At 38.7% G+C, this 72,089-nt stretch overlaps 1 protein-coding gene across 1 annotated transcript; it reads right to left on the reverse strand.

Moving 5' to 3' along the window:
• Positions 1–26,598: 26,598 nt before the first annotated feature.
• OTOL1 (otolin 1) lies at positions 26,599–56,492 on the reverse strand. The gene is made up of 5 exons (XM_041731525.1): positions 56,475–56,492; positions 35,420–35,791; positions 31,593–31,682; positions 27,879–27,950; positions 26,599–27,479 (listed from the first exon to the last, which is right to left on the reverse strand). The coding sequence occupies exons 2-5, from the start codon at positions 35,781–35,783 to the stop codon at positions 26,599–26,601; spliced, it is 1,407 nt and encodes a 468-aa protein (XP_041587459.1). The 5' UTR covers positions 35,784–35,791; positions 56,475–56,492.
• Between the last annotated feature and the right edge of the window lie 15,597 nt (positions 56,493–72,089).

Raw genomic sequence — 72,089 nt, forward strand, 5'->3', positions numbered from 1 at the left:
TGTCCACCAACAGATGACTGAATAAACCAAGTGTGGTCTGAACATCATAGGTTATTATTCAACCCTAAAAAGGGAAGAAATTCTCACACATTCTACAACATGGGTAAATCTTGAAGACATTATGTTGAGTGAAATGAACCAGTCATGAAAGACCAAATGCTGTGTGATTCCACTTCCATGAGCTGCCCAGAGTAGTCAAATTCAGAGAGACAAAGAATTGTGGTGACAAGTGACAAGATTGCATAGAGTTATACATATATGATGCCTATACAATAGATGAAATCTGAGTAATCTTTATGGATTGTGTCAATGTCATATTCTTCATTATAATATTGTCCCATGGTTCTGTGGCATATTGGCATTAAAGAGTTAGGAAGGAATTCATGGGCTTCCTTGCACATTTCTTTGTAACTTCCTATGAATCTGTAATTATTTCAAAATAAAAAACTAAACAATTTCATTTTTAATATTAATGTAAACTTTATTTCTGTAGGTAATTAAACTATTCTAAATAAATTCTCTTATTCCAGATTTTTAATTTTATTTATTTATATATAAATATTTATTTATTTATATGAGAGCGCACACAAGAGCATAAGCAGGGAGGAGGGGCAGAGGGAGAGGGAGAAGCAGACTTCCTGCTGAGCAGGGAGCCAGACTCTGGACTTGACCTCCAAACCCTGAGATCATGTGCTGAAGGCAGACACTGAACCGACTAAGCCACCCAGGGACCCCTAGAATTTCTTTAATAAAAATGCATTTTTTCCTGATCTACTCTAAGACCAATTTTTTTGCCCATTTCATTTGCCAATGATTTATTTCCCAAACAGTAAATGCTTGTGTAATGAAATAAAATTATTAAGAGGCAAACTTCCATCTATTAAGGCTGTTAACAGATTTGTGAAATGTAGCTACACAAAAGACATCAGACCTAATGAACAAAATAGCCATTTCCACTCATATAAATGTGATGCTGTTATTTTAACAGTTTACGGCCCCCTGTAAGAGAAATAAGCTTTGAGATTAGGAATTCCAAAGGCTATTCCACCATCAGATATTTTTATCAACTGGGTTGGTGCCCTTTCAATACCAAATTGATGAGCAATCATGGAAGACTGTCTTATTAAGGTAGTTTGCATATTTATGAAGACCCTGTAGCTTAATAAACTGTTATAGAGCAATGAAAGTTTATGGAGATCACTAGAAATGTCAGGATAGTACTCCAAAGACACAATAAAATTTAGTAATTCACATTTAAATCCCAACCCATCTAAAATAGAAACCAGTAGCTTTTTTTAATTATTATTAGCCCTATCTCACTCATAACAAAACCCAATTTTCTTTTGTGGTGTACTTGTTTACCTAATAGTTAGTTGACCATATTGAAGTCCTACCATAGTCTAGAACATAATAAATTTAAAGCATTTGAGTTTAATTTCATGAAACTTGACTGCTATATTCTTTAGCTAAACATGTAAAAGCGGGATGAATAGTTAGAGAAAAGGAGAATGGTAGCTGAGATTATAAATAATACACCATATCAATAAAACTGCAACAGCACTACCACTAAAGCTAAAATATTCTACTAGCACACTGAAGTCTGGAACTGGAGGATGAATCACATGCTCTTGATAAAACAGCGCATTTATCAGCTTAAAGTTTATCTCCACAGTGGTGACGATTACTGTTCAAACTGGAATTATAGTTAAGTTTGTATGTATTATATAAACTAAAAGCAATAGATCGTTTTATACTGACAATAGCCTTTGACAGCAGGATTCAGTACATTACTTGTCAAAATCCAGTTCCAGCCCCAACCTTTTTATCCCAGCTGCAGCACCCACCAACCTTCTCCTATTCCTAAATCTGGATTCATTTTCAGGGCTGGCTGAGAAAGATGCAACAGTGCCCAAAGCTATACTGTATATTCCAACCCACCACAGCATATAGGATTACTAAAATGATTTCTACAAAAATCAAAGAAGAAATGTTTCTAAAATGTATTTGTTTAGGGGCACCTGGGTGGCTCAGTGGGTTAAGCATCTGCCTTTGACCCAGATCATGATCTTAGGGTCCTGGGATTGAGCCCTGTGCCTATAGGGCTCCCTACTGAGCTTCTCCCTCTCCTTCTGCCTCTACACCTCGGCGCCCTCACTCATGTTCGTTTTCTCTCTCTCTCTCTCTCTCTCTCTCTGAAATAAATAAAAATCATTTTTTAAAAAGTATTTAATTTTAAGTAACTCACAGATTATTCCTGAGAAACTCCTAGAATTAAAATCCCTGACAAACCAAGCTTAGATGGTAAGTTTATCTTTTTTAACTAAGCTACTGAGTACTTTTTCAAAAACATTCTCTGTATAGCCCCAGCCAAAACTATCTATACTTATAAGCCAAACTCCAACTAGTATCTTTTCTACATCTCTACCAGTCAATGGGTGTTTGAGACAGCTAAGAGTAGAGAGAAAAAATCTGGATCTCAACCAAACCAGAAAGAAAATGGGCACTAGATTTTGTGTCCTTTAATTTACAGCCAAATTAAGTAACTTTTGAGAAGAGTCAGTTGACAGTTAATATTAGAGGGAAGCTTTTCTTCTCTGTGTCAAGGTTTCTTCACCAAACCATGAAATTGCATCAAATTGTCCTTAAAAGAGATTGGTCACAAAAAAAACCTTAACTTCACTTTCTTGCTGATACAGTTGTGTGGTTTTTGTTTTTTTGACTTAACACATTTCCATTTTCTTCTTTCTCCTTCAATCATTTCAAATAGAGTAAGCAAATTTAGTACCATATAAAGTTGAATGCACTGTTAAGATTAATAGTTCCCATTTAAATTCTACTTAAACAAGTTGGGCCCTTTAGACTCCATTAAATCCCTTTAAAATAATTATTGTAACACCTTTATAAGCTACACAGAGCCAATATCATTGTCTTCGTTTTACAGATAAAGAAACTGAGGCTCATAAGGATTGATTTTCCCAAATCACACAACTAATTAACAAAAGAATTAATAATAAAGGTTTCCTTCCACCTTTACTTTGCTTACTCAGGAGTAGTTACAATTTCCAAATATATTTTTAAATAAACTTCACTCTAATTTGAAAAAAAAATGTTTTTGGATTAAAACACAGAAATCCATAGCATACATCATTTACTTTCCTTTTAAATTTCAATTGGATAACCCCATATGCTGTTATTACTGTAACTGCAATATAATCTTAAATTTATCTTCAATTAATTCAAAGTAGGAAATCTTTGAACAGACACCTTTTTAATGACTTTAATTGATTCCGAAGCCAATTATGCCTTATTTTTAGTCTCCCGCAGAGACCAATTCTTAATAATCTTCCTTTTGTGCAACTTAATCATTTGCATGAATCTTTTCTGCCTTTTAGGAAACTCAACATGCATGCTCAGTGGAGGGAGTTTAAGCACATAGCTACAGGAGACACCACAAATATGGAGGTACCATTTACATACAGAAATGGGAGAGTTGAGTATTTATTAGAAAATATTTCTAAAAGATGGCACTCAAGTGGCTCGCTCTAACAAAATCATTATGACTTGCTAATTTTCTACCAGATGGAAGTAAAATGTTTTGCAGAAGGATGACTTTTTTATTTCACAAAAAGATGTCTTATGGGCTAGCAGTGGTCCTACAGAAATCAAATATCTATAAAATATTAGCCAGGCAAGGCAACTATATAAGAATCTTTAAACGTCTCTAAAATGGGAGCTTTCAAAACTATAAGGAAAATGGGAAATGGGCAACAGATGTGACAAAGAGAGTTAATAGCTTTAATTTGAAAAAAATCACTTTTAAATGAATAAGAAAATAATTTTAAAAAGAAAACAAAAAAAAAGAAAACAAAGAATATAAATGGAAATTTTCTAGGAAAAATTATTAAACAGCACAAATGTTCAACCTCATTAGTGTTCAAAGAATGTATGTTCAAAGTATCATAAAGGCATGCTGCAATGACATTGTGAACCAGAAAGGTCTTCTGAAAAGAAATGTGCAAATACATGGGATAAGAGACAGAGAAAAAAGCCATAGCTCCCTGACCTGATCATCCCCTTCTTGGGAGTGTACACCAGACATGACAGACTCTGTAGTCACTTACCCATCCTCAGCCCTTCTGTCCTGTGACAGCCCTTCTGCCCAGATGTGGCCACCTGTCATAGCAACAGTCAAGAGAATAAAAGTCTGCTGGTATATACCTTTTATTCTTCCTTCTTCCTGCCTTAAATGGGAAAGTGGTAGCTGCAGCTGTAGAAGCCCTGTTCTGAACATAAAAGACCAAAACTATTGTAGAAACATGGCCTTGAAATCAGTGAACCACCAGATCAATACCAACAAACACCATATAACCTCCAAACTTGTTATGTAGGAAAAACAGATTCTGGTTTATTTGAACCACTTGATCATACACAAAGGAATGAATTTAAAAGGAGAAAAAAAGTTATATGCTTATGACAATTACAAGATTTTTCTCTAAGAGGGAGAAAAGGAAGGCAACCTATTACCTACTAGTTGGGAAAGATTTAGGAATCATGATGCAAATGCATCAGATTTAAATGATCAACCTGAAGATCATGAGTGTGATAGATTGCTTATATTAGTGACCCCATTTTTTTTTACCTCTTCTTAGATTCATACTCTTTGCCATGAGACTTTGCAGTTATTCTCAACAGAAGCAAGTGTTTCTTCCAGCCCCTGATTCTGAATTTGGCCACAGGAATTGCCTTGGACAATGAGATGTGAGCGAACGTGGCCCAGGTGTTCTTGTTCCCACACTAGCATTATGGCCATCTCTATGAGAATAATTCCAGGTGTGCTTGCTAGAGGCCAGAAGTGTGGTGTGGAACTACGTATCCCCAATTGTCTGAGGGTATTCTAAACTAATAGGCAGGCAACTCCCAAATACATGAGGAAGCCCAGCCAAGATCAGTGGAGCTGCCTACATGGCACACAGCTGCCACATGAGGATGCCCAGATGAGATCAGCTGAGCCTACCCAGACTAGCTGATTTCTACAGATTTGTGAAACAAGTATTTACTGTTGCTTGTCACACAGGTTTTATAGCTGTTACATAGTATTTATGTAGCAATAGATAACTGGTCTAATGGAAAAAACAAATTTTGTTAAATATTTATTCATCCATTTAATATCCACTGCACATCTATAATACATCAGGCGTTATGTTCAACGAAGAGAGGCAGGACTCAGAATTGCATTACTGTCTAGGACAAAGTTATAAACAATATGACACATATGGAGAAAGACTCAGAAGAGTGCTAATGCCATACGTGGTCTTTATTTTTTGTTGTTCGTTTTTACTTTCTTTAAAGTGTCCTTTCAAACACCATTTTTGTAGGTTGGTGGCATGCAAAGGATGAAGGAGTAAATGTGAATCGGAAGAGTGGAGAAGAGGAATGACAAGAATGATGTAGAAGTGGATGGGAAGGCGTTAGAATGAGGTGGAGAATATGAAAACATGTAAGCTCAAGCGAAAGCACTGTAAAAGATGGAGCATCGGAAAACGTGGGAGACAGGAAAACTGATGTGTACAGTCAGTGACAAGACAGGAGGATGCAGGAAGCCCAGCACAGGTGAGGGCTTGGCTGAGGGGACAAGAGACAGCTTCTCTCTCTCAAACAGTGGGAAAGGATGGACAGCTTTATGTGCTTGAACAGTAGTGGGGAAGAAAGGTGATGAAGCTTCAACCTCAACATCTCTATTCTTAAGCCCTGGTGCAGCAAAATTATGTACTAAGAGTAGAGACTGACATGAGGAGGGAGCAAAGGGTTTGAAAGAAATAGTAAACGACTGTGCAAAGGGGCTGAGTGTGATTGTTGTCTATCTCATAATAGAAGTTATAGCTGACAAAAAAATTGAAAGGGATTTGGAAGTAACAGTAGAGAAAAAGCCATATAAAAATAATGCCTTTTGGGATGCCTGAGTGGCTTGGCAGTTTAGCACCTGCCTTCAGCCCAGGGCATGATCCTGGAGTCCTGGGATCAAGTCCCACATCAGGCTCCCTGCATGGAGCCTCTCTCTCTCTCTCTCTCTCTCTCTCTCTCTCTCTCTCACGAATAAATGAATAAAATCTTTTAAAAAATAAAAATAGTGCCTTTTTATTATCTTGATTATTGGTATTCTTGAAAAGTTTCATTTTTAAGATCCCTTGTTATTTAGGGTTCAGCATAGATTCAGTAAAACATGGAAATTTAAGTATAAAATATACAAAATTAAAATACAGAAAGATGCCCAGATGAGAAAAAATTTCAAGTTATCTTCATGCACTCAATTTACAATTATAACTTTAATTAGAACATCTTAACTACTCCATTACTTGGTGTGTGGTTTTTCCCCAATTCTATTTTTGCTGCCTTAATAGTGTCTGCCCTAAACTGCATTAAAAGATTCTATAGCTATAAATTTCTTAGTAGGATTTTGGAAATAAAATTTTTAAAAATGTGAATCTAACCAGAAATAAATATATGAGATAATGATGTTTTTGGTGAAAAAACATGATTTAACACCCCTCCCCAATGGCCACCATATTACTTTATTTTAAAGCGTGTTGAAAGAAGCTGATGTAAATTATTTAAAAGCTAGCTTAACTTTGACAACCAGGGAATTGAACATTTTAAGTTTCAAGGAAAGGAACAGAGTGGGATCCACAGTTCTTGACATCCACTCTTTCTGGGACTTCACGAATTTGAGGAATAACCTGAGTAAGCAACAGGGTTACTCTTGTACTCATGGATGGCTATATCCTCAGATTTGTATGGACAAACTCTGCAATACTTTTTCCAGAGGTTCCTAGCCTGTTTGGAGTCATAAACCACACCCCCCCCCCGCCCCCAGAAAAACATATGTCTGCATACACACGTTGAAACTTCGTGCATCATTCCAGGAGGCTACAGATCCCACAAAGTCCATCCAGGGATCCTTGCTGAACCTCTTCTAAATCCTGATTTTGGAGGTTCCATCAGATGGAGGAGTACTGAACCAAATAAATGTTACTTTTGTTCTGTTCACTGCTGCCTCAGCCTTACCGAGTGACAGTTGGTTGTTACCAAATTCTCCATGTCAACATGTGACAGCACACCAAAATACTGAGTTTGCAGAGAAAATTATGAAAACTGGTCCCCTGACTCTTGGGCCTGTCAGCCAGGCTAAGGATTTTTTTTTTTTTTTAGGTCTGAGAAAGGATTTTTGTTAAAGGATTCCTTTGAACCAAAACCACAGGGTTAGTCCCAACTACCCCTCTCCTGATTGCTCCCTCACCTCAAGCTTAGTAAGGAGGGACTTCAATGAGCTACTTGGAGAGAGACAGTCTACATGATTTACATCTCCCTTCTTGGGAGGCAGAGTGGCCTGGGAGCTGACTCCTAGCCTGGGAAGTCCAGGGTGGCAGGCAAGTGATGGACTATCTTTGAGAGGAATTGCTGAGAAGAGTTGGAACTAGCCTGTGCTGCCAGAAGTTGTCAGAGGAAAGGACACATAAGCATTCCCCTGTGCGTGCATTGACCATACACAAGTAAGAGCCAGGGTGAGGTCCGCATCGGTTTGGTCCAGGAGGCAGGAAAAACACTTGAGCAACAAAAAGCTGAGGTGGATTTCAGACATCCTGGAGCTCACAGACCAAGGCTCAAACACTCACTGATACTGATTTGCATTCTCTCCTCCTCCTGAGACAACTGCAAGTGAGAAATCCCCAGCAGTGGGAAATCCCCAGCAGTGGGAATCGTGGAGGGAACTATGAAAAAAAAAAAAAACAAACAAAAAGAGTGAACCTAAGTACCCACTTGAGCCGGCTCACACTAGCACATTTCAGGGAGGAGCTTTATAAGTCTGTACCAACTGCCCCCCTTTCTTCTCTGCTAGAAGGATGACAGGAAGCTGTGAGTTGAGGGAAAACATGATTCTCTCCCATGCAGGGGGCCACGATGAGGGACAGAAGATGTGTGACAGATCAATTAGGAATTATGGGATATTGTGGAGGACCAAAAATTCTAACTTCTAAACGGTTGTGACCTGAACCTATTGGACCCATGTCTTTAACCTAAGAAAAGTTCACTGACCCTGCTCACATTTTTAGTGGGAAAGCCTCTTCCACTAACTAAAACTTTAGGGAGAAGGAGACAAAGACAAAACTGCATTTTTGTCTTGTCTCAGTTTGTTCAGTCTATACATTCATTCAATCTAGCGCATGAAAATTGAACAGCATTCAGGAGGTTGCAGACTCTTGGTGTGTGTGCCTGATAAAACGAGAAGATAAGTTTGTTTTGCTGCCAAAATGACTGTTTAAAGTCAATATGAATGTCTTTGGGCAAAATAGACATTCTCCAGTTCAGCTTCTGTGTGGTTTCTACTCCCTCCCGCCTACCCTTCAGAATCAGCCGTTTAAGTCCCTGCCTAATTGGTGAAGGTGTGTGAGTTGAGATAGGACTGCCTCCACCTTAGGGTAACAGAGATAGATTTTATTTGGATTCAAGCAACTCTGAGTCAAAATTCTAGCTCCATTATATATTGGCTTAGTGACCATGGACAAGATATTTAACATTTCTGAAAGTTCTTATCTATTAAATATAGCAAATGTCTGTACTGTGCGCAGTACAAGGCATCTAGCACACAGTGATGGTCCAGTGAATATTGGCTCCCTTCTTCGCCTTTATTTTTTATTGCTCAGTTCATTAGACAAGAAAATAGGGTTGTATAAATAACTGTTCATTACATATACTGCTAGCTTTTCTTTTAGCTGATTTGAAGCCTTTAGTGAAATTACATTAAGGGAAAATTCTACCTAATTATAAATAATAACCAAAAATTGAGTTGGCCTCAATTAAAACAATTTCATCCAAGATTCTTCAAAACATTAAAGTTAAAATATGTGGCAACAGTATAATTAAAAAGTCAAAAGTCTTGTAATAGCCTTGTTTTTGCAGTGAGGAAAGGTAAATGCATGAAATTTTTTAATTCTCTCCAAAGGACTGTGTTTACCTTTCACTTGGCCTCATCAATTTTTATTTGTTTTTTACTGTCACATTAAGGTCCTTTTCAATAACTACTTCAATAACTGTAACTTCAGGGTGATTAAGCTTTGTCTTTGAGCGAGTAGTTTTAACTGCTGGCTTTTCCAAGGAATTACACATTCTGACTGGCATTGACAGCTCACCAAGTGAAGAGTTACAATGGCTTATTAATAGATCGAATTCTAAATGAAGGCTATATTTATGTTGACATGACTAGAAATTAAGGCATAGTCAAAGCAGCTCAGAAGTAAGTAAAATCTAAGCAATTGCCTAGCCCAAACATGCATTCTGGATGGGAGCCTCTCAATCATATCTCTGATCAACAATTGTCGCCCGCTCTGCTTGGGAACCTCCAGGAAAACAATTCACCATGACCAGGAGCATCTAATTAAATTTTAAGACAGATATAATTTTTAGACCGTGTCTTTTAATTTATTTTTTTTAAGATTTTATTTATTTATTCATGAAAGACACACAGAGAGAGAGGCAGAGACACAGGCAGAGGGAAAAGCAGGCTTCATGCCAGGAGCCTGATGTGGGACTCGATCCCAGGACTCTAGGATCACGCCCTGAGCTGAAGGCAGGCGCTAAACCACTGAGCCACCCAGGGATCCCCTAGACCGTGTCTTTTTACTGAAATAAAATCAACTGGCTCAAGCAGAGATCTTTCTAGTCCCTACATCAGATCCCTACATACGAACCATTGAAATTTTGTCTGCTCAGAGTCCTCAGTTGAATGTCATCTAAGATGAATGTTAAGCCAGTTGGCAATTATCTCTAATAGCGTCAAAGTTGATCCCTTTCAAAGGTGTGTGTGTGTGTGTGTGTGTGTGTGTGTGTGTGTGTGTGTTTGACTTCTTTAGGAATGAAATCTGGGTTAAGCAAAATTTCTGGTCACTGTTGCTGAGGGATGGTATCTAGTAAAAATGAAATCCTCAACTTATGAGAGAAGCCTTTTTCATGTCATCTGAATATTCTTCAAAATGAAGAAACAGCTAGAAAAAGAAGCTGGGGAACCCACATCCCTGGGGGGGGGCAGGAGGGAGGGAAAAGGAGGGGAAAGGAAGGGGAAAAAGAAAGCAGTGACTTCTGTAATGTTTGCTTTCCTATGTAACAGACCCTGTGCTAAATGGCCTTATTCTTATTTAAACCTCCCGTAACCCACAGGTAGGTACTATGCTGCTGCCTTTAATAACGAGGAAACAGACATCGAGAGAGAACAATTGTCCACATTCACACAAGTAGGAGGCAGGATTTTTATACTATCAGTTGGCTCCCAGAGCCCAATCCCTTCACCTCTGTGCTATCAGTGGCTTTATCAGCATCTAGTTACCCAAACAATTTCATGCCAGGTTCCTAATCTAATTCCGTCTTTTCTTCTTCAGAGACTACCTGTGCAATCATTGACCTACTTCTTCAGTCCTGTTTTTTTATAAGTTATACACACTTTAAGGTCTTGGCTGGGGATATATGACATCCAGGAGAGTAGCTCAAGGTTTCCAGCAGTATAAATGGTGTCACTGCCAGGTAAAAACTGCAAAATTCACCCCTGCTCGCCATCTAGATAAAACTCTCCACCTTACTCTCAGAAGTTGGGTTAGAGCACTGGTGGGTAGTTGGTAAGTTGATGAGCTCTTAAACTATTTGGGCTGTTAGTGGACTGATCAACTATTGGAGATGATTTCTTTTATATTCCCGAAGCCTGGTGGCAACAGTTCTAACTAACCCTCAGCTAACAAATCAAATAAGCCTTTCTCAGATGACAAGATCTAGAGGAAGGAGAACTTTACCCACCTCACCTGCATGTAACATGGATTACCACCCCCAACACCCACATGCACACACATATTCATTCATTCACACGTGAATAAATTAAAACCAAACATGCTAAATCTGAAATAATATCCGACATTTAGGTTGTACTCTCCAGCCCAGGCGATATAAGCAGAATGGCCCCAGGATTATATCATAAGGGTGAACTACATTGGTCAACTTTTATTTTCTCAGACCACGGTCTGTTAGCTATGCAATGAGAAGAGACACGGTTTTTTTTTTTTATAAATTTATTTTTTATTGGTGTTCAATTTGCCAACATATAGAATAACACCCAATGCTCATCCCGTCAGGTGCCCACCTCAGTGCCCATCACCCAGTCACCCCCACCCCCCGCTCACTTCCCCTTCCACCACCCCTAGTTCGTTTCCCAGAGTTAGGAGTCTTTCATGTTCTGAAGAGACATGTTTCTAATGGATCTTGTTGGATCTACTATTCCTCCTCTTCTCCTAATAGAAGCCCCAGTATGACCTAACCTCCAGTGACCTCACTAGGTTCCTGCTCCTGAATAATCTTAACTAGTCACTATAATCCTGTCCCTCTTGGCCAATGATTAATTCAGCAACCTAGGTTTAAGCCAATTAATACACTCAATACGTTCTCATGGAGACCATTTCTGGCCCAGGGATGAACACATGACTTAAAGGGATACAGAAGCCTGAGGAGTGGACTTTATTCCACTCTTCTGTTGGTGAGGATATCAGTTTAGGAAACTTGGTAACAAAAACTTAAAGTCAAACCGATAGCTTATTATTCTCCAGTATAAAATTCAAGCTGGTAAGGTAGCTCTCCTCCACAAAGCTGTCCAATGTCCCAGTTCTTCTATTTTACCATTCTGCCTTTTTCCATACCAGATCTCTATCTCAAGGGCTAAGCCCACCAACAAACCTTCATTCCACTATATATAAGAGATTTATCATAGAAATTGGCTAACAAAAAAAAAAGAAAAAAGAAATTGGCTTATATGCTTATAAAGGCCACGAAGTCCCACGATCTGCCACCGGCAAGCTGGAGAACAATGGTTCCTTTCAATGGAGTCCAAAAGCCTGATAACCAGGGAAATCAATGGTGTAAGTCCCACTACGAATCCAAAAATCAGAAAATGGAGGGGGCGCAACTGTGTAAGTTGTGGTCTGAGTTTGTAGTCTCAAGAACCAGGAGCACCAACGTCTTACAGTATGCCAGCTCAGGCAAAGAGCAAATTTGCCTTTCCTCCTCCTTTTTATTCTCTTCAGGTCCTCAACAGATTGAATGATGCTCACCTGCACTGGGGAGGATGATTTACTTTACTCAGTCTACTGAACCAATGCTAATCTCTTCCAGAAACATCCTCACAGACACACCCAGAAATAATGTTTTACCAGCCATGTGGGCATCTCCTGGCCTCATCAAGTTGACACATAAAATTATCCATCACACAATGTAACAAGGGAGAATAGATATTGAGTTAACAACTAAAGTTATGACATATTGGGGGAGCATTATATTCTTTGGGACAGGATCAAGGTAGCATGTTTCCTTGATGTTCCTGGCAACCATATCACAATGAGAGACACCAGCTTGAGGATAAAAATGATGCACAGCAGAATGAGAGCCAAGAAAATAACAGAAATACAATGAGTATCCTGGTCTCCTCATGACTGGGCCCACACTGCCTCTTGACCACCTGTTATGTGAGGTAATAAATTTCTTTATTGATTGAATTAGGCTTACCCTTAGCAGCAGCTGAAAGAACTCAACTACTGTAATGGCCAAAAGATGAAAGGAGGAGGGAAGGAGAGAAGCAATTGGAACCCCAATGACCTCATAACAATTAAATGAGGGCTTCAATTTCTCTCTTTAGATAGAAGATCAAACTTCTTTACTGGTTTTTAGTCTATCCCCTCAACACATTTTCAGTGGCTTTAAGGATATTAATAAGTAAGGGCATCTGGATGGCTCAGTCAGTTAAATGTCTGACTCTCGATTTCAGCTCAGGTCTTATCTTAGGGTCATGAGTTCAAGCCCTGCATTGGGCTCCATGCTGGGCATGGAACCTACTTTAAAAAAAAATTTTTTTAATAATACTAACAAGTAGTTTGCTACAGAAACATTTTATGTCATCTGCATTTAAAAGCAGAACTAATTTGATGCACATAACAAGATGGGCTGCCTTGTGCTGAATTTCTAGTTGTTCTAAGCATGATACACATGATACTTCTTAATTAGAGAAGTACATTGTGATCTCTACATCTATTGAAATTGCTCAATGGCCCAGTTTTAAGTAGTGGTCACTGAAGCTGTAGAAGTATGAAATGTAATCTTAAATCATTATCACTACATGCCAAGAACAACACCTAATATCAGCATAAAAAACAAAACTACAAGAAGGAATGGAAAAGGTGATGTTTCTATCACACTATGAAATGTCCTACAGTCACTTAAGTATTCACACAAAATGCACTGCATTTAAGCTCTTCTAAGTTTTAATCCATAATTCTATAACCAAGTTTAACTCATAAGTTCATACCTCAGACGGAGATTCACAGTCCCATTACAAAAACCGATTTATGCTTTTCCCACATACAGGGAAAATGACTACTTCTGTCACTTGTTAGAGCAGAAATCATGGCAATATACCACCTGGTTTTGCAGCAGAAAATCAGTTGGAAGTCACACTCTTTAACTAAACAAAACATAAAGACTCTATCAGTAACATAGTAATTATATATAGCTCAATCTACACTGTAGAACATTCACTATCTCTCCCACTCCATCCCAATCACTCCCCTAAAGCAATGTGTTGCCGTGTTTGAAGACCCATGGGTCACTCTAATCCTGCCTGAAGAACTAGTATTATCACATCACTTCTAAATTAATGAATAACTGCACAGACATTTCTCCCAAATGAATACCTCCAAATTATGATAGCCTGAATTTGAATTTTTCCCACAGCAATCTCACCTCAAGCCACACATTTCAGATCATTACTATGTATGCACTTCTAACACCAACTTTTCTACTGCAGCATGAAAGAAAATCTCAGAACATTTCCTTTGAAACGTTGTATTTTCTAGTAGCTTCTGATCAGAACACTTCTGAGAGACATTTCAGTTTATCTGTAGAAATTAGTTTACAAAACAAGTACATAAATACATACATACATACATACATACATCGTGGTAGGTTGTTTTGCAGAGTGAACATTCACTTACCTTCTCTACCCATGCCCTATGGAAAGAGTGTCCTTTTCAGCCTAGTTATGGGTTTGGTCAGATGACTTTCTTTGCAAATGGGATCTGAGTGAATAAAATTTATATCATGCCCTAGCAGAAACTTTTAGTAGAATTACAAGTTTAAATCATTTTTTGAACCCTCCACCAAGAAGAAAACTTTCCCTAAGTGGTTGCTTCTTCCACTTGACTCCCAGAATGAAAGGATATATGGGACAGACTTAAACCCAGTCCACAGCCTGAACCCAGACCAGCAGAGCTATGCAGAGCTGGGGAAAGCTACAACCAATCTGTAAATATATGAGTGAGAAATAAATGTTACAAGCCATTGAAATTTGGGGGTTGTTTGTTACTGCATAAAAAGCTCACTAATATACATATGCAATGCTTCTGAAAGGCATTTAAGAGGTTATAACAAATGTAACCCTACATTGGCCCTTTTGGAGGTACCTGGATAGCTCAGTTGCTTAAGTGTCCAACTCTTGATTTCGGCTCAGGTCATCATCTCAGGGTAGTGAGATTGAGCCCCACATTGGGCTCCATGCTCAGAGCACAGTGTGCTTGAGATTCTCTCTCTCCCTCTCCCTCTGTCCCTTCCACTGCTCTCTCTCTCTCTCTTTCCCTCTAAAATAAATACATAAAATCTTTTTTTAAATAAAATAAATAAATTGACCCTTTTAAATCTGATATTTACAGTTTATTTGACAAAAAAATAGTCATTAAAAACTCAAAGGGTGGGATACCTGGGTGGCTCAGCAGTTAAGTGTCTGCATTTGGCTCAGGATGTGACGGTGGAGTTCCAGGATCGAGTCCTGCATCTGGCTCCTGCATGGAGCCTGCTTCTTCTCCCTCTGTCTATGTCCCTGTGTTTCTCATGAATAAATAAAATCTTAAAAAAAAAAAAAAGAAAGAAACCCAAAGGGCTATATTCCTTTGGATACTTTAATAGATTTGTCTTTTGCCTGCTCTGATGCTTCTCGGTAGAGCCAAGTAGCTCAAAACTGCTACACAAGTCTTGGAACACCTGAGGCTAAAGGAAATCCCTATTAAAAAGTTCAACATGAGGGGCACCTGGGTGGCTCAGTGGTTGAGTGTCTGCCTTAGGCTCAGGGCACAATCCCAGGGTCCTGGGATCGAGTCCCACATCAGGCTCCCCACAGGAGCCTACTTCTCCTTTAAAAAAAAAAAAAAAAGTTCAACATGCTATCTTGATAATGATAGAATGAAGCCAAATTAAACCATGAGACTTCCATCTTAATCTACTTGTATTTCTCTCACCTTAATATCGTTTGGAAATGACGACATGAACAAGTATAAGAACTTTTAAGGATAAGATAGGAACCCTGTCATATTCATCTCTAAAGGTAGCCCCCCAGTGTTTTTAAGTACCATCCACAGCATGGATCTTACTTACATAGATAAGATGATAAATAGAGTGATTGATCCAGCTATCCCAGCCTGTGGTAAATCTTAGCTGCAACATTTTGGGGACAATCTACTTCACTGGATTCTCATCAAACACACTCCACATGATTGCAGCCACATTCTGTTACTTGCACTTCTCCAAATTCACCAACCTCTTTCTACACTCTGCATTTCTATCTCTAGGAGTCTCTGCCAGGAATGGCCTTCCTCACTTTTTCACCAGAAAAGTACTTCAAGACATAGTTTAATGACATCTCTGCTGTCTTTCCCACTAAACTGCCAGACTCCTCTTTCCTGTTCAAAGCTGTATCCTCGGCATCTAGCATGATGCCTGGCATGAGGTAGACACTCAATAAAATACTTATTGTATGCAGAAATAAATTAGTGCAAAAGCTCCCCTAATCCTCACACACTGGCTTCCAATCTGTTTTCTCTTCTAATTAATAAATACTTTAATTAAAGAATTTACAAAATTGTATGATGATTAGCAGAGCACCTGATAGTAAATGACCAAGAAATATCTGAGGAGTGAAATGTTTATGGCAGAAACAGACTGGATTTTCAAATCTGTGCCCCCATTCTGTTTGTTTGGTTTTTTTTTAGGATTTTATTTATTTATTCATAGAGACACAGAGAGAGAGAGGCAGAGACACAGGCAGAGGGAGAAGCAGGCTCCATGCAAGGAGCCTGACATGGGAGTCAATCCCGGGTCTCCAGGATCACACCCCGGGCTACAGGCGGCGCTAAACCACTAAGCCACCAGGGTTGCCCACCCCATTCTGTTTTTAACATACATAACTGAGAACTGGATCTACAGTGAGAGATTAAGTGGTTCAGTTTGCTTAGGTTGGACATCTCAGAACCATGCTTCCTTTTCTGGCATAGTCTCACCCAAGGATGGGCAGAGACTGCTAGGTTCTACCAAGCACACTCATCTTTATCCTTTTTTTAAGATTTGTTTATTTATTTTAGAGAGAGAGCACATGTGAGCATGGGGCGGAGTGGGGGTAGGGGGTTAGAGGGAGAAAGAGAGATAATCCCAAACAGATTCCACACTGAGCATGGAGCCTGATATGGGGCGGATCTCATGACCCTGGGATTATGATCAGAGCCAAAACCAAGAGTCTGACATTTAACTGACTGTGCCACCCAGGGACTCCCCACCACCACATAACAAACCATTTCTTTTAATTTGTTTTCACTGCTTTTGGTCCTCTTTCATATCATATAAATAGCCTTCATTGATATTTCTTTTTATTTTTTCTGCACGACCTTATTTTCAGGGTCGTGTTGAATCAGCCTCCTCCCTATAAGGTGTTAGACTGTATTTCCCAATCTAATGTCACTAACTTCATAAGATCGCTTTGTAATCTCCTGGAAAAACATTACTGCAATATTAGCACTAGTTTCTAAGAAAACAGTCTCCCTGGAACACCATACCATAGGGTCCCCAGGCTGGCAGTCAGCCACTGATGGTAAATCTTTGAAAATGGTCCTGAAACCAGCGATCCTGGTCTAGCCCCATATTTTTTCCTGTTTTTAAATGAAGCAATTCTTTGTTGATAATTTTTTTTTCCTTTGTCCAACATTTCTTAAAGCTATTTGGTCCAAATTCAAAGAAACTGCTAAGAAATTATAGCATTGTTGGATTTCAGAGATAAAAAAAATGCCTCTCGTTGGTCATTCTTGCCCCCTATCTTCCTCCAAAAAAGTCCCCATCGACTTTCTAGTTTCTGAAATCTCACTATTAGATATTCTGTTGGTTGGTTTCATTTCCTTTGAAGAGACAAATATCTAGGGGAGAAAGTAATAAGCAAAGGACTTCATCATTTACATCTAAGCATTAATTTGCTCTTTTGGAAGAAATTTTAGTCCTACAAAGATATAGAACCATCAGGAGAGATTTTGAGAGTTTGTGAACCTTAAGAGGAATGAACAAAAGAGAGGAGGGGGCCTCAGAAAACAAACTGGCCCATTTGTAGAAAAATAGAAGTCAATTAAAACTCAAGAGTCTTGTATACAAACAAGGGCGCCCTTATATCCTACAGGGGTGCCTGAGTGGCTCAGAAGGTTAAGTGTCTGACTCTTGGTTTCTGCTCAGGTCATGACCTCAGGGTTGTGAGAATAAACCCACATCAGACTCCAGGCTGGGTGTGAATCCTGCTTAAGATTCTCTCTCCCTCTGCCCCTCTTTCTCTCCCTCTCTTAAAAAAAGAAGGAAAGAAAGAAAGAGAAAGAAAGAGAGAAAGAAAAAAAGAAAGAAGAAAGAAAGAAAGAAAGAAAGAAAGAAAGAGAAGAAAGAAAGAAAGAAAGAAGAAAGAAAGAAAGAATAAAAAGAACTCCTATAGAAAACCCACTAAAATTTGGCAAAAAAGAAAAAAAAATTGAATAAACACTTCACAAGAGGGTATATACAAATGGCCAGTCATCATATATTTTAAGTGCTACTGATAAATTCAACAGCATGGATAATCTCCCAGACAGAATGTTGAGGGGAAAAGCCAAACATGAAAGATTATAAACTGCGTGATTCATTTACATGTAATCCAGGAACATGCAAAATTAATCCATGGCAATAGAAATTAGGGTAGTGGTTATGTTTGTGCAGTGATGTGATGTGCTTGGAAGCAAGCATAAGGAAGCCTGCCAGGTTCTGGAAATTTTCTATATCATGACATGGTGGCAGTTTCGTAATTAGCCATCTGTTGAAGCTCATCAAGCCATACATTCCACATGTGTGCACTTACCTGCAGGCATATCATATCCCAGTAATTTTTCTTTCTGTTTTAAATCAGAAACCTTTGGTTGGAATATGAATGCTATAATCTGTGGATCCTTGGGTCACATGTTTTGAGTTACAGAATTCAGGCTTTGGATTCTTTCCCTCAGGAGAAGCTGGTGACATGATTATCAAGAATCCTTCTAAGCTCAAGCGAATGCCTCTGACACCTTTGTTTTTTGTTTTGTTTTTTTTTCTTACTCTGCCAGGTCCACTTCTGATTTCCCCAGAGAGTTCTCTAGTCCTTCCTTGCTTGTCAATCCAAGATCTTAGAAACAAGATTTAGGATCCCATGTGGATAACACCCAATGGTGAAAATGTTGTTCTTGGATTTTTCTTTGTTTACATTTTTCTCCTGCTGAGGCTGAACCTTTTGAAATAAATTGCTTACCTAGTACTCGGTGGGGTAGTTAAATAAGAACATCAATCAACCAACTTGCTGGATTAAGTGTTTTCTCAATTTCCCCTATAATAGTCCTGACATTTAGGTCCTTGGCCATCCCCGAGACAAAAAAGATGGAACATCCATTGTCCTCACTTAGTCGCCTCTTCCATTCGACTGTGACTTCCTTGAAGACAAGAAATTATCTCATTCATCTTCGTATCCCTGGCACGGAGCCCAGTGCCTGGTACATAGTAGGTGCTCATTAATTTTTCTTGAATTAAAACGAATGAATAAGACCTTCACAAACCTTTTGCCAGAGGCAATTTTAACTTGCATTCAACATCCAAGGAGAGTGGGCGTGCTGCTTTGGCAATAACTTTGACATTGAATAATCTGGATGTTCCAAATTTCTTGTTGCTCATTTATCCTCAAGGGGGGGAAAAAGGTGGGGGGAAGCACGGAGGATGGTGTTTGTGGGCCTGGCAGACACATCTCAGACTCATCAGCCTGCAAGATGGATCAGATGAGGTAGCAGCAAGACCAAGGCCACCTGCCCTGCTGCTGTCTTCTGACTGCTGATATTGCTTTAATCACTGAGCCGATGCAATTTCCTGCCACTAACCCTCGCTATGGTCCACTAGGAGGTCTCATTTGTCATTGTCATTACCTTTCAGATCAGCAAAACATCCATCTTTAGTTGAGCCCTCCTTCAGTCCCTTGTTCAGGTGTGTAGGAAGCTTATGGTCAGCATGACAATCCAAAACAGTGGTCCTGGGTGCCTCGATATGAAGGCAAATCCATGCACTTTGGTATATTAACCCTTTCAATAGTGATTTTGAAGAAAGGGTGAACCTCAATCTCATTTCAAAGGAAAAACAGTTTATGTATCCTTTATAAAACACACTTTTTTGATACTTTTTTAAATAACTCAGATGTTTCATGGGAAGGCCTCAATTAAATGCATAGCTCCAAATCAATCAACACTATCACCCCTGATATTACACTGAGCCCAAACTAGTCCTGATTTCATCTCTAAACCCATCAGCTGAAAAATTAATACATATCAGGCCCTAAAAAGGAGCCTGAACCTTGAACCATACACAAAATCTACCCTCTCACGTTTGACTTTGAGAGCTGGCTTTCTTACTGTGCCAGACACATTCTAAGAGTTTTGCAAATATAAATCCATTTATAAAGCAAAATCCTATTTTTGAGAGGAGAAAACCAAGGCACGGACTAAGTGTCTTTCCCAAGGTCACATGGTGAGTAAATGAAATTCTAACCCAGTACATCCAGTTTCTGAGTCTGTGCACTTAATCACTAGAGGCAGCCAGCAGAGGTTCTTTAGACGTAAATGTGAGGCCTGAAGCTTTCAATAGTGCTCTACAATGTTAACTAATTAATCCTTCAGCCCTGGCCTAGAACAAAGGAGAAAAGTGTGTAGGTATATATATGCTCATGTGCAAGTGCACAGTGAACAAATGGTCCACAAAATTCTGTTCTCTACCACTTTCTCTCACAGTTTACATCTCATGATTCCCAGCTGGGTCTCTAGAACCAGGTGTCCAGAGCAAGTTTTAGGTGCAAGATGCTTATTAGAAATCAACTCCCGGGGATCCCTGGGTGGCTCAGCGGTTTGGCACCTGCCTTCAGCCCAGGGCGTGATCCTGGAGTCACAGGATCAAGTCCCACATCGGGCTTCCTGTGTGGAGCCTGCTTCTCCCTCTGCCTGTGTCTCTGCCTCTCTCTTTCTCTCTCTCTCTCTGTCTCTCATGAATAAATAAATAAATAAAATCTTAAAAAGAAAAAAAAAGAGAAATCAACTCCCGTAAAGGGAGGGAGGAGGCAGAACTGGCAAGAGCAGGCAAGAGCAGAAACATCACGAAGACCCAGCAAAACCTCAGTCACCCACAGAAAGCTCTGGAACGAGTGTAGCTCATCTGGGTGGCCATGAAGGGCTCCACCTTGCTTGGTGACCAGATTTGGTCTGCCCTGGGGAAAGGCATAACCTCAAAAGAGGCAGTTCTGCAATTCAGGTAGACCCTGAAGGAGCTGACAGCCAGAGCCTGTCTGCTGAATCTAGTCCCCTTAGTGGGGCATCTAATCCTTCCTCGATGAGGATCTGAGCGGTGTACCTCTGTGTCTACCAAACTCTGTGTCTACCAAGCTTGAAGCTTCACAATAGCTTAAAAGTCCTACACAGTCTGTGACTCCATTACTTCTCTGACCTCACCCCCTACTTCCTACAGTCCCACTGGCCTCCTCACCAAGCAAACTCCTACCTTAGGGATTTTGTTCTTGCACTCCCTCTGCTCTCTCAGATATTCTTGACATGCTCTTTTGCCTTCTTGATATCTTGGCTCAAATAGTCTATCTCAATGAGGTCTTTTCTGACCTCTATTCTAAATCCCTCTCACCCCTACCACCCGACTGTAATACTCCTAGCCCTCTATCCTGTCCTGTTTTTCTCCATAGCACTGACAGACAATAAAACTAATAGCTTATCAATTTTTCATTCTTTCTCTTCACAAGCTCTATGAAGACAGGGTTTTTTTCTGCCTGTTGTGCTGACTTATCCTCGGAACCTCAGCCAGGCACACAGAAACCCTAAACAAACGAATGACTATGCAGAGAGCACAGGAGCCTTTGCCTTGTCAGCTCTTTGCCACCAGCTCAAGACAAGAGAAGCTTCCATGCATTTTCCTACTTCAGAAGGAATGACCCTGAATATACAAATCTCTCACACCATTTCGATTAGATGCAACATAATTCTTATAATTCAATCAACAATTAATTATGCTTTAATCCTAGCTCCTAGAACAATCAAGCACTCCTACTAAATTTTTCCACCAAATTCACGGATTATACACTAGGCTGGTCAGAGCACTCAATGATAGTCTCAATTATCAGTAAAGTCCTTGGTTTCACCTGCAGTTTTACAACAAGCCCACTCTTGAACCTTGTGCTGAGATGTCAGTAGATTCTCGTCCCCCTTCTCATTTCCTTTTCCACGTGGGGTGCTTGCCTTTAGAAACTAGGCTACTAATTTTCTTTTTCCCATTATACCAGGTTTCACCAGCCAAGCTTTTTAGAAAATTGCCCTGCTTCATTGGTTGAGTGGCTTCATGGATCCTTCACCTAACAGATGGGTGTCATTTGGGACATGGCCTAATCATCCCACACTTCAATCACTTCATGCATTAACATATCACTTAAGACATTATAGACACCCAAAGCTCTGTGGTTGGCACACTGGTAAGACCTAGGAAACAGTAGTTATTATGGCTCCATAATTCCTATCATTTCTCTCTCCTGCCTGCCCCACCCATCTTGGTCATGGGCAGATACACAGCTCTCAATTTTTCCTTCTCCCTACATCCTTCTTCCAGGTCTTACAGCATTCTTAAACCTTTTAATTTAGGGTCACCTGGGCGGCTCAGTCAGTTAAGCATCTGACTCCTGATTTTGGCTCAGGTCATGATCTCAGGATCTTGAGTTCAAGCCCTGTGAAGGGCTCTGTACTCAGTGGGGAGTCTGCTTAAGATTCTCTCCCTCTCCCTCTCTCTCTATCCCTCCTCCTGTCATGAACTCTCTCTCTAAAATAAACAAATCCCTTTAAAATAAATAAATAAATAAATAAATAAATCCTTCAAGTTTATCATCCCCTTGCCTCATTTTAAACTTTTTTGTAAGTGTGTTTGCAGCTACAGAATATATTAATTCCCAGGACACAAAATGGAGTCCTTTTGGGCTGGAGTGGGAGATAAAAATGGATTGGGCCCTCACTCAGAAGGAACATCACATCCAGACAACAGAAGACACGTTCCCCTTTCATAGCTGTAGGTCTCTCACTACTGCCCCAGAGAATGGCCCAGAGTCCAATGTCCCAACAGAGAAAGAAAATGTGTGTCTCTCTGAAACATAATGAAACATAAAATATGATATTTCAGGAAGCTAGTTTCTTTTTTTTTTAATTTTTCTTTTTTTTTTTTTTTTTTTAATTTATGATAGTCACAGAGAGAGAGAGAGAGAGAGAGAGAGAGAGAGAGAGGCAGAGACACAGGCAGAGGGAGAAGCAGAGGGAGAAGCAGGCTCCATGCACCGGGAGCCTGATGTGGGATTCGATCCTGGGTCTCCATGATCACGCCCTGGGCCAAAAGCAGGCGCCAAACCGCTGCGCCATCCAGGGATCCCAGGAAGCTAGCTTCTTAATTATGAAATCTATGTCACCATTTTATTTGCTTTGCAGCAGTTTTTTGTTTTTTTAAAAAAGGGTCACAATCCAAAAGAAAAATAATCTGTGAGCACCACCTTGTGGAGAGATCTACAACAACCACATCAATCTTTATCCACCGAATGTGTATTAAGTGTGCAGGTGCTGGGGAGGGAGCAATAAGTAGACACAAGTCCCTGGCCTCGTGGAACTTACTTTCTAGTGGGAAGACAGAAAATAAACAAGATCAGTAAGTGAAATACATGATTTATTATAGGGTGCGGAGTGCTGTGGAGGAAAACAAAGCAGGGAAGAAGATCAGGGTATGTTCTTCATACCCTGATGGGTATGATTGGATTGGATTTCAAAACTCCATTTTAAAATCTCATGGCCTATGAGGAAAAAAACTGAGGGTTCCTGGAAGGGAAGGAGTTGGGCAGATGGGGTTGCTGGGTGATGGGCATTAAGGAGGGCATGTGATGTAATGAGCATTGGATGTTATATGCAACTGATGAACCATGAAATTACTCTGAAACTAGTAATATATGTTGATTAAATAAATTTAACTTTAAAAATTAAAAAAAGAATATCCTTGATGAAACAGTAAAAAAAATACTTTATTAGCTTTTACCCTTAAGTACATGTCTTTTTAATAATCCATGTGAATAAATTGGGAGTACAGATAAAGCACTTCAGCTGTGTATAAAAATAAGGTGATTGTCTAAGAAAAGCATTTGGGTGAATTTGACTTGCAAACTGATCTACACATTTTGTTTTGTTTTCATAGAACACCATTTTTTTTAAAGATTTTATTGATTTATTCATGAGAGACACAGAGAGAAAGAGAGGCAGAGACACAGGCAGAGGGAGAAGCAGGCTCCATGCAGGGAGCCCGACGTGGGACTCTATCCCGGGTCTCCAGGATCATACCCTGGGCTGATGGTGTTAAACCGCTGAGCCACCCAGGCTGCCCTGTAACACCATTTTTTTTTTAATTTTTATTTATTTATTATAGTCACACACAGAGAGAGAGAGGCAGAGACATAGGCAGAGGGAGAAGCAGGCTTCATGCACCGGGAGCCCGACGTGGGATTCGATCCCGGGTCTCCAGGATCGCGCCCTGGGTCAAAGGCAGGCGCCAAACCGCTGCGCCACCCAGGGATCCCTGTAACACCATTTTTATTTGAAAGAATAAATGGTACACAAAACTAAACAAAATTAAATAAATAAATAAATAAATAAATAAATAAATAAATAAATAAATAAATCAAACAAACCTCATGGCCAAAGAAGACCTTACTGAAAAAGCAGTATTTGAACAAAAGCTTGAGAGAAAGGAAGGGGCCAGTCATGCAATTACCTGGGATAAGAGCTGTGTAGACAGAAAGGCATAAGTGGAAATATGCTTGGTGAAGTTGAGGAATTAACATTGAAGGCAACACCCAGAGCATGTGCAGAATAAATGGCAGGAGAGTTAGAGAGAAAGCAGGGGCCACATCACATGAGGCCTCTCTGGTCATAGTAAGGATTCAGCTTCAACTCCAGATGAGACAGGACCCTCAAGAGGCTGTGAGCAAAGAAGTAAGATGATCCAACTTTTTTTTTTAACAGGATTGCTTTGATTGAAGGAGACAAGGGCAGAAATGGGGAATACTGCCTTTAGATCCAAGCAAAAATGGCCCCTGCCCCGGGCCCCATGCTTTAGAAGAGTCTGCATAAAAGAAAAGACACACAACATGTAAATTTACGATAGTACCCAAGGCACCTTGATTAGAGATCAAGGTTCAATTCTAGGACAGAACAGCCCTCAGTCTTCAATATGTATTCCTATTACTACCACTTGCAGGCCCTGGGGAAACTCTTCTCCACACCTCTGGCCTATTGTGCATCAAATAAAAGGTGACTGTCTCCCAATGTCATCAACACTAATGGGTTGTACTGCCGTGGACATAGGAGATGGACACTGCTTTGGGGTGTGAGGAGCGTTTGAGCAATGAATGTGCTTAATTAAGAGAAGTACAGCTTAATTTATCGACTTCCCAAGATTTTGTCTCAGTTGTACTGAGCATCCATTTCCTTGCTCTCATAGTGTTTCAGTTCATCGTTCTTCAGGTACTCATGAATTACCTGGTGTTTGCAACAGTTGTATGCTTGCCGGCTGGAAATATTAAACAATTATGGCAATCCATGAATTAACATCTTCCTTTCACTACTCATCCAAATATCACCCTCCCATAATGGACCAGCCAGACACACACAATAGCAATGCAGTCATATTTGATGTTGAAGTGTCAGTCATAATAACTACAGCTTTTCCTTTCACTTTCAACATAAAAAATATACATTAAAGCAAGAAGATAGAGCATAGTTTAAATGGATTTATAAATCTAAAAGGAAATCACGTTTTTCAAAGTTTATTTGTCTAGCTGGGCAAGATCATCATCCACTTCCCATTTAACTCACTAAGGTTTGCGAATCTATGTAACTATATGCCTTCATTGAACCAAATTCAATCTGGAGTCAATAAATTAGTTCCTTTGAAAAATGAAGCTGCTAAATTACTACATATTCATAATTATTAAATATTCACATTGCAAGTGAATTCCCAAATACCCACCTGTTCACTGAATAACCAGAATTAATTATTATAGACATGATGATAATGAAGCCAAAGAATTTATCCAAATTAAATGTTCTTCCATGAAGAAAGGAAGACTGGAAATTTAGATCAATAGTGATTTAATTTTACTCTTGAATCTTTGGGGGACATTTAGTTTTTCTAAGTACAATAATTTGATGAATGGCTGGATCTTTGTTATGACTGAGCAATATCTTTATCAACTGTCTTCTTTTTTCTTTTTTTTTTATCAACTTTCTTTTTACCTTTTACCCAACACACAAGTCCATCTAATACCGAGTTTTTTTATGGCCAAAGCTTTACACTAATTCATCTTAAAGATAGTTTAGTCCTTCGTATTCTTTTTGTGTATTTTCCCTGAATTAAACAAGCATGGGAATAGTTCCATTTTGTTGGAAAACAATCCTGACAGTTTCTAAACTTTTGAGAGATACCAGCCCGTCATGTGTCACTTGTTAGGCTCATACCCACACAGAAAAGAGTTAAACACATTTATATGAGATATAGAAGATATTTAGTAAGAATATATTTATTAATTACAGATGTCAATCATATTTTCCATATACAGATATTATCTAAATGGCATGAAAAATGCCATTAGAATGCTCAATGGAAGAAAAGCTAGCTACAAAGTTAATAGACATGTGTTTTCAAATACATATAAATATATTCTTCTAAAAAGGTGATGTCTGAAGGGGCACCTGGGTGCTCAGTTGGTTAAGCATCCAACTCTTGATTTTAGCTCAGGTCATGATCTCAGGGTCATGAGATCCAGCCTCATCTAGGGCTCTGCACTGAGTGTGGAGCCTAATTAAGATTCTTTCTCTCTGCCTCTTCTTCTGCCCCTTCTGTTCTCCCTCTCTTGTTTGATAAAATAATTTTTTTTAATTTTTAAGAAAAGGTGATGTCTTAAAATAGGCATGGTAATTGACTCTGGGTGATATCATTTTTCCTGCATTATTTTTATATCCATGAAAAAAAAATAACGAGTTATTCTTTTTTAATCGTGCTACCTTACATTGCCTGACTTATTCCACTGAAGCCAAACTACAATTGTTCAAGGCACCAAGTTTATGGTGAAATTCCAGAATCTTCATCTGGGTACAAAAGGAACCCAGTAAAAATGCTGTCATCCTCAGGACTGACATATAGCCCATTCCAATCTTTTGACACTTCCAACCAGACTTGGTCCCCTGCACTTAATTTCAGGATGATGAGGAGAGAGGCCTGGTCTATTTCATGACCAGAGAGCGTTTCTCTGGACTTGAACTTCTTCTTCTTCCAGGCCACCAGGCTGATGCGAGCGGGGCGGCCCCTCACAGTGACATGATAAGAAAAAACATAGGCCCCAGGAATACTGCAGTTAAATTTGCCAGTGACAGGGCTGTAATTCCCCGGGTCATTATAAAGAACCTTGTCGAATTTGATGGGGATGTTGGGAGGTGGGAAAGGCTTGGATAAGGCAGCGCTGAAAGCTGCCCGCACGACTCTGGCCACCTCGCCCTTGGAGCCCCGGAGACCCCGAGAGCCCTTCTTGCCAACAGATCCTCGGCCCCCTTTGCTCCCAACCTCACCTTTTGGCCCCGTGGGTCCCACGAGACCAGGGGGTCCTAACTCTCCCTTTTCTCCCTTCTTGCCTGGATCACCTGGGGCCCCAGGCAGGCCAGCTGGGCCACCTTTGCCCTCCGTTCCAGGATCTCCTTTGCTACCTTTTTCTCCTTTGAGACCCTCCTGGCCTTTCTCTCCCTTTCCTCCCATCTCCCCTGACTCTCCACAGTCACCCTTCTCCCCCTTGGCCCCAGGCTCTCCCTTCAAGCCCGGGGAGCCCACAGCACCCTGGTCTCCTTTATCTCCTTGGGTACCATTTGCACATGTGTCCCCCTTGGACCCTTTTTGTCCTTTCTCTCCCGCCAGTCCAATGTTTCCCCTCTCCCCCTTCGGTCCAAGGCCACCTGCAACAGAAAAGTAAAATAATCTGTAAGGATCTGTACACTTTGCATTTAGCCCCCCCCCCACTCATATTCTCCTAAATATCCCTTGCCCCCCCCCAAACCCAAAATCTTACCCTCAAAGAAACTGAAACCCAGAAAGATTCGGGGATCTTTTCCCCCCAAAGTCATCTAGACTGAGGACAGGAGCTCAGATGATTGTATCTAGCCCCCAAACTACCAGACCAGTGATTGTTACACTCCAGCAATCAGTACACTGAATTATGAGAATAAGTAAGAGCAATTCATGTCTCCCTCTTACCCCCCTCTTACCTCTCACATGACTCTAAGCACAAACAGGAAGGAAATTATGGACTATGCTGCAGACATGACAGTACCTGACAGATATAGTTTATTCTCTACCTGGTTCTCCAGGTTTCCCTGGGTATCCTGGAACTCCACTTGTTCCTTGATCCCCACGTTCTCCCTTCAGTCCTGAAATGATACCAAGAATAGCTTCCTTCCGACCATATTAGTTATGATATAACTAAAATCCATTTTGCAACCACGTCACATTCCAGTGCTTCCTTTACCAAAATGCAAAAAGGTAAAACAACATGGAAAGAGAATATATTGAGCCTCATTAGGAATATTGTGTTCCAATCGATGGTAAACCATTTAAATGAGATTTGGGAATAGTGCCAATCTCTTCAAACAGAATTCAGCTCTCCCCTCCCACATTCCCATAGTTCTTCAAATCTCTCATGAAATTCATGACATTTTGCCTTGTGTTATTTATGTATGTGTTTGTGTTTTTCCTCTCATGAATTCTGAATGATGCTGAAAATGCCCCCTTCTTTATAGTCCCCACAGTGCCTAAAAAAGAGCATCACCACCATATAAGTTTAAACACAGAGTATGACATTCTGCAGTTAGCTAAAACTAATCATATCAAAAACCTTTCCAAGACAGTAAGTATAAATATAGATATAGATATAAATATAAAGTCCTTGACATAGAGCATGAATGAGAAGCCAATTTTCTTTTTTTTTGGAAAATTTTTTATACACACTTTGGACAAATCGTAGAATCGTGAGAATTCACATTTGAAAAAAAATCTAAAGATGCAGGTTTTTAGATATTCACCATAGTACCATAAACTGGATTTCCATTTTGGGCCTAGCTAAAGTTCCATCCCGCTAAAGTATAGCCACACTAAATTCATTTTAACTATAATTAATAATAGTAATAGTAATACGTAACTCTTTTTTTTTTAAGATTCTCTTTATTTATTCATGAGAGACAAAGAGAGAGAGGCAGAGACACAGGCAGAGGGAGAAGCAGGCTCCACTTAGGGAGCCCAGTGTGGGACTCGATCCCAGGACCCCAGGATCACGCCCTGAGCCAAAGGCAGACACTCAACCACTGAGCCACTCAGGCATCCCAATAATACCTCTTATTGAGGATTTCCTTTGACCAGGTAACGTTCTAAGCTCTTAACATATTTTTTTCATTTAATTCATCCTTTTAAATTCAAAATGAATTTTTATTTGATATTAATACAGCCTCTTGTATAACAGGGAGGCTCATATAACAGAGCACATTTTATAAATTGGAATATTTTTCATTTCCAAAAGTTTATAGCATCTCCCTTCAAGAAAAGTAGAGTGGATAATTTTTTTTAAGATTTATTCATTCATTCATTCATTCATTCATTCACTAATGAGAGACACAGAGAAAGAGATAGAGACCTAGGCAGAGGGAAATGCAGGCTCCCTGCGGGGAACCTGATGCGGGACTCAATCCTGGAACTCTGTGATCATATCCTGAGCTGAAGGCATATGCTCAACTGCTGAGCCACCCAGGTGTCCCTAGAGCAGATACTTTTATCATCATTGTTTATCACAGAAGAAACTGAGATATGAAAGTTTACAAATTTGTATAGAATCAAACATGTCTGCATATAACATTGGTTAACATCAATTTGTCAACCACATGTTTTATGACATAACTAATTTTTTTATTTATTTTTGCTGGGAAAAAGAAATTCTAAGTCAAATTACAAGTCATGAGAAAAGACTATCCCATGTTTCACAAGACCAATTAGAAAAATTCTACCATAAGCTGCTCAGCAGTTTTCTAAGTAGCTAACCCCCTCCCATTACCATTCTACATGAAATTTACAATTTGAAAATTAACCCATAGGCCATCAGGAAAATGTTAGGATCCCTTAGGAGAGAACCCAACTCTGATTGGAAGTGAGGGACCAATTCTATTCCCCATCCTTGTCAATATTCATATGCCAACCATCACTGCACAATTACTCTGGTTCTCAAGTTCATTTAAGGAATTTAACTGCTTGCACTGAATGTACTTAATCAGGTTGTGGTTAACTGGAATGCAGTCAGTCAACTCCTTTATTTTTTTAACTTTCAATTTTAACCAAGAGTCCAAGCGAAGTCTGGAAGTAAAAGGAAAGTAGATTTGCCACTCTATAGAGACTGGCTGAATGAATTTCTACTTTTGATCCTTAATCAAAGCATATTCTTAAGAAACTTATCTTATGATACTTCCCTGTTTTTTCTTCTACTTCCAGAAGTCTAGCTTCCGAAATGTATGAATCACTGGGGAGGTTCATCACTCATCTGTATTTCACAGGGTTTTCTGCTAACATAATTCAGCCACAAAAGGATTAAATGTTTCCGAGAATGAAAATCGCATAACTGACAAGTGTGAAGTAGTTCTCTCACCTTAGCATCTTTTTTGAGTAATTACTTCACTGAATGTTCTACCAGAAATGAGCTAGACAGTTCCTGAGCCATGTGGAGGGTGATGTATAGATGATATTAGGTCTTTTGACATGTGACACTGAGGCTAAAGCATTTAACTTGATGGATAGATGGTATTTCTACAGGCTGGCAGTATTCACTGAGGAATTTCTAAATGTCCCAGTGAATCTGTAACCTTCCCTCAATGTCTCAAAGCACTTAGAGAACCAGGGATTTCCCAGGGCAGGACACCGTCCTGGTTGATACATCTATAGAGTTATAGAATTTCTGAGCTGGAAAAGATCTATGAAAGTACATATAACGACAAATCTTCTTTGATAGCAAGTAGGGTATAAATACATACCTAATCTATTCCCCCTTGATTTCCAGATGAGGTGAAGTGACTGGTCCAAGGTTATTGTTACAAGCTCAATTTCTTTCATTTTATTTTTTTTAAAGATTTTATTCATTTATTCATGGGAGACACACAGAGAGAGGCAGAGACACAGGCAGAGGGAGAAGCAGCTCCACGCAGGGAGCCCGACGTGAGACTCGATCCTGGGATTCCAGGTGGCGCTAAACCGCTGAGCCACCCAGGGATCCCAATTTCTTTCATTTTAATTCAGTTCTCTTTCCACCATAGACATTGCCCAGATTTGACCAAGCCAAAGAACATGTCATAGTCTCCTTAGCAGGGATGCTATTCATCTAAATAGAATATTCTATAGGATTGTCTACTCTAGTTCGTTCTATCTAATACAAAACTAATATGTATCATAAGGAAGAGCTCACTCAGGAGTATGTAGGAAAGGACACTCCCCCAGAGACTATGCCCAATGGCTTCCAGTCACTAGGTCAACTATGTGGCTAGAGAGGGAGAGAAAAGAGGCAGGAGAACCTCTGTATGTGCAGAGGGAGGGGGATGGAGAGAAAGAAATGTTACTGGGATAGTGTAAAAATTTTCAATGGGCTATTTATAAAGTTAACATTTTTATATCAAATATAACTTACAACATGCTTTACCAAATTTTTGTATTTTTAAAAATTATTCCACCTTTGGGGTGCCTGGGTGGCTCAGTCAGTTAAACATCTGTCTTTGACTCTGGTCATGATCTCAGAGGTCCTGGGATCCAGCCCCATGTCCACCCCCCTGCTCAGTAGGAGGCTGCTTCTTCCTCTCCCTCTGCACCTCCCTCTGCTCGTGCTCATGCTCGCACTCTCTCTCTCTCTCTCTCTCAAATAAATAAATAATCTTTTTAAAAAATTGTTCCACCTGCAAGAATATGGTATTTACTTAGCAAGTTGCTCTACTGAAAAAGGATGCAGAATACATCTTGAGTTTTGACATGAAATCAATATAACTACCTACCCTTCTCTCCTTTCTGGCCTTTTGGACCTTGGGGTCCAACAACTCCTGGTGGCCCTGGGATCCCCATATCACCAGCCTCTCCCTTAAGACCTGGAAATGAGATTTAAAAACCATCAGGATAAAAAAAAATCTCTTTTGAAATGCATTAGTTCTGGAAAAAAAAAATTTAGGCACTCATTTTATTGAGACCAATGACTGTCAGTGTCCTAATAATAAAATCTGGGTAAGAATAGACTACTACATAATTCTCAAGACAATATTTTCATCTGATTTGTAATTTTGTACTACCTGAATAGATAAATTGAGCCCATTAGTACTTGTCACTGGATTCATGGCAGCAATCAAATGATTTGGGGAAACAGTGCAATATCGAACAACAAGAACAAAATGATTATCTAGCTCTTAACCTCATGTGGACCACACTTTCAAATTGGAAATAAAACTACAATATGTAGCACTTTTGGTTTTCCCATTTACTCACTTATATAATTCTTCGGGAACTATTGCTGAGTCTCCTAGACACCAGCACCCTTGCCAGGTGTTTGGCATTAGCCATCAACATCCCAGCCATCCTTTTCCTCAGGGAGCTGAGAGCCCAAGAAAGATACACTGAACAATAACCACAAAAATACATAGAAGTTATCACATTGTAGTTAGTGATGTGAAGAAAAATAGGCAGGTCCTATTACAGATTGTGGTAAAAGAACCTGATTTACGGGATCAGCAGAGACATCCCTGAGAAAATGGCATTAAGCTAAGACCCAATGAACAAATTACGATTTTCCAAGGAAAAAACAAAACAAACACCCATAAATGAGTATTCCAGGTGAAACAATTGTGGAAAAAAACCACGGTGTTTTTAAGAAACTGAAAGAAGAGTACAGTGGGTGGAGCTAGTAATAGGATGAAGGAGGCTGAGAGGCAGGCGAGAGTCAGATGGTGCACGGCTCAGATTTCAAGGGTATCCTGTCTTACTCCTTATTGGAGTAATTAATAGCCAGGTTCTTTGAAAGTTAACCATAAAGATAAGTGAACTCAATGAAATAGTAATATTTCGTCTTAACTTCATCTTAATTTTTGTAACTGGAGTTGATGGGATGGAGAAAATTATATTCAACAGAATTTTCTTTGAAAAAAAACTCTACATTTATTTGAAGAAAGTGTTTGCAGTGGAGGTTAAAGCTAAAAGCAAACTCAAATAAACAAAGGTGGTAATTACATTCTAGAAAAGAAAGGAGAGCAGAGATTAAAGGAATGGAGAAGGAATGGGCAGTGTGGGTAGAAGCAAGTAAGATGGCCAGTTGCGGTCCACTGTGCAATGTCTCCCTTCCTCATGAGCTCTAAATGCCTGGTATGGTTATACTATTGAGGGAAATAATAAAGAGCAGTGCCCAGGTTGGCACAGGGAGCACATGGAAACTGCATGAGAGGACACAGAGGCAGGAAGTCCATCTAAGTGACACATACATGTAGGAGAAATTAGTATAAATACTGTAAGGCTGGACATAATGGGAAGAGCTGGGGCTTGGTGGTGTACCCAGATCTGACTCCATGTTTTACACTTCCAGGTGGTATTACCTCTAGAGTTACTAAAACTCTTGGAAATGTGATTAAGTCATCCATTGAAATGTAATGATTTTTTAACAGTTTGTGTAAAGATTAGGAACAGCATAAAGTGCTTCATGGTTCTTAGCACATAGTAGGTAACTATAATTATAACTGAACTAAATGAGAGAAGTTGGAGATAAAATTTCAGGTGGAATCTTTCCTTTGCTAGCTATTAGCTATCTCTGTACACTTTAAGACATTTTCATTCATAAACTATAAAATTAGGCTTGTGACTTTTAAAGTCTACCTTTACTATCTGCATTACAGTGGATAATGTAAAAGTCATGTATGCAATGTGTTTATGTGTGTGTATGTGTGTGTGTGTTCATGTGTCCAAGAACTGAAAGATAACGAAGAAAAATTAAAATAGTCGTATTTGAGTAGGTTCTTTTTCATTTTCCAGTTTGATTAATGTCCCTCTTCTGCTGGATCTCTGATTGCTTAACTTCTGAAACACTGGAAAAGCTAGAACAAATGTCTATGAATCTCAGAAACAAGACCCTATAAGGCTGAGAATTTCCCAAGCTAGGACAAGATTCTTACTACAGCTAACTGGAAAAAGAAACATCATTTTTTGAGCATTTATCCTATCCCAGGTACCACACTGAGCCTACACTCACACACACACACACACACACACACACACACACACATACATTACCTCATTCCATCTCTTGATGACCCCATGAAGTTGGTATTATTCTTATCTCATTTTACTACTTTGAAAACTGAAATGTAGGTAATGAAGGTTCCCCATGTTTCAGGATGGTGAGAGACAAGATAAGACATTCTGAGCTCTTAAACACTCTGCTCTGTACAGAACCAGCCAGACTAAAACATACGAGCACTCCAGGCAGGCAAAGAATTTGGCACATCTCCAAAATCTCCAAAATATCTGTCCTATGTATTTACAGGAGAGACTGAGCTCTGAGAACAGCCCGGTTAATCCATCACTGGGTAAAACAAAAGCTCTGATGGGACAGACCCATGGCCTTAGAAGACAATTTAGCAACCAGCTGTGTTTACTTGGCCATGCCCTTGGGGGTCTTCACCCCCAAGCAGCTCACCAGCCAGATATGATACTAAGAGAAATTCTGGTAAATGTAATTTTCTCAGTATCATTGCATTTCCAATAATGTTTAAGCAACCCAGTAATCTTCATGCCCTGACCACTGCCCAGCAACTGTACCCTTTAATTCCAGCTCTGCATGAATATTGATCACATTTCCCAAAAGTTTCCTATTATAAGATGAAATGAATGAAAAGCTTAATGAGGATGCACAATTCCTGATTTTATAACTTTAAGTTCTCCAAGCAAGACACAACAAATATATCCATACGGTCATTTTTTTTTCCAGGGGATAGCAAATTTGAAATTGACATTCTGATTTCAATTTTACCTGAATTCTCTGCTATATGACACGTAAAAGCTGAAATGTATTACAGTAAAACTCAGTGTATGAGTAATGTATGTATTAAAGGTATCTGGAATATTGAAATATGTAACCATGATGTTCAATGGAGAAAATTGTGGGGCAAGGACACAGTGTTGCCTTGGAATTTCAATGAAGAGCAAACTGAACCCTGCCCCTTATTCTCCACCTCACAGACATGCCATTTCTAATCCAAACTACAAATAGCACTACAAATAGGACACAGAAACCCATCAGTCCACACACCTTCTACCTAGACAGCAGGATTTTCCTTTACCCGTTTTACATCAGCTGCTGATAAAAAAAAACCATACTGGAAGGAAATGTGTAATTTGAAGAACCGCGTGCCAGGCCTGGGGTTGGTAGCCCCGTTTTTGCTCTAACCAGCACTTTCTAGTAGAACTTTCTGTAATGATGGAAGTGCTTTAAAAAAAAAATTATGGAAGGGCTTATATCTGTACAGCCCAGTACTGGAGTCATTGGCCACATGTAGCTATTGAGCGTTTGAAATGTGGCTAGTATGACTGAGGAACTGAATTCTTTTTTCTTTTTTTTTTTTTTGGAACTGAATTCTTAATATTAATCCCTAGGTTTATTTTTGTTAATAGCCACACATGCGGCTAATGGGCAACATAGCACCCATTTGCATTTGTCACTGTGTTCCACCCAGGCCTGTCACCATTTGCAGGACCACGTAGAACCCCTGCAGGCAGTTCTGCTTCCCATCTACCTCTCAACTCCAAGGACATCCAGGTAACAAATATGGCTTTGGGTATTTGCAAGTACCTGTCTTTCCAGTCTCTCCGGGGTCTCCTTTCTGCCCTGGTACAGAAGAACAGCAATCACAGCAGTTCAAAAAGAAATCGGCCGCATCAAGAGTGAAGTTCTCAAAGGGGAAGAGAGTGGCAGCACCGAAGGCCGACTCTAGGGCTGGGGGCCTGGGGGTCGGTTCTGCTTTTTCAGCTGCTTCTGTGAAAAGACTCTCCTCTTCTTCTGGAGCTGGGCCACTGGATGGCTTGAAACCCTTTGGCATCTCTTTCCCCTCAGATTTCTTCGTAAATTTGGTATGTGGTGTGGTCTTTGCTACTGTGTCCATACCAGCGATTGCCAAAAAAATTAAAATGGTACAAAGCCAAGAAAACATCCACATATTTGAGGCTGGAAGAAAGATATAATGGGAATAGATACACCTATTACATGAGATCCCAATGTAATTAGTAAGTGATATAAACATATAGGAAGGAAATATAGATACGTATATAAACCCTAAGAATAAACAGTATGCATAATATTGAATGATATTTTAATGTATTTTAATGCCAATAGATGCCTGAATCACAATAGAATATTTTATTTACTTAAAGTATTTATTATAAGGAACAGTTTGCTTCAATCCTCCTTTCTTGTTGTTTTCCTAGTGTTACATGTTCTAAAATATTGTTCTCAATCATTCAAATTATCTTGCCAACAAGTAAACATGATCTATAATAAATGCAACATAACTTAATAGCTTATACACCCTGTGGAAAACAAATATGTATAATTTCCTGACTGACCTCACTCAGATTTATAGGAATCAAATACATTTGTATTAGAGGGAGATGAAAAATATTGAGCTGAGTAATTTCTTCCAGCAAACTCAATTATTTCAAGAAAAAATACTGGTGAAAGAGTCCTTAAATCTACTAGGGCTAATGGTCCTGTTGTGAGAGCAATTTTTTTAGAATCTATTGTAATAAATGGGGAGAGAAAGAGAATAAAAAAATCATAAACTTGAATGTATGCTGTGTCCTTAGATTCTTCACATGTCATTTAACTCTCCAACTCTTTGCTTTATAATTTGAGGAGTTTTTCTGAAAAGTCACATTTATCCTTGTCTTATTTTAATGGGGCCAAGAATAGTGATTCTTATTAAGGCGTTTATTAATCAGAGTGATATGATATAAAGTTCCCAATGAAGTGAAATGGTGAAGCTCATAGTGGGGTGGTCTCCAGCAACTCACAGCAGTCCGGAGACTGCTAACAGATGGCCAGCATTAGAAATACATGTTTTCTGGTTGGAAAAAGGAGTACAAGGGTGAAGAGAATGGAAATAAGGACAGTGACAACATCTACTATTTCTAGAGCCCCTACTATGACTAGGTGCCTTACAGTCATCAAGCCAATCAGTTCTCAAAACAGCTCTGCCAGATAGAAGACAAACTAGTTAATTACCTTCTCTTTAGCAACAAAGACAGAGGGACCAAGAGGTCACATGCCTCACTCAAGATCACACAATCAGGAAGTTGTGGATTCAGAACTGAAATCAGGGTCTGTTTAATTTCAAAGCCTCAACCCTGTCCCACAAATCACGTGGCATTTATAAGGATGAGATTAAAGGACAGTAAATCCAAGCATAGGATCAATGGAAGAGCTAGAGAGGAGACAGAATGAATCAGACTAGATGAGAATGGACAGTGATAGGATGCTGCATTTCTAAAATCATGTAAAAATCCAAAAATGCTAACTTTCCTTCAAGCTGTCTTTGCTACTATATTCATCCACTCAACCAGTTTTTACTGAATATAAACAATGTGACAAGTACTGAGAAATCAAACATGAGCCCTGGTCTCTGTCCTCAGGGAGAGTACAATCTACTAGGAAAGATGAAAAAAAACAAAAGCAAAGAGAAAAGTATGAAAGGCAAATGATCACACTGCATTTCCCCAAATATAAACCCCAGGCCCCTCTCCCCGCTGACCCTGGCATGAGTGAGCACATAAACCATGGTTACCAAGCATCAGTCAGCTAAATTCAGCCCCAGCAAAAACTAGACAACAGAAATATTCTATTTAGTTATAAAATAGTTCAACTTTCATTAGTTCACACAATTGCATTCCATGAAACATTCATTTATTTGTTCAACAAACATTTATTTGAGCATTTCAGAAGTCTCAAGTCCTGTGCTGGGTCACAGAGTATAAAGACAAAATCCTGCACCATCCCTAAGGATCTTGTCTGCACCAAACATAGCAAATATCCAAAGTGCAAAGTATCTGAAGTGAAATATTGGTATCTTTTAATTATCTAACCACTTTGCTATACGAAAAATTTGAGTTTCCAGAATGCTGAGTGTTAATGCCTTATGATGTCTTAAACAAATGGGAAAATGACCCTTTTTTTCTCACTAAAACATGTCTGTGTTATTCTTTCATTCATACAAAGTATTTTTGACATGTTATGATGGCCTTTTGGAAAACCAACCCCAAATTGGCAAATAAGAGTTAGCTGTTAGGAGCAGGAGGGGAAGGGATATAACACAAAGAACATGACAGTCATGTCCAGGCACTTTATAATTGTTGTGGCAATTACATCACACACAAACCATGCAAGATAAGATTTCCTATGTCCATACAATTGATTATAGAATTCAGGCACAACAAAAATAGATATATAGATCAATATAACAAAATAGAAAACCCAGAAATGAGCCCACAATTTTATGTCAATTAATCTTCAACAAAGCAAGAATGAGGATCCAATTGGAAAAGACAGTCTCTTCAACAAATGGTGCTGGGAAAACTGGACAGCAATGTGCAAAAGAATGAAACTGGACTGGGGCACCTGAGTGGGACAGTAGGTTAAGTGCCCACCTCTTGGTTTTGGCTTGGGTCAGGATCTCAGGGTGGTGAGATCGAGCCTTAAGTCAGGCTCCGTGCTCAGCGTGGAGTCTGCCTAAGACTCTCTCTCACTTTCTCTTGCCTCTCCCCACCCTCAAAATAAATAAATCTTTAAAAAAAGGAAAAAGGAATGAAACTGGACCACTTTCTTACAGCATACATAAAAATAAACTTAAAATGGATTAAAGATCTGAAACGTGAGACCTGAAACCATAAAAATCCTAGAAAAGAACACAGGCAGTAATTTCTTTGAACATTTGCCATAGCAACTTCTTTCTAGATATGTCTCCTGATGCAAGGGACACAAAAGCAAAAATAAACTATTGTGACTATATCAAAATAAAAAAGCTTCTGCACAGTGAAGGAAACAATCAACAAAACTGAAAGGCAACCTACGGAATGGGAGAAGATATCTGCAAATGACATATCTGATAAAATCTTAGTATCCAAAATATACAAAGAACCTATAAAACTCAACATCCAAAAAACAAATAATCCAGTTAAAAATGGGCAGAAGACACGAATAGACATTTTTCCAAAGAAGACACACAGATGGCCAACAGACCAAAGATGCTCAACATCACTCATCATCAGGGAAATGCAAATCAAAACTACAATAAGATATCACCTCGCACCTGTCAGAATGCCTAAAATCAACAAAGAAACAACAGGTTTTGGCGAGGATGTAGAGAGAGGGGAACACTCCTGAAACTTTTGGTGGGAATGCAAATTGGTGCAGCCACTCTGGAGAACAGTACCAAGTCTCCTCAAAAAATTAAAAATAAAACTACCCTAGGACCCAGCAACTGCACTGTTAGGTATTTACCCAAAGGATACAAAAATTTTTTTTAAGATTTTATTTATTAATTCATGAGAGACGCAGAGAGAGGCAGAGACATAGGCAGAGGGAGAAGCAGGATCCCTGCAGGGAACCTGATGTGGGACTCCATCCCAGGACCCCGGGATCACACCCTAGCCATAGGCAGATGCTCAACCACTAAACCACCTAGGTGCCCCTCAAAGGATACAAAAATACTAATCCAAAGGGATACAGGGGTACCTCGGTGGCTCAGTTGGTTGAGCATCTGATTCTTGATCTCAGCTCAGGTCTTGATCTCAGGGTCGTGAGTTCGAGCCCCACATTGGGTTCCACATTCAGTGTAGAGCCTACTTTAAAAAAAGGGATCATGCACTCTGACATTTATAGCTGCATTATCTACAATACCCATATTATGGAAATAGCCCAAGTGTCTACCAATTCATGAATGAATAAAGAAGAGATATATAATACACATATATATAATGGAATATTACTCAGTCATAAAAAAGAATGAAATCCTGCCATTTGTAACTACATGGATGGACTAGATAGTATTTATGCTAAGTGAAATAAGCTAATCAGAGAAAGATAAATGCTGTATGATTTCACTCATATGTGGAATTTAAGAAACAAAACAAATGAGCAAAAGGTAAAAAAGAGAGACACACACAAACCAAGAAACAGATACTTAAATATAGAGAATAAACTGATAGTTACCAGAGTGGAGGTGGGTGGGGAGGATGGGTTAAATAGATGATGGAGATTAACGAGGGCACTTGCTGTGATGAGCATGGGTGATGTACGTAAGTGCTGAATCACTGTATTATACACCTGAAACTAACAGTATACTGTGTGTTACTAACTGGAATTTAAATAAAAACTTTAAAACTCAGGCACAGAGAAGTTAAGAAGCTTTCCTGAGATCACAGTGTTAGTAAGCAACAGAGCTAGGATTAAAATCTAGGTGCTTGGGGATCCCTGGGTGGCTCAGCGGTTTAGTGCCTGCCTTTGGCCCAGGGCGTGATCTTGGAGACCTGGGATCGAGTCCTGCATTCCTGCTTCTCCCTCTGCCTGTGTCTCTGCCTCTCTCTGTCTCTCTATCATGAATAAATAAATAAATAATCTTTAAAAATAAAAATAAAATAAAATAAAATAAAATAAAATAAAATAAAATCTAGGTCCTTTGACTCAAAAATCAGCCCGTGCACTTTCCACTGGGCCCTACTGCTTGGGGATTAATGAGTGGTCATTGATGCTGCAGAAGGAACTAAGTCGAACCTTTCATGGAGCTCAGTTCTAGATCTGTCAGTAGAAGAAAGTGGTTTCCCACAGAGAAGAAACAGGAACTCAATGGGAGACATGAAGAAGACGAGAGATGAGAAGTCTGGTTGGGACAGTGGAACATTCTGGTGTGGAGCACACAACGTTACAGAGGGAAACAAAGCCCATCCAAACAGAAACCAAAGAGCTACAGAAAAGAATGAGCAGAGCAAACAATATAAGGAAGGTGCTCAGTGCCCTATTTGGGAGTGTGACTTATACTCATATATGTTTTCCCTCCATTGTGGCTTCCTGCTTCCCAATTTAAATAGAGATGTTAAAGGGTAATATAGTTAGTACTTTAAGACTATGATGAGGCTCCCCAAGAATTGGAGATGAGGAAAACATAAAAACAGCAGAGCAAGAGTTGATAGCAAGCTGATGGTGCATATATACAATTTCCTTTTAATTGGAATTTTTTCATGTTTATGCAAAAACATAAAAACCTAACCAAACAAAATGTCCACAGTGAGCTAAGCAAGCAAGGGCTTCTAACCAAATTTTAAGTCACTGAAACAATAAAACATAACTCAAATGCTAACTCTAAAGTTTAATGCAGGTATAAATCTTTATGGAGGGATTAGAGGTAAAGATTTAAAAGGAGGTTGAAGTCCCCAGTAAGCATAAATACTGTGAGCCTTTTTACTTATCCTGAAGATCACCTGGGCTATAAGCATTTCCAGAGCAGAAGTTAGGTCTCTTTTTTTTCCCGGTGCCAGTGCCTAGCATAATGTTTGCAAATAATAGGTATACCATCGGTATTTGCTGAACAGAAGTGAAGTAAATGGTGTAGATTGCATTATTTTCTCCAATTTTCCACTCTTCCCCGTTTTCAGACTCTCTGATACAAGGGATATTGCACCATTTCCCACAAAAGAAATAAGGTCTATACTCTAAACCCTTGACTTTAAGTGTTCAGCCCAGTGACCTCAGCCAGTAGAATGAGGTGGAAGTGACAGGATGCCATTTCCAAGCCTAGGTCTCAAGAGCTCTTCTATGCTTCCACTTGCTCTCTTGAACCTTTTGGCCATTGCCATGAGACACATACATGGCCAAGCTTGCTGGTCACGGAGAAGGATGAGAGACACATGGAGCAGAGCTGTCTCAGGGAAGCTGCCGTAGCCAAGCACAATCTGGATAACTGTCCCCAAATGATCCATAGATATGTATGTGAGCCCAGGTGAGGCCAAGTGAGGCCAATCTATATCAGACAGTCCTCATGAATCCAGTAGACATATGCCTGAGATTGTGCAACAAAGTACCTCAAACTCCGTGCCTGAAAAGAACTATTTTATCATAGCTCACAATCTTGTAGGTCAGGAATGTCAGGAATTTGGGCCTGATCAGCTGGGTGATTCTTCTGCCCCATGAGACATCAACTTAGGATCACTTAGCGGTATTCAGTTAATGTATGGGCTAGTCTGGAAGTCTTCACTGCAAGTCCAGTGCCTCAGTGGAAATGGGGAAAAAAAAAAAAAACTTGGGATCTTCAACCACCTAAGCTCTCTAGCATGCCAATCTCAAGACTGTCAAATTTCTTCAATCATGGCTTAGGGCTCTCAAAGAGAATATTCCAAGAACATGGAAGTGGCCAATCCATTTAGGCTATACCTGAGAATGACGCAACACTTTTGTTAAGTTCTAAAAATCACAGTCGTCACAGAGGCCAGCCAGATCCAAAGGAAGGGGCACAGGCTCTCATTCTCAATGGGAGGAGTTCCAGTGTCTGGCCATCTTGAATCCACCATCGACACTCAAGCTATAAACTGTAAGCCATGGAATTTTTACAACGTTGGCAGCAAAAGCTAACTAGTACCAATAGTTCCAGCCTCTAGCCTAACACCATACTTGCTGTCACTGAGACAAAACTGAGTAAGCAGCCTCCAGGCAGCACCATCTTATCTTCGCCCAGCAGCAGACCACATGTGTGCTCTTCCTTCTCACCAATCAGCCTCCATAGTCCTGGAAGTTGTACCCATTGACGGTTCCTAACAGAAGCTGTTGTCAACCCTGTTGAGATGCTATCAGAAGGGATCTTGAAGATTCTTCAACCTTGAATGCGCTTTCTAACCTTGAGATTCTATGATGTGCTTTTATAGACACTTCATCAAAAAATTAAAATTTGTTCATAATCTAAAATTTCACTCTAAATATAGGAGACATTACATTTCTTCTGCTGATAAACTTTTCTCTCTCATAAATATATTGCCCATGCTTGAGAGGAAGTTCTTTGGAGATCTGCTAGTTCTTTTCCCCATAGAAATAAGGTATTTACGCTATGAGTCAACATTTGTAAAATGACTTGGCGAGTTTCATGTTGAGTCTAGGGCCATGAATTATAAAGAATTTTAATAACCGACTAGCAAGTGCTAAACAATAATGATTAAAAGCCACTAGCTTTGTAGACAGTCATCCTGAGTAAGGTTCAGCTCTTCTACGTTCTAGTCGTTTCGTTTGGAGAGGGTTACCGTACATCTCTAAGTCTTGATTCCACCATTCTAAAATGGAGATAAAAGTAGCTGCATTTTGTGTGGTTGTGAAACTTAATGAGATAATGCCTGAATAGCTAGCTTTTAACATAGTGCCCTCAGCAACTGTGGGCTATTATTTTTAGTGAGGATTAGAGCTAATGAAATTAACTAGCCAGAAATAGCATGTCAAAGCAGCGACAAGTATTTCCTGTTCTCAGATTGTGTCAGACTGGCATTTGGCCCTGTTTCCATATTCTTTTATGTACTCCTCTATATCTCAAGGACTCAAAGCCTGAGAACTACTTCTCCCAGAATCTCTTGTCATCAGGGTTCCAGTTTAGTTTCTGCCAGTGAGAGACACTTGCAGAGGACGTAGAAGACAGAAAACTAGCAGAAGCCATTGTTCTTCTGCTGGCTGCAGCTGGAATGCATGGACTTGGGTAGAAGTGCAGTTTGGCACACCAACATCATTTCCTGTCTTGGCTCTGTGGGTGGCTGTGACCACTGGCAGCAGTCTTCTGCAGTTCCTAACTGGGCGTTAATAGCAAAGTCCCAATTCTTCTGAAGGTTAGAAGCAAACCTGGCTGCCAGTGGCAGCCCTGGGCCCCTTCCTCCTTCAATGACTGCATCAGCACCTAATTACCTGTATTAAATCCCAAATTTAATCCTGTACTTAATCCTGAATCCTGTTTTATTCTCCTTCTCCATTTACTTTATCTCTACTTTCTTTATTATAAATATCCAGCCTGTTTTATCCTGTCCTATATCCAATCCTATGTTCTCTTTTTTCTTATCCCATTCATTCCTTGGCCACCCATAACATCTTAGTCTCTTAGAAACTAGCTGGATCCGATTATATCCCAAAAAGTTTTGTCAAAAGATCCTCCTGTAGGGGTTCCTGAGTGGCTTAGTAGGTAAAGCATTTGGCTCTTGAATTTGGCTCAGGTCATGATCTCAGGGTCATGAGATCAGGCCCTTCATTGGGCTCCATGCTCAGTGGGGAGTATGCTTGAGATTCTTTCTCTCTCTGCCCTTCGCCCCCAAAAATAAAAAATAAAATCTTAAAAAAAAAGATCTTCTCACAATGTTCTGAGTCTACAAATACGTAAGCCACAACAATGTTGTATTCCAGGTGCATTTTTGAATACTGATTTAAGTATAAATGTACAGACTTTGAAATAATTTGAAGCACATGGATATATCAGGCTACAAAAATGATGACCTTTCTGAATTTATACAGAGCAATCTTTCCTCAACCCCTGTATAGTTATATACAATTATAAGATGAACTTCTATGTATACAGCATTCCTTTCTTATCTTAATAGTTACTTTTAATTTCTCCCATTTCAAAAATAATAATAATAATAATTTCTCCCATTTCATTGTGACCAATATTCCACGCTGTGTTCCTTCTCATACCCAAGTTTCACATTATTCTTTCCTTCTTTCATCAACAAATGCTTATTAAACGCCTCCTCTGAGGCAGACATTGGATTATATGCAGGAGTTAGAGCAAAAAATATCTGCTGTCATAGAGCTTACCTTCTAATGGCAGTGACAAATATCAGATGGTAAAAATGATCAATATTTCACACTGTAATAAGCGCTATGGAGGAAATAAATAGGGGCATTTGATAAAGAGTGACAAAGAAAGATTGTTTCAGACAGGTTCTTAGAGAAAGCCTATCTGAGGAAGGAGCACTTAAGCTGATAGGAAGTCCTGAGGAGGAACGCTGACGAATCAGAAGGAGCTAGTCTCCGGAGAAGCAAGAAGAGATTTCCAAGTATCAGGAGCCAAATGCACCCTGGCACAGAGAGAACAGGGAGCCCTAAGGCTTGGAATGTACGGGGTGAGAGAAGGGGAGCCTGGCATGTTCTTTCAAAACACACCGTGCAGTTGCTATGGACCATCACAAGGATTTGGGTTTTGTTCTACAGACTACAAGAAGTCACTGAATGTTCAAGCAGGGGAGAGACCCTGGCTGCTGTGTGGAGGGTGGTTGCAGTTGAGACAAAACAGGAAGCAGTAAAAGCAAATGGGAGCTGTCATAGTCCAGACAACAAGAGACCAGGGAGGCTCAGAAGTTTGTGGCCATTACTTCACAAATTGAAAGATCAACCCATTGAAGAAAATAATCATTATGTTATTTAAAATCCATCTGAAAAGTGCATTTTTCAACTTGAATTAGAATTTAATTTTAGGGCAGCCCTGGTGGCCCAGCGGTTTAGCACCACCTTCAGCCTGGGGTGTGATTCTGGAGACCCAGGATGGAGTCCCACATCGGGCTCCCTACATGGAGCCTGCTTCTCCCTCCGCTTGTGTCTCTGCCTCTCTCTCTCTCTCTCTCTCTCTCTCTCTCTGTCATGAATAAATAAATAAAATCTTTAAAAAAAAAAAAGAATTTAACTTTACAGTTTGAGTCTAGAAGACCCCATAGAACTGTGGTTTTAACATATATCACCTTGAGAAAATGAAGATAAAGAGAGCAAAGTATAAGTCTATATGTGAGAAAATTCTCAAAGGATATAATTAATAATTATTTTCTTTTAGAAACATGAGATGAGGTCCAGTCATGGGTCAAGGTTTTAGTTTAAAATGCACAATGAATCTGAGATAATTTTGCACCAGACAGCACAACCTAGACACACAAATGTTTGCATAGAAATAATGCTTGTTAACTTGTGCCTCCCTAAAACCAGAGTAATGAATCCCTAGCTTCTCTGAGTGGATTTTAGGAGCAAAGTGAGATCTTAGCCCCAACTGCTGATATAACAGCTTGAGTGAGATGAACTGGGTTGGGCTGAGAGGACTTCCCGGTGCTCGGGTATGGAAGGAGAAGAGGCAGGGTTGTAAGACTCCTGAGCTCCAGTCAAGACAAGGGATGACCTCAAGGCTTGTTCATCTTGCAGGGATGTCAGCCTCCCCGCTGACTTCCCCTCTTCAGTAAGTAACAGGAGGTGGAGTGGAGAGTTAGAGGCAGCAGCTACAAGGGATGACCACGGTCAAGCACACTTCTGTGCATTTACCCTCAGGAGGCAGGTCCCACAACATGGGTGTGGTAGAGAGGGTGTGAGGAAAAAGAAAACGGGGAAGGACAGTTGGTACCATGACTTCCTTCTCTTTCCTGGAGAGCTACATCCATCCATCAAAGGATCCTCCTTTCCCTTGTAACATGCCTGGTGTTGAGCCTTCAATGCTAAGCAACCTGGAGGGAGGATTTCTGATAAGCTGTTTCCTCCCACCTCGTTCTTCCAGGGAACTCGGGCCTTCTAAGACCCAGGCTTTGGGTTCATTCACAAATGTAATGCCGTCAAAGGGAAGAAGGAGAAATTTTGTAACTGCAGATTCTTATTTCTCGCTTTATTTGTTTAAGGGCAATTCCAGAGTACTTGTAATCAGCTCTGATAAGCTTTGCTCATCCCTTTGTGTTGATAGATGCAGCAAAAGCACCATAATTTCTATTATCCGATGGGAGATGACTTCTCCCAGAGTGTCTAAATAAGTGAATCCATTACAATTTTATTAAGCACACTGAATATAATATTACATTCCACCACACTAAATGCTTCTTCTATTTAACAAGGATGCAGTAAAATAAAAACATTCTCAGCATTTTTCTGTTAGATAAAAGGGATTGGCTTTGGTTTAGGATCTGACACTGTAAAAAAAAAAAAAAAAAAGCCCAGCAGCAAATGTGGATACTTTTTTTTTTTCTCAATACATGCCACCACTTTCTCAGTTATTCCTCTTCTCCTCCCACCTTGTCTTAAATCAAGGCAGTATGACAGGAAGCAGAATGTTCCAAATGGCACACGAGGCCGGTGGTACAGGACTGGGTGCAGAGAAGGAATTGCACTCAGCAGAGCTGGGAGCAGTCAAAACAGGGCGGGACAAAGTAACCATTCAGGGGACTGGTTGGTGGAAAAGCGAGCTCACCCACATGGATGAGTAGACAGGTTAAAAATATACATTAAATTTAGACATAAAAATAAGCCCTCATCCCACATCTCCAAAATCTAAAAGAAACCTTTAAGGATGGGATTAGGCAAAGCCAAGAACAAAATTATTACAACTCTATTTCATCTTTTTTTTTTTTTCATTTCTCAGGAACTCTGGGTTTGTCTGCTGAAATAGTTTGCCTACGTTAGGGATGGAAGGGATGTGGGGAAAGCACAGTGTGAACATCTTCAGGCTGATGAGACAGCAGGGGGGCCAGTGGCAAAAGGTAGGGGAGGGGAAGGAGATGGGAACTGGATGTGCTTCCTGCTCCAGTTTTCTATAAACCTAGAGCTAGTCTAAACACTAAAGTCCATTAATTGAAAAAAGAAAAAGAAGCAATGGAGTCTGAACATGATTGATTTGTTCACTTATTTGTTTATTAGTTGGTCCCGGTAGCAGTTAATGATCTATCAAAGTTGTTGTTGGAAAACTGAATTTAAAATTTACGTGTGCTCACAATACCCTTTTGTTAATAAAGGGATCATGGCATATTAATAAGAATCTATGATGAAGCCAAACCGAGTTCGGTGTCAAACTTCCTCCATGAAGCAGAGATTTCAAGGAGACTTTCCTACTTCCTTGATATATATTATTTATATGCCATTAAATAAGTGTATACAAACCTAAGCAAACCACTTTACCTTTCTGGAGACCATGCAGAATGCCTGTTGTAGGATTCCTCTGTAGGGAATCACTACAGAAAAGGGATAGGAGGTCCTTATTCCTGCTCCATCGGGTCCACCAACAATTAGCCAGAGGTTACCTGAAGGGGGGGTTCTGGGGAAGCTTCAGAATCTAACAGATTGGAGCATTCTAAAGAAAAGGATTTGGTCTCTGAAGGAAAAGCTTGTTTGCAGATGACACGCTAGATTCAGAATTTTCATCACTAGCAACTTACCGTCCATTGATAGCCTTGCTCCTTGGTGTTGACGGACGTGTGTTGCTCCTTTCATCAGCCTACTCACATGCTCAGATGTAGGGAACTCAAATATGAAGTAAAACTACCAAAGATACGTCATGAAAGAAATGCTTTATTATAAAAATATTTCCAATTACCAAACTTCCATTTGTCTTTAATTTCTGAAGTGTTTAAGATCCTTCTCCCTTTTTCTTCAATCCAGGGTTCTGAACCTACTCCAGGGCTCTGCCTCATAAACGAACATTTGGAAAGTCAGAAGTTTCTCAACAGACATTGCGTACATCCCAAAATGTTATCAGGCTCTCCTGCCCATTGGAATCTGAACTAGTTTCAGAGCCGATAAACAACTTAAATCAAGCTTAGAGTGGACACCATAGAAACATTTTAATCAGAAGTTACCAAGAGAAATCAGTCCAGACCTACAGGTATTGGAGTTAGTTCCTACCCTGTCTCTAGTTCTCAAAAATTTTTTGAAAAACCCTTAATTGTTCCTCAGCACTCAAAAGGCCATCATCCCTGACCTGTACCAACACTTTAAAAAGGCCGAAACATGGAAGGATATAGGCCGCACTGTATTTATCCGGGCTGTGCTGACATGCTGCTCCTAGCACCTTCCTCCTTTGCTCAAACTCTGTAATTTGGCCTTAGGCTCATGGATCTGGGTTCTGCAAAGTCCATGAAAGGGAGCCCTGAGCCTGGGTCACTAGCAACTGCATGAGACATGGGCCAAGTCACTTTGCCACTTAGGGCTCAGGGTCCCTATGTTATAAACAGTAAGTTTGGACTAGATGAGCCAGAAATAGAGGCTTTTCTAGGTCTAAAGTAGTTACACTCTTTTCCCAACCAATTCTAAATAGAGTAGTCGGTAATTAAATGGTATTCTATCTTTATTTTGTCACCTGCTCCGGGGTCTATGCCAGGACTTCAGAATGAGGTCACGGAAAGCTCTACCTGTAGCAGTGGCTCTAAGAAGACCCTGCAGAGGTCAAGGGCTCTCCCAGGGAGAATGGAGAATCCCAGAATAACGGTATCTCTGATAAATATCAGGTTTGGTATCAACCCCAGAGAAGAACAGAAGGGAGTCTGTCCCTGAAAAAGCTACCAAGATGTTAATGCTTCACATGAAAACCAGCAGTCACTTTCTCTTTCAGGACAGCCTTGCTATTTAATACCCCAAAAGACCAAGGACAAAGAATGGCATTGTATAAGCTCTGTAACTCAAGCAATTAGCCAGGTAATGGTCTGTGGGGTTCATTATAGCGGAATGTCAATTAAAACACTAGGAAGGAAATTATGCAAAGCCCTTAGATTTCAAATCTTATAAACTACCCAGTAAGACTAAATTATAGTAAATGTCATATCACTACAGTAGGGATCACATAAATGAAAATAAAGTTTTTCTAATATGGACTCTTGCTTAATATCTCACAAAACCCAGAAATTGAAAAGAGCGACCAAGTGTCTAGTCTTGATTCAACAATAAAGGAAATGAGATCAAAGATGTCATGTTTGAACTGAATTTCTTCTTTCCTACCTTTGGCCTAATTAAGTCATACTTTGTATATCGCTAGTTAATTGTTTTTTAAGGATTAAAAAATATAGCTATTAGTTTTAATTTGGGTTTCTGCCAATGGACTTTAAGCAGGAAGACTAGAAGAGGAAGGGATAAAATGTGAATTTCAGAAAGAATACTATTTCTCAGAAAGATCTTTAGATAAGATTTCTCCGTCTATGACTTGTCTGACTTCATTCCTACATTTAGCACACATTTTCTGCATATGTGCAGATATGCCATCAGAAAAATGGGCTTCTACAAAATAGAAAATAAATGCTAGAGTTCTTTATGAAATTTCAAAAATGCAAATAGCATTTGGCATCCAATAGTGAGTTTTCCTAAACACTGGCAGCAAGAACATGATATATAAAAATTAGTTTCTGTCCCGAAAACCCTCAAGTGAAGTTTAAGCCAGCAGTTAATTTTTATTCGTGAATTATAGATCCTTTAGAGAAGAGAGGGAAAATAAAATGACTAATAGATCTGGAAATGTAATGTTCCACTAATTCTATCATAGAAAGCTAAATGCATGTTTAAATTTGTGTTTTTATTCATAATTGTTCTGTAAAATACCACAGGCATAACACATTTTTAAAGCAAAATGTCTTTTCTCCTTACCAGATAATTGTTATGATAGAAACCATATTTTTCATGCAACTACCTACATCATCTTAACTGAAGATATACCACACTATTATAACCTAAACAAAAGCTGATTGTTTAAGACCTTCATTGCACATCATATCTGAAAGGGGATTAAATAGTGCATGGAAACAAAAATATGTAGTTCTATCCCAGTAATCTCAATATATTGCCATCTCCCTTTAGAATTTATTTATTCTACTTATCTCACAGATATTCATAAACTTAGGGGCTTTAAAATTAAAAATGATTCTATACTCCAGACCACAACCTTCCACATTTCAAAAATCAATACAAAAAATAGATTTAATACCGTAGAGGATAGACTGCCTTCTATCAGTTGCATGCTTTTATCATTTCTATTCATATTCTTATTTCCTTGAGGCAAATTATATCAACGGGACTTTTTTAAGCCTGGGATCTTATTGCAAGAGGCCTGATGGAAGATAAAATAAATCAATGTTTGTAATCATCACCTACCTTATGGATGTTTCCTTATCAGTAATCCCTCTCCTAGAAGGCACATTGGAAAATTCAATCTCATTTATCATTAGACAGGGGTCTGTTTTATTTCTTTCAAGATTTGCCCCTACCCAATGAGAGGTGAGTGCCCTTGATGAGGGGAGTGGTGACTTTTTCTGACTCTGAAGAAAGGCTCTGAAATCTGATAAAAGGCAAATGCCTCGGGAACACTGAAGTCTTAGCTCTTCACTGGCCTGACCTTGTCTGCCAGTCCCCTTGGTTTAAGGAATTATCTTTCATCCTAATACTTTAAGGTCATGACATCATAATGTCAAACAACTCTCCTGTTTAGTAAATACTACATTTTTCTGAAGGATGTCCACTGGAATCTTCTATTCAGACAGCATTTGGGTATCTGCTTCCATTGCTGAGTGAGCCCTCAATGCTAGAGAACAACCACTTGGGTAACACTTCTGAACAAACACACTCGCCACCACTGTCCCTATTACTGCATGGGCCTGCCATCCACTGAAAATTGACCAAGACTTATAGATTCTTGCCCAGGTTCATTTCTAGGAAGATACCTGTGTCATCCTGGTTGGGACTACAATAAGATGTCCCCAAGAAACTAAAAATTACAAAAGTACTATCAGCCTCTTGATAGATCACTCATTCAGCCAGCCAGCATGCAAACAAGCATACCAGAATTCACAAGAACCTGCCAAGTACCTGCTCTACGTGTTGGGCACAGAGCAGGAGAAAGATTGACAGGGCTCCTACTTTCATGGAGGTTATATCCTAATGGGAGAGACAAAATTTAAAACAAAAAGATGCAAACGGTAAATATCAGATGCTAATAAGCTAGCAAGCATTATGCACAAACTAAAATAAAATGAAGTAATGGAGAATGACTCAGTGGCTTCTTTAAACTAGATGCTCACAGAAGACCTTTCTGACAAGCTGACATTTAAACTGCTGCAACCTGAATGAAAAAGAACCGCGGAGGTGGAGGAAACCAGAAGATAGGCAAGAGCATCCCAAATGGAGAGATTCTGAGATGGCAACAAGCATTAGGCTGTCAGGGTGACACAAAATGGATCAGAACACAGTTCCAAAGACAACCAAATTAAATCCCAGACAAGCAAAATGGTGATGTGATCAAGTATATTAACGTATCTAAGACTGGACCTATAGACGAGGACTGCTCAATCATCAAAACATAGAAAAAGGAGTCCATGAGGCACAAAAAGAATTAGTACCCATCCAGACAGTCCCAAGGAGCTGAAGCCAATGGGACTTAAGTATCACAGTCCCATTAGTAAGTTGATCCCCATTATGAACTGGATGCAGCTGATTAGCTTAACCAGAAGCCATGAAATATTTGATTAATGTAAATCCTCTCATCCTGATTCCACACTTACCAAGTGCTTCCTGTCTCTGCCCTCAGAGAGAATATGCTGTCATAAGACTTCAAATAATTCGACACAGTGATTGCTCAGGGTAAGTTACAGTGGGTTTCTAATTACCATTTGGCCTCCCTTATAACTTGCTGGCTTGGAGAAAATGCTACAGACTAACTGATGCGAGTATAGTGGCCCATGTGGTTTATTTTTCATTGTAAATTAATGGGCATTAGGAAAGCTATCTGCCTCCTCCTCATTTTAATGTTTCTGGGGTCCTGATCACTGCTGGACCCCCAAAATGCAAATTTAATCAAGCCTCTACCTAGAGTATCCCAGCCAACCTCTAGCTTGCCTCTCCTTAGCAGCCACTGCCCCTTGATACTGAGGAGATATATGTATACATATGTCTGTGGCTCCCACATCTTCATCTAAATTGCCTCATAAATTTAAGTTCAACCGGGCATGAGGAAGAAAGCTCATGCCCTGGAATAAGCAATCAAGCTCACTGAAGTCCATCTTTGAGTTTATCACGCTGAGATCCTTGCAAGAAAATATCAGTTTCCTCATCTATAAAATGGAGAAGTTGGGCTAGGTCTTTTTTTCATAGACTTCTAATGACACAAGTAATATATTAATACATTTTCTCTGTAAACACATAAAGCATTCCAGGGAACAACACCCCAGTTGTTGTCTCCTGCTTCTGCTGCTCCAAGGTGAGCACTGTTATCACATATGAATCCTTCCAAGTCTTTAAGGATCTATATATGTCCACATATACATAGCTACTTATAAACTATAGTTTAATATAGTTTTGTTCACTTTATATTTAATAAATGGTTCCACATTGTACCTCTTGCTCTGTAATTTGTTTTCACTAAGCACTATATCTTAGAGATTTTTTTTCCATATCAGAACATACAGCTCTCCCTTAATCTCTTTAATCGTTGCATAATACTCCATTATATGACTACACCCTACATTTGTTCACTATTCATCAAGTGGGGGCTATTTAGACTTCTTCTAATGTTTATCCTCTACAAAATGTTGCAACAAATATTCTTGTACACCCTTTATTGTACACATAAGAGTAGCTAGAATGGCTCCAGGAAGAGGAACCACCAAATGATGGCAGCTGAGTCTAGACTCAAGTTATAGACCCTAGACCACCTGAATCATAGGAATGTTTATTAAAAACAGAGAAGAAATATAGAGGAAGAAAGAAGAAGGACCAAACGTTCTTGGTCCCATCTCAGACCTTCTGAGCCAGAATTCATAGATAGGAGAGCCAGGAGCTAAGTTTTAAACACTTTGGGTGGTTTTCACAATAAAGTGGGAGAACTCCTAGACCACGTGGCTTTGGTGCTGTCTCTAAAAACGAACTAAAAGGCTCACCTACCAACCACCTCCATGTGCAAGGTATTGCATTAGGAGCTTTACTCATATTTCCTGTTGAATCGTAACTCCCACATTCCAGGACAAGAGTTGGGTTCAGTTACATCTGGATTCCAACCCAAAGTTATGTTTAAGAAAATATATGACAGCCCATGGACACAGTGCTTCACACCCAAGTACACTCCCAGAAGAGCTAGCTGTCACCTCTATATCCCACCCCTATGACTGTCCCTTCCATCCACATCTGTTTCCACCACTGCTCCCTCCCAGCATGTGCTTTGGCTTCCTAATGCACGCTGCCCTCTGCCAGCGTGAGGTTGGCCTGCTGCTCTGACAGTTTGGTTTTCCTCTTATTTTCCCTCTGTTACTACCACATCTGCCAGAAAAGTCTTTCTCCTCAGACAGCAGAAGAGGAAAGAGAAGCTAAATGAGCAAAGACCCATGTCCATTGTGGTTAGAAGATTACAGAGCAAAGAAAGCCAAAAATATTAACATATTAATAACTGTATTTAGTTAAGCCTTTGCCATTAAATGAAAGCTTGAAAGGTAGGTATTATTATCTGTATTTTATAGATGAGAAAACTAAGCACAGAAGTGTTAAGAAATTTACTCAATATAATCAACCAGGGAAAGCATTCAAACCCAGGTCTGACTGGTAAACTCATGAGCCTGCTGCGTACTGTTTTTCATCTCTAATCCGCACGTGTCTGTGATTTTTATCCTTCTTCTGCACATTTGTGTAGGACTTCATTGCTGAAGTATAAGAAACAACCTTGAGCATGCAGTTTAAAGGAGTGTGGCCTACGGAAATCTTCATCAATTCACTCGAAAGTGTTTCAGCAGGCATCACACATTATGCTGAGTCACATTAGGAATTCATGCCAGCCTATAATTCTTTATACTCTCTGGCATGCTAGCACTGGATGGATTTATGTACCACTAAACTTAGATAGCTTAAAACACCTCATTGCCTAAACCCTCAGTAATGCTGATAAAATATATGTAGCTACACTTATAAATCATTATCTTTACTTACCATTTAAAAATTGAAAATAATGTTTTCCAAGAAGCTGTTGGACAGTTGTGACTCACTATGGACGGGCTATCGTTGCTTTCTACGTCTTGTATCTCTATACTAGGTGACCTTTCATGTAGTTACTGTGGACTGAATTATGCCTCCCCCCAAAAAAACTGATATGCTAAAGCTCAAACCCCCAGTGTGATGATATTTGGGAACTTCAGGAGGTTATTAGTCTTAGAAGAGTTCATGAGGGTGGAGCTCTCATGATAGGACTGGTCCTTATAAGAAAAAACACCAGAGAACTATATCTGTCATGGGAAGACATAGCAAGAAGGCAGCCATCTGCAAACCAGGAAAAGAGCTGTCACCAGAACCCCCCCATGCTCTGGCACCCTGATCTCAGGCTGCCAATTTCCTGAATGGTAAAAAAATAAATTTCTGTTGTCTAAGCCACTCAGTCTATGATATTTTGTTATGACAGCTCAGGTTGACTAAGACAATAGTATTAGATCACTTCGTTTTGGTCATTTTTATGCATTTCTTCTAAGATAAAATTAACAGTTTTTTAATATTTATAACTTAGTTTGAATTTTGTTGAATGAAAGAATGTCCTTATTCTTAGAGCGAAAAGCTAAAGCATTTAGCTTTAGTGAAGTATCATGATGCCTACAACTTAATTTCAGTGCTCCCCCAAATACTTAGAGATAAAAATTACAAAATGTTAACAATTGTTAAATTTAAGTGAAGAGCATACTAGTACTCATTCTATTCTTCTTTCATGTTTCTGTAGATTTCAAAGTTTGAAAATTGAAAAGTTGCCATTGTATTAGTCAGATTCTGCTGTGATATTGTTGTATAACAAATATCTCCAAAATCTCAGCAGTTTACAACAAAAAGCTTTCATTGATTTCTTATCCACAGGTTTACAAATTGGCTAAACAGATCAGCTTTAAGATGTAGGTCAGCTTTATTTCTGCTCTACATATCCCTATACTGAGATAGGTAGCTACCAAGCATCTGCTCATCTTGTAGCAGATGAGAGTCCCAGCCATTAAGAGAAACCTACAACATCTCTTCAGATTGGAATCACAATAGTGATTTCTTCCCATATTCCACTAGCCATAGTGGTCATTCCCAACATCAGGTCAAGACCTGGTCAATCCCAACATCAACAGGTCTAGAAAGCATATTATACCCACATGAACATAGCAAGTACAGGGAGAAAAGGAAGAACTGATGACAAGCAATACAATCTATCACAGAAATAGGTTTCTCAAATATGAAAAGGCTCAGTGGGGACAAACATCAGAGAAAGAAAAGGAAGAGAATATTTGTACCTAATACAGCATAAGTTTTTTTTTTTAAGTCAATTTTGAAAGATCAAAGGAGGCCTCACTGAAGAAGTCATGTTACAAAGCACATGGAGTCATATAGGTGGATAAACACTTTTTTTCACTTTGCTTGATAATGGGGTATGTGAAATGAGGTAAGTAATTTTAACAAGGAGGTGGCTTTTTGAATACCACCATCCTTCCAGCCACTCGAGATCCCAGAAGACAGGGAGCCCAAGGCAGCTGCTCTGATTCACTGTCCCTGCAGCCAGATATCCATGAGGAACTCTGGGATAAAATTCAAGCTTGAGTCATGCTTTGGACTTCTGACTTAGTTCACTAAAGTGTACTTTCCTTGCCACTGAGAAAATTACCCTGAAAATCAGCATTTCTTGTACTAAAGCAGTCTCTAAATACTAACTTTTCTTTCATGGTCACCACGCTCACTTAAAAGAGTCTTTTCTGTCTATTAAATTTTGAAACAGAAATATGTCAAGGTGAAATTTAAATTATGAGCAGTATAAAATCAAATATATAAGTATATTGGTATATACTTATGTTATCTTACATATGATATATGTCATAATATATATTTTATACATAAATATAAATATATTTATAAATATATAAAAATACATAAATAACCAAATACATTCAAATACATTCATTGTGTTCCCCTTCAAGGTAGACCAGAATAAAGCTCCTTTTATAAATCAGCTACATCACCAAGCAGATTATATTCCTGACCCTGAATTAAAGGAGTTTGTCAGCCTTCTTTATTTCTAAGTACCTCAGCCCTGTTGGGCTTCAGTCCAGAAAGCCTCTCTGCTTTAGCTCTTACTGACCTTTACTCTCCGATGTGTATCTCATGTAACAGGTCTGTGCACTTGACCCTGACCACTTTGATCAAACACAAAAGAGAACGGAGTTAAAGGAGAAAGTTTCCCTTACTAAGCAAACAGCAGAAAAATCTTTGTATTTCAGAAGGCTTTTGTTTTCAATAATACAATTTTACCTTTAAACTTCCCTATTTAAAAATTAGTTTTACCAGAAGCATGAAAGCTCCAGTTTGAAATTAATTTTATAATATTTTAATTGCTGAAGTTTTGTTTCGTCCTTCCTCTTATTGAAAATCTTATTGCAAAAATATTCATTTGTTTTCAGCTCTGGTAAAATTATAAACCTAGTAGGAAATTTAAATGACAGAGGGCTTCCTTTTATTTTGTAATTTAATGTGTAAATAAAGTCAAATTTTAACAGCTAAACATTTCACTACACTTGTTCATCATTCAAATCGACTACCAGAAGAAAAGAAAGATTATCTTTTTGGTCGCTTCAAACCTTTTTCTAAAACCATTTAGCTTTGTTCCCATTGATTCAAGCAATAAGAGACCTAATGTTCCTTGAACAACTTCTATTTGAAAATGCTTTTTGCTTCCTGAAAATATTCAAGTTTTATAACATTGGAATTTTTTTTCAATAAAGTGAAGTTCAAGAATATAGGCAAATCTCTCGCCAGGGACCTTTGAAATATTGCAATATACCAGCAATTCAATTTAAACACTAAAAATAGTTTCTTTTATATCGTACATTTTCTTAAGGTCTGATAGATTTATACTTTCCTCCATAAAACCAATTAATTTTTGCTAATAGGCATCCATCACTAAGATACATTAATATCTAAGTGTTTGTTTTAAATACATGATAAGGTACCAATTAAAATGAAATCCTTTTCCAGTTTTTTTTTTTAATTCTGTTAGAGCAGTGACTCTTCTGCATATGGAAACAGTTCTGGGTGGCCACAAACAACCCCAACAATATAATGATAAATTTTAACCGAAATATGTGCATGATCTGATTTTTCTCCAAATTCTAGGTCACCTAAAAAGTAATTACTCAAATTTTACTTACTTTTTCATCTATATCCTAAGACCCTCTCCTAAGTATTTTGAGGATTCCCCATGGGTGTTTTGTCAGGTGGTCCCACACGCCCTGCATGGTCCTCTGTGGCCCACTTCTCCTCAAGCCTCTACTGGACTCTATGTCTGCTCCTCCTCCAGCCAATGGAGGGGGACAGTACTTGTGAAGCTGCGGAGATACCTCTCCCCACTGTATACACCCACTTGGACATTCACTTAGTCTCTTGATGAAAATCATTTCCTGTTTCTCCTGGCCCACATAGAACTCAAACATGAGACCCCAGAGGGCTAGCCTGGGAGATAAATCTAAATAACACAGATAGGTTGCATTAGAATTCCCCTTTCCAAGTGGCAACTTCTATGACAAGAAAGAATTCCTCTCCTTGAGAGAGTTCTGAGTCCTCATGCTTATCAGCTTCCTATCCCTTAGTGCTAACCCAACATTTTCCACACGACTCCAGAAATATATGGATCCCATTTTAAATATAAGATCCCTGGTCCCAGTAATTACCTGCATCTAAAGTAATATGTAGGAATGCCTGCCTGGCTCAGTCAGTAGTCCATGCAGCTCTTGATCTCGGGGTTGTAAGTGCAAGCCCCATGTTGGGTCTACGTAGAGATGACTTAAAAATAAAATAAGAAAGAAAAAAAAAAGAAGAAAGAAAGAAAAAGAAAGAAGAAAGAAAGAAAGAAAGAAAGAAAGAAAGAAAGAAAGAAAGAGGGAAAGAAAGAAAGAAGGAAGAAAAGTAGGTATGACTAAAACATTTTCAAGACTACTTCTCTTACTTTGCATATTAAAATAAGAACTTCCAACTCTCGTAGCTTAACTTTCAAGATACATGTTGTAGTAGACACTTGTGGGTTTTCTCACTGAAAAGCTTCTTCTTTTGGCAAGGTTTTAAGCTTCAGAGTCCGACATCTACAAGGTAAAACCCAGGAAACTCATCCTCCCTTGTAGCTAGGACTCAAACATGTGACCTAGACTGTACCAATATAGGATTCACAATGAGGCTTCAATTTGGAAGTGAGCAACTTGAGAAAGGAGGCTCTGCTCACAACCCAAAGTGGTGGTTAGGCTTACAGCAGAACCGTACAGATTTTTCAGACACTTAATCTATGCAGGGATCAAAGTAAGGGACAAATAGTCTCTTGTTTCTTTTTGCCTTTGTTAGCAGGATTCCAGAGCACTCCTAGGAGCAACCTCAATGTTTTATGAAGCTTTCACTGAAACACCTCTTCCTATGTTTCTCACAGCCCTTCTGAGTTACACGGGACACAAACATGAACCCAATAGAGACTACATTCTATTCAGAGTATGTCTTCCTGACTGATGACTAAGTTTTTTTCACTGGGTATTTTCAGCAAAACTGGCTTATTCTTTCCCAAATAAGAGTCCCCGAGGCTCCTACATACAGGTATGTGGTGGGCATAACCCATAATCTCACTCTAATCACACTCAAACCCCACTTAGACTCAAGCTGGAGTCCCTACTTTATTCATATCTTAAATGGCTAAATTACCAAAGAATGAGCATATTCTAACAAATAATCAAAACATTTCACTCCAACATTTTAGGGTCACAAAAAGGTCTTTTCACTATTAGTACAATTCCAAGTCCTATCCTACAACTGCAAAAAAAAAAAAAAAAAAAAAAATCTTTTTCTCCAGGGTTCTAATGAGATTCCCAAGGACCTCTAGGGTTGTTTACTAGTTAATTCACAGTTATATGAGTTAATTCACAGTTATAGTTATCTGAGCCTTGTCAGACAGCCCAACAAGCCCCTACAGTTTCTTCCAATGGGAGTCAGAACCACCCAGACAAATGCCCCATTTGCGGTTGCTATTGTAGTTCTGTCGGTACAGGGCCAGAGACATTTAAGTATGAGCCACCCTTTGTGCCCAGAACCAGCCTCTCTTGTGATTGCTCTAAGCCTGGCCAGATTCAACTTGTTGACTTTTCAGAAGGATAACTAAAATACAAACTCTATGCTCCTGAAGGGACCATCTCAAATTCTTCCTTATTCAATACTTTAACAAACCCAGTGGAGGACACTAATAGTCCTGATTGGATATCTTTTAGGAAAACTATTTCTGTCCCCTTTTTTAGAAGTAAAATATGTACATCTAATTGACATTTACTAAATAGAACACAATGTGTTCATTCTCAGATTCAAGGTAACCTCATATCTTTATCTGAGAGCAATGGGTGAGTATTTCCTGATCTTATTGACCCAGAATGAAAGAGCCTATTCTGAACCATTTCCTTAACAAAAGTAGTCCATTCCAGAGGTAAAGACATTTTTACCTCCCTAAAGCCAAATTGCCAGCCACACCAAAACGAACAGTTTCCTCAGTAAATCTTTTATTTTTTTTTTTAGTAAATCTTTTAAAAGGTAAAGTCCTTCTGTGTAGTTTTTTATAATCTAAAAACAATTTATGCTTTCTTACCTAAAAAAATTATTTAAAAGCTTTTTAAATTTTATACATGTAGTTTTTGAAAAATACTACCTGCAGATGGTACAAAATTCAATACATACAATGTAGATTTCTCTCCCACCCCATTTGCCTACTCAAAAACAACCACTCTGCAATATTTTATAATTCCTTCTAGAGGTTGTGAAAGAATCGATGTCAGCATAATACTTCTTTGGAAGCTTCTTGAGTCAACTTCCTCTCCTTAATTTGCAACTTTCCACATGTTAAGATTCTATTGTGTTGCAGTTTCTGTATCTTTGGTCCCTATAATTATTTTGATCTGCTACCTTACCATCAAGTAGGCTCTTTCACTTTTCATCTTCTTCCCCAATGCAAAATAGTGGCTATTTTAGCCCTTAATAGCAGCTTTGTTCTGCAGGGTGAGGAAGTTATGTCTTTGGTTATATTTTGCATATTGTTTTCTTTACCCAATAGAGTTGGCTGCTTATTCTGATTTTTAAAGTTTTCCTGAGATTATGCACCTTGTGCAAAAAAAAAAAAAAAAAAAAAACACATGTATAAGGCATGTCAAGAACTCTGAGGGGCCTGAGATTTTAACCTACTCGTAAATAGCACATAGCCTCCCACAGTCTGATAGATGCTGGCAGAAGAGATGAGACTCCTGGGTCGGAGACAAAGGATGGTTTGTTACTCATAGCAATAGCCAGAGTACCATCATTTGTGCCACTTCCTCAAGCCTCAGTTTACACAGTGTGACATCAAAAAGATAAAAATATGCCTACACATGAAAACAGCATAAGGATCCCAAATTGTTTATAATGGGAAGTAAAGTTGTCAGACTTCTGCCCCAAAACGAGACATCTTTATTATACTGGTCCATTTATTAAACTCCCTCCATTGCTCTGGAGGGGGACACTATCTCTATCTTTCAAGGCCCTTTACTACACAAGCATCCTTGAAAAGTCAGTTCGTAATAAACATAATCAGCACCACTGCTCACAAGATGTGCAAATGTGAGACATTATAGAAAATTACCTTCAAATATGCAGTGCCTACAATCTACTAGACACCAGTAGGAATTTCAATCCATTCATTCTGCAAGTTCTTATTGAGCACTTACTTTGTTCCAGGGACTATGACCAGTGTCTATTAAAGAAAATAATGTAGGTGGAGGAATTTTTTAAACTTGGGGGAGTCAAGTGTTGGCTATTTTTCCTATTACCATAGTTGATCTATCTTTTTAGTATTTGCCAATGGTAGAGATGACATATATGTCCATTTCTTTTGCAGCTCATCTTCCAACATCTATATCGGTTTTGAAGAGACAAGGTCCTCAAATCCCAAAGCCCTGACTTCTTTTGCACAGAACAGGCTTTTCTCTGCTCATAGCCAGTTTTCCTGGGGCTTTCAGCCCCCTTCTTTCATAAAGGGATGAAGAGAGAAACTGATTAGCCTGGCACTCAAAAATATAAAAATTCTCAGTTGTGAAATCACATAATACTTTAGCACATTTTAAAATGTCAAGCCAAAGATTGTTCCATTGGAGTGCTTTCTAATTTAAGTTAATCCATTTTGCTTATTCAGAATTTGGCATGATGTATATTTAATTATGATGTTTGTGTAAGGAACAAAAAACTACTGGTAACAATATTTTTAAGATATATTCATGAAACAAAGTTTTCAAGATGAAGAAATCAGCTATTTTGCAAATAAGTATATAATATATAGTATATGTAATACAAAAAAAAAAACCTTTAGGTAAGAGAATGTAAATTAATTTCTGGAGTTTTGTTTTGTTTTTATTTTTTCTTTTTTTTGTTACAATTCATTGAAATGTAATCAGCATGCAGCAAACTGCACATATTTAAAGTGTACAACTTGAGAAGTTTTAATATGTGGATATATCCATAAAATACTCCATAAAAACCTTACTCAAGAAAACATTCACCCCAAAAGTTTCCATGTGCCTCTGTGTAATTCCTCCTTCCAATAGAATGAAAAAGTAACCTATGGGATGGGAGAAAATATTTGCTAATCATATGTCTGATAAAGGATTAAGAGCCAAAATATATATAAGGAACTCCTAAAACTCAATAACAAAAAGAAACAATTTTGGTATGTGTGCTAACAAATAAATAAGTAAATAAATAAATTTAAAAATGGGCAAAGGACTCAAATAGATATTTCTCCATTCATAAAATGGCCAATAAGTGTATGAAAAAACACTCAACTTCACTAATGATCAAGGAAATGCAAATCAAAAGCACCAGGAGATATCACCTCTTATCTGTTGGGATGGCCATTGTCAAAAAAAAAAAAAAAATCAAGATAGCAAGTTATGCAGAGGTTGTGGAGAAATTGGAATCCTTGTGCACCATTAGTGAGAATACAAAATGGAGCGACCATTGTAGAAAACAGTATGCAATTTCCTCAAAAAAGTTATAAAATAGAAATACCACATGATCCAGCAATCCTACTTCTAGGTATTTAGCCTAAAGAATTAAAAATCAGGATCTCAAAGAGATATTTGCATACTCATGGTCATGACAACATATTCACAATAGCCAAGAAGTGGACACAATACATAAATTTTAGAATCAACTTCTCAATTTCTACTAAAAATTCCTTCAAGGATTTTGGTCATATAGAATCTACATTTTAATAATATTGATATTGACTCTTCCAACCTATTAGCCTGATATATCCCTTCACTTAGTTATATCTTTATAATTTTCTCAACACTGTTTTGTAGTATTTAATATACACGTCTTGAACATCTTTTGTTGAATATATCCCTAAATATTTCATGTGCTGTTGTTAATATAAACAGTATAGTTTATCTAATTTAAGTTGTTGTATTTTGTATAATGATTCAGTATCCTACAACTTGCTAAGCTCACTTATCTCTTCTAGTTGTTTTTTATAGATTCATTGGTATTTTCTACATATACTCTTATGTTTTCTGTGAATAAAGAGAGTTTTACTTTTTTTTTCCAGGCTGTATGGCTTTTATTTTTCTTACCTTATTTTTCTGACTAGCACATTTATTCTAATGCTAAGTCGTGAGAGTAAACACTTTTACGTTGATGCCAGTGTTAAAAGGAAATCATCAATCTTTAATCATTAAAGATGATGTTGGTTATAAGTTTTTCATAACTAGGGGCAGCCCGGGTGGCTCAGCGGTTTAGCACTGCCTTACAGCCCCGGGCGTGATCCTGGAGACCCGGGATCGAGTCCCACATCGGCCTCCCTGCATGGAGCCTGCTTCTCCCTCTGCCTGTGTCTCTGCCTTTCTCTCTCTGTCTCTCATGAATAAATAGATAAAATCTTTAAAAAAAAAAAAAGTTTTTCATAACTATTCCTTATTGGGTGGGAAATCCCTTGTATTCTTAGTTTTCTGAAAGTTTTTATCAGGAAGCTATGCTGAGTTTTGTCAAATGCTTTTTTATTTTATTTATTTATTTATTTGTTTTATTTATTTACTTACTTTTAAAGAAAGAACACAAATCGGGGAGGGGCAGAGGGAAAGAGAGAATCCTAAACATGCTTCATGCCCAGCATAAAGCCTGATACAGGCTCGATCTCACAACCCAAAGATGATGACATGAGCCAAAATCAAGAGTTAGATGCTTGACTGACTGAGCAACTCAGGTGCCCCTATGACATTTCTCATAGTACTGCTCTGCTGGATATAAATTCTAGAAACTTTTGTATGTCTGGAAAATACTTTATGTCACCTCCATTTTTATTTATTTTTTTAATTGGAGTTCAATTTGCCAACATAAAGCATAATACCCAGTGCTCATCCCGCCAAGTGCCCTCACTTCCATTTTTAAAGTATATTTCAGCTGGGGGTAAATTTCTAAAATAACGGGGATTATATCACTTGGTACATTAAACCTGACCCCCTACTATTTTCTGATTTGGACTCTGTCCTATTCATTTTTGTTTTTCTTCAGATAATATGTCATTTTCCTTTGGCTGATTTAATTTTGTTCTCTTTATTCCTGCTGTTAACCACTTTAATAATCTCTTTAGTGTGGTTTTTTTTCATGTGTCCTCTGATTGTCAAGCTTTTTATATCTATGGGGTTTGCAGTCTTCTCAAGTTGGGTAATATTTCAGCCATTATTTCTTCAGAGATATTTTATTGCCTTCCTCCCCTTTCTCTTTTTTCCTTCTGAGACTCCAGTGGCATACACGTGAAGATACTGATGATCTCCCACACTTTCCTAGTGTTCTCTTAATTTTTCTTTTTCTTCTCTCAGTGTTTCATTTAGGATAGTGTCCATTACTGTGTCTTCAAATTCTCTAATTTTTCCTTCTGTACTGTATAATCACCTGTTTAATTCCATTCGATGTATTTTTATCTTAAACATCATATGTTTCATCCCTTGAAATCCAATTTTGGTCTTATTTATATCTTTCATTTCCCTCTTCATCATGCTCCTGCCTTTCTCTGGCTTTTTCAATATATGGTGATTTATTGTCCTTTTCTACTAATTCTATCATCCATCTTATCCCACCATCTATGTTTGTATTCATTGACTTTTGCCTTCATTATGGATATTTCACTCTCTTTTAATGCCTAGTAATTTTTTATTAGATGCTAGACATTGTGTTTTTTACCTTGTTGGATACTGGATGTTTTATATTCATTTAAATATTTTTGGATGTTTTTCAGGGATGCAGAAATTTTCTTGGAAATGAATACTATTTTTGCTCTTTATATATTTTAGGCTATGTTCTAAGATGTGGTTAGTTTACTTGGAAACAGATATTTTGAGATTTACTTTTTAGCTTTATTAGGCAGATTTAGAACAGCCATTATTCTAGGACAGGGCTCAGCAAACTTTTTTATAAAAAGTTTTTTATAAAAAGCCATATTTAAAATCTAGGCTTTGTGGGCCACATATAATTGTTGCATACTCTACTTGCCTTCAACAACTCTAAAAAAAGTAAAACCGAGGAGGTTGGTGGGGAGATGGGTTAAATAGGTGATGGGAATTAAGTATGGCACTTGTGATAAGCAGCAGATGTTACATGTAAGTGTTGAATCACTAAATTGTACACCTGAAACTAATTTTTTTAAAGATTTTATTTATTTATTCATGAGAGACACAGAGAGAGAGAGGCAGAGACACAGGCAGATGGAGAAGCAGGCTCCATGCAGGGAGTCCAACGCGGGACTCGATCCCAGGTCTCCAGGATCACACCCCGGGCTGCGCCACTGGGGCTGCCCTGAAACTAATATTATATTGTATGTTAACTAACCGGAATTTAAATAAGATTGTTAAAAAAATTAAAATTAAAACCATCCTCAATTGCACAATAAAGGCCAGATTTGATCTGCATGCCATAGTTTTCTAACCCTCATCCAGGGCTAATTTGACTCTCTACCCAATTCCTTGGGAATAAAGAGGCCTTTCCACTCTGGCTGGTAAAAACCAAAAAACCATTCCTGGCACCATGTAAGCCCCATGGCTACTCTGCCTGAGACTTTCTGAAAAATATCTGAGGGCCATGTCTCTAGAACTCTCTTGCTGGGCACTGTCTTTTCTCCAGTACTCTGCCTTTTCCATTTTAAGTGCCTTGGCTTCCATGAATTCTGCACTCTGTCTCCTCAACTAAGGAAGAGTGCCAGGTTTTGGTTGGGTTCTCCTTCCTGCCTTGAAGCCTGTAGCTTGGGCAGTCATAGGGCTCACCTGGTTTGTGCTCTTCTCGCAAAGATCACTTTGCTCTACTGCCTATTGTCCAATATCTGAAAACCATTGTTTCATATCTCTTGTCTAGTTATTTAGTTGTTTAAGATAAATCTCATCTGTAGTTAATTGATCATGAACAAAAATGGTGGTCAAGAATACAATTTGTAAATATTTACATTAAATTAAATATTACACTCAAGCAAAAGCATCAGTTTTTTTCTATGACTTATGTAATTTAAATGATGCTCATATATTACATAAACCACAAGAAAATATTTTTCCCTATGACACAGCAATTGCACTACTAAGTATTTACCCAAAGCATACAGACATAGTGACCCCAAGAGGCACTTGAACCCTAATGTTTAGAGCAGTAATGTCCACAATAGCCAAACTATAGAAAAAGCCCAGATGTCCATTGACAGATGAATGGATAAAGAAGATGTGGTATAGATAGAGAGATATAGATAGATATAGATATATAATGGAATACTATTCAGCCATCAGAAAAATGAAATCTTACCATTTGCAATGATGTGGATGGAACTGGAGAGTATAATGCTAAGCAAAATAAGTCAGTCAGAGAAAGACAATTGTCATATGATTTCACTCATATGTGTAATTTAAGAAACAAAACAGAGGAACATAGGGGAAGAAAGGGAAAAATAAAATAAGACAAAAATCAGAGAAGGAGACAGGCCATAAGAGACTCTTAACTATAGGAAACAAACTAAGGGCTGCTGGAGGGGAGGTAGGTGGGGGGATGGAGTAACTAGGTGATGGGCCTTAAGGAGGGGATGTGATATAATGAGCAATGGGTGTTATATACAACTGATGAATCACTGACCTTTACCTCTGAAACTAATAATACACTATATGTTTAATTAATTGAATGTAAATTTTTTAAAAAGAAAATATTTTATGAGGACAATATTTTTGGAAAAGAAATTTTATATGTAAGTTAAAAAAAGAAATAAGTAATGTGATAAATTTTTAATTTTTTTCCCAAAGATTTATTTATTCATTTTAGAGAGAAAGCACATGCACAAACAGGGGGTGGAGGGGTGGGAGAGAGACAGAAGGAGATGGAGAGGGAGAGAGGAAGCAGAACGTCTGCTGAACACAGAGCCCAACATGGGGCTCAATCTTATGACCCTGAGATCGACCTGAGCCAAAACCAAGATGCTTAACTGACTGAACCACTCAGGTGCTCCAACAAATTTTTTATTTAATTGTACTATTTCCTGAGGATGAAATAGTTATTAAAAATTAGCTAGAAAGAGGAATCTATAGGATATGTGTCACCTAGATGTTCCAACTAAGACATATTTATTTTCAACATTTTGAAATATGGACCTGACATCATATTTGATAAGTAAATAAGCTTTATATTCAAAATAGGAATAGACATTTTTAGGGTTCTAAACAATTTGGGTTTTAGAAAAAATAAAAGTTTCACTTACTTATTTAAAAACCAGGACAGCAATTTTAGTGTTATATATTTAAAGCCTTTAAATGTACAGAGTAAATAAATTCAACTTACATGGGTTTTTTAAGAACCATCAGCTAATTGCTCTGAATACCTCTAATGACTTCTTTCACATTTTGTTTAGAATGCCAATTATTCTAAATGACATGTTCACTATAATTTTAAGTCTTCTCTATTTTAAAACTATTTAAACTTGCGGTGATATTGCCTTCCAGCAATTAAGCTAAAAATGTGCCTTAAATATTCAACATTAGAACCTAAATTACATGGGCAATAACATCTCATCCATGAATTTCCAAGAAAAACTTTTTTAGAATTTAAGTGACTAGCCATACTGCTTTCACTAACTGAAAAAAGTAGTCATACTCCTCAGAAGAGTTACAATAAAATGCCGCTTCTAACATGGGATAAATTGACAGAAAATAAGTCTTCATTAGAAGATACTAAGGCCATTCTAGTGCTATACTCAATTCAGTTTCATGTTCTTATTTATCAATGAAGTATATCTTTTTTAGAGAAATTAACTAAGCTTATGCTAAACTTTCTGGAAAGCAAGGATATATAATATGCGTGTTTCCTACCTTCAGGTAACTGACACTCTGACTTAAGAGAATGCGTATAAACATAGGAAATTAAATAATGTGGGAGGGACACCTGGGTGGCTCAGCAGTTAAGTGCTTGTTGTTGGCTCAGGTCATGATCCCAAGGATCCTGAGATCAAGTCCCATATCAGGTTCCCTGCAGGGAGCCTGCTTCTCCCTCTGCTCCTCCCTCTACCTATGTCTCTGTGTCTCTCATGAATAAATAAATAAAATCTTTAAAAATAATAATGTGGGAGATTTAATAAGCAATTTGCCACTTAGCAAAAAAATGAGGTCATTTATTAAAATTCTAAAAAGTCAGCAATTTTACACATATTATGTCTAATCGTCTCAAAAATTATTTCAGATGAGGAGTACCTGGATGGCACAGTTGGTTAAGTGCCTGATTCTTAATTTCCACTCAGGTCATGGTCACAGGGTCATGGAATTGAGCCCTGCTTCAGGCTCTGGGCGCAGCATAGAATCTGCTTGGGATCTCTCTCCCTCTCCCTCTGCCCCTCCCCCTGCTCACTTTCTAAATAAATAAAGTCTTTTAAAAAAATATTTAAGATGAGCATATTAAACAGAGCTCAAATAACATCTCTCCCTTCTTTCCTATTCTCTGTTTCCATCTCTCTCTCTCTCTCTCTCTCTCTCTCTCTCTCTTTGACCCACTCAGTCACTTACTCATATTTTTCCTTCTCCTTTCACATTGGCTTCATTCTCTGAAGATCAATAGCTACCCAAACCTGAAACTCTGACCAGCGTCATCTTGGGGCTTACATCTTTATACTCCCACAGCCGAGAGAAAAGATAGCTTTTTTCTCTCAGCTTTACTTCGAAAAAAAAAAAATCTGATGGAGAAAATTCGAATTGGTCTGCCTTAGATCAAATGTTCATATCTTGGAGAGATGATTGTTGCCATATGGATGAAGAACTATAATTGGTCCAAACAGAAGGTTCTTTTACCACTAGGGGAAGGAAAGGCACAATAAAGTCCCTGGAAGATACAGCATAATTCCAGGGTGCCCTTTTCAATACACGCAGGCTTCCTTTTTATTACTCACTCAAGAAACATACAGGATAAGATCAAAAAGAACGTATTTATGGGAAAAGTAGAATGTGAGCCTTCTTGAAGCCTTTCATGGTTTTTTGCAAAAACTTAGTCATTTGTCTCACTCTGGGTTTGTGTGATTTAAGGTATTTCTTTATTTACCAGATTTAAAATCTTAAACAGGAATTGGCATAGTGTGGCTTGTGGGCCAAATGTGACCTGCTACTTGCTTTGTAAAAAAAGTTTTATTGGGACAAAGCCATACCATTTGTTTGTATATTGTCATCACCTTTTGTGCTACAACAGAAGAATTGAGAAGTATGGTTCAAAAGACTAAAATATTACTGCCTGGCCCTTTCCAGACAAAAGTTTAGACTCCTGATCCAGATGCTTGATTATAGTCAGATCCAGTTGTTTAGACCAGAATATTTCATAGATATGCTATGTCATTATTTTGCATCACATTATGAGGTACATAGTACTTGATTGTCCTACTCTCAGTGATAACATGTAATCACTTCAAAAAATTAAATATAAGTTACCATGTGACCCATCAATTCACTGCTAGGTATATCACTAAGAGAACTTGAAAATACATGCTCAAAGACTTGTGTATAAATGCTCTTAGCAGCATTATTCACAATCGCCAAAAATAAAAACAACCCAATGTCCATCAACTAATGAATGCATAAACAAAATGTGGCATATCCCTATAATAGGTTATTCAACCATTAAAAGAATGAATACCAAGTAGATGCTACCAAGTAGATGACCATAAAAACATTATAGTAAATGAAAGAAGCCATATTACATTATTCTGTTTAAATGAATTGTCCAGAAGAAGCAAATCCATAGACAGAGAAAGTGGTTAGTGGTTGCCCAAGCCTGGTGGGAGGGAGAAATGGGGAACTACTGCTGATAGCCATGGGGATTCTTTCAGAAGTGAAGAAAATTGTTCTGGAATTAGTGGTGATGGCTGCACCACTCTGTGACTATATTAAGAACCACTGAATTATACACATTAGGGGTGAATTTTATCATATGTAAATTATTTCCCAATAAAGCTACTTTTTAAAACTATGAAATCAGAGGGTTCAGGTAATATCAGTCTACTCCTCATCAACGTTTTACCTTACCCTTTCATCATTTATACGTAATTGTTGCCTAGAAGCATTATTTTGTTAGAAATGGCCAAAAACAGCAATTTTCTAATTCTACCATTCTTCTTACACGGTGCTTCTATTCTAAAGAAGAATTTTCCCTCATCAGCTATGCAGTTACATAAATATACAATTCAGGCAGGCAAGACAGGATGTGCTTGGTTCTTTTCCTTTTTCAGCTTTTCAGAGAAATGATTGGTGCTCTGGCAACCTCCAGTGGTGAGTGGTGAGATGTTTTGTTTTGTTGTCATTACAAACTCACTGGTTTTTATATACATGCTGTGTTTTCATTCAGTGTGGTCAGTCTTTTTAATGTACAACTGTCCCACACGCTGGGAGCTCCCTTCCACTTGGCTCCTGTGCCCTGTTGGCATGATTTCCTAGACTTTTTTAAAAATACATATTTATTAAGATATAAGTCACATACTATGCAATTCAGCCCTTTAAGGTCTACCGTTCGATTTTGATTCTATTCACAGAATTGTGCACCCATCACCACGATAAATTTTGGAACATTCTCACTCTCCTAAAAAGAAACCCCTTACCCATCAGCAGTGACTCCCCATTTCTCCCACCCTTGGCCTTTGCCCTGCCCTAGGCAACTACTAATCTATTTTCGGTCTCTGTAGATTCATCTGTTAAGGACATTTCATATAAATAGAATCATACAAGACACAGCCTTTTCTGTCTCCCTTTGTTCACTGAGTGTATTTTCAAGGTTCATCCCCCTTGGAGCATGGATCAGTACTTCATTCCTTTTAAGGGCTGAATACTATTCCATTCTATGGATGTATCACATTTGTTTCTCTGTTCCTCAGTTTATGGACATTTAACTGATTTCTAGTTTGGGGATATTATGAAATATGCTACATTTGAACATTTGTGTACAAGTTTTCCTGTGAACATATATTTTCAATTCTCTTGGGTACAGCTCTGTTCCTTCTTTCCCTGTTACAAACCCAGCAATACATTGTTCTAATTATAATTTTGTATAATTTTGTCTTTTAAAGAAGAGAAGAAGGGCACCCGGGTGTCTCAGTCAGTTAAGCATCTATCTACCTTTGGCTCGGGCCATGATCCCAGGGTCCTGGGATCACAATAGCCCCACTTAGGGCTTCTTGCTCAGCAGGGAACCTGCTCCTCCTTCTCCTTCTGCCTGCAGTTCCCCCTGCTTGTTCTCTCTCCCTCCCTCTCTCTCTCTCTCTCTGTTAAATAAATAAATAAATCATTTTTAAAAATTAAAAAATAAAGGAGAGCAACTATGTATCTAGAATTTGTTCAATCAATCTATTTACCATGTCCATGGGTCAAGAGTCTGAACACAGGTTATCTGGGCCCTCTGCTCAGCATCATAGCAGGCTAAAATCAAAGTATTGGCCAAGTCTGTGATCTCACGTGAAGCTTGGAGTCCTCTTCCAACTTAATCGGTTGTTAGCAGAATTCAGTTATTTGTGGTTTTCTAGTGAAACTCTCATTTTCTTGCTAGCTGTCAGCTGGGATGATATTACCCAGGACCCCCTCCAAAGTCCTCTCACATATGGGAGCTTGCTTCTTATTACCCATGTCACTCAAGGATCAACTCTATATATAGTGGGATATTTCTCAGCTCTAAGACAATTATCATATAATCTCGCTCATATGTGGAATTTAAGAAACAAAACAGAGGAACTTAAGGGAAGGGAGGGAAAAATAAAGCAAGAAAAAATCAGAGAGGGAGACAAACCATAATAGCAATCATAGCAAACAAATGAGGATGGCTGGAGGGGAGGGTGTAGGGGATGGGGTCACTGGGTGATGAACATTGAGGAGGGCACATGATGTAATGAGCACTCCGTGTTGTATGAGACTGATGAATCACTGAACTCCACCTGAAACTAATAACACACTATATGTTAATTAATTGAATTTAAATCTTTAAAAAAGTTTTTAATTAAATGGGAAAAAAAGAGGAAAATGTCTCAGCTATAAAAAGACTGAGGAGTACCTGGGTGGCTCAATCAGTGAAGCATCTGCATTCAGCTCAGGTCATGATCCCGGGGTCCCAGAATTGAGCCCCACGTTGAACCTGCCTCTTCCTTTTTTTTTTTTTTAAGATTTTATTTATTTATTCATGAGAG

The sequence above is a fragment of the Vulpes lagopus genome, chromosome 17 (genome assembly GCF_018345385.1).
Source record: "Vulpes lagopus strain Blue_001 chromosome 17, ASM1834538v1, whole genome shotgun sequence".
In the NCBI taxonomy this organism is placed as follows: Eukaryota; Metazoa; Chordata; class Mammalia; order Carnivora; family Canidae; genus Vulpes; species Vulpes lagopus.

Bases quoted from the DNA above. Each gene is read 5' to 3' on its own strand.
- OTOL1 (XM_041731525.1), bottom strand. From the start codon at position 35,783: ATGTGGATGTTTTCTTGGCTTTGTACCATTTTAATTTTTTTGGCAATC. The intron at 27,951-31,592 runs GTAGGTAGTTAT...GTATCATTTCAG, and splicing joins AGGCCAGAAAGGAGAGAAGG to GACTGAAGGGAGAACGTGGG. The intron at 27,480-27,878 runs GTAGAGAATAAA...TTTCTGTTGCAG, and splicing joins AGGGAAACCTGGAGAACCAG to GTGGCCTTGGACCGAAGGGG.